This window comes from Lactuca virosa, chromosome 7 (assembly GCF_052849685.1).
Source record: "Lactuca virosa cultivar CGN04683 chromosome 7, Lactuca_virosa_CGN04683_v6, whole genome shotgun sequence".
Lineage (NCBI taxonomy): Eukaryota > Viridiplantae > Streptophyta > Magnoliopsida > Asterales > Asteraceae > Lactuca > Lactuca virosa.
Genome location: NC_136432.1, coordinates 193,082,922 through 193,155,010, shown reverse-complemented (window position 1 = coordinate 193,155,010; position 72,089 = coordinate 193,082,922). Strand labels below are relative to the sequence as shown.

The following is a 72,089-nucleotide window of genomic DNA, read 5'->3' as shown; positions in this document are numbered from 1 at the left end:
TTGCCATCCGGTGTTTCATGTCAGGCCCCTGTCTGTACATAGTAGTTGAAAAGTATTGTTTAACACTTATAAAACAATATCGCTCGTAAATAGTCGCAATAAATAATAGACTAAAATCTAGCGTTAATGATACTAGGTTTCGCCAAAGGAAATAAAATTGTTAGAAGCGAAGCGCTGCCCGTGTTTGGAATCCTCACTTTAACAAGTGAGTGCATAGTCCCTTTCATGAACATGATTTTAACACAAGTATTGATTAAAGTATTAAATATATGTTTGTGTGAAATATTTGTTATTTCCTGAAATACATGTTAAAGAGCATATATGATAATATATGATGATTTAGGATACAGAACAAACCTAAATTAATTGAGATGGATGTCGGGTAATATCTACTTATGAGTGTGGGTGAGATATATATGGAGAGTCGAACTTTAAGATTTGTCATTGATCCGAGAACATGGATTAGACATAGTCATTTGTCCTTAGTCCGAGAGTATGGAGAGGATATAGTTATTTGTCATTAATCCATGAGAATGGATTAGACATAGTCAATTGTCCCTAGTCCGAGAGTATGGAATGAGCATAGTTATTGATCCGAGCGCATGGATTGGACATACCTGATCCGAGAGTATGGATTAGGTAAAGAGGTTAATTTTAGATCCGATAGTATAGATCATGTGGTTGAGAGGATCGACGAGGTGGGGTAAAATTGCTTATATAAGGTGAAATTGTATATGTTGTGAGTTCTAAAACATATATATATATATATATATATATATATATATATATATGATATAACATTGTGGGATTGAAATCCCTATGTACTCACCAGTTTTCCCAACCTGACCTACTCAGTTTATTTGTATCACAGGTGTCGATACGGAGCTACATTACATTAAGAGATTAAAGGAGATGGAAATCATTAGTGTAAATGAAAGTAAGGTTTATTTATGCTTATGTTTCTGTATTGACTATGACATCCAATGTTTTAATATAAATAAAATACATTTATTCGGAAATGCTTTGATAATATATTTATCATGTTTCTGGGAACAAATTCCGCATTATTGTTCTTCAAAAAGGATACTCTGATTTTTAAATAAGCATAAATAAAATTTTTAAAATGACTGTGAATTTAGGGATGTCACATGTTCATAAAAGTAACTATGCACTCACCTGATTGAGGTGGAAGATCCACGTGAAAGTTAGCTCCTCGAGTAACACTTCATCTTTTCCCTTTTAAACGACCTAAATACAAATATTACTATGCTTCAATACTCGTTCGTATTTATAAGGCTATATTAATCATTTCCCAGATTCTTCAATAATCCTAAAAAATATCATGTTCTATCAAATAAGTAATTACCAAGTAAGATCATTTTAGAGGTAGGATCCATTTGGTATACAACTGTTTGGAAAATCCACTTTAAACACCTCACTGATCTAGCCTAGATATCACTCTCATAAGTATATCGATCATTATTTTGATTGAAATTACTGATAAATCTTATTTATAGGTTTATAATAACAATTATAAATATAAGTATAAGTTACACTTAAAAACGTAGTAAGTGCAGCTTAACTTACAAAAGTTTCTGGCAAAAGTTTGGAAAGTCGCGGGCAGAACTTTGACTCTAAATACTTCATTTTTCGAGCCTTCCAATGCCACAACACTTCACTAAAATCCTTGAGACTCAGAGATTCGGATCCTGGGGTTTTAGAAAAGGTTTGAGAGGAAAACTTGAGAGAAAATGAGCAAATAATGAGAGAGTGTTTGATTGCCATTTATAGGAGGCCTGATGGGAGGGCGCGCCGCGCCTTAGTGTAGGCGACCAGGCTTGCTTCTGTTCGTGACACGTGGCGAGATCTGGCTGGTGTTGTGTCGCCATATGCTGGTAAATTTCACAAACTTCAAAAAATCACATCTCTCGCATACGAGCCCCGTTTTCGATGTTCTTTATATCCTCGATTCGTATCGACGAGTACTACAACTTTCCTTTAGACTTCAACAGCTACTTCGCATTATATTTGTATTTTACAGTCTATGAAGGTTACACTGTAAAGTCTGTAAAAGACTTTTTGAAATTCATAACTTCTTCATACGAGCTCCGTTCTCGACGTTCTCTATATCGACAGATTCGTATTTACAAGGACATCAACTTCCGTTTAGATTGTTTTGGCTAATGAGCAACCAATCTCCATTTCATATTTTATGACACACATTGTTGTATTTGGTTGAACGAGAAAATTTGAAAAATTACAACTTCCTCATAAGTAGTCAGATTTTGACGTTCTTTATAGTTACATGTTTGTAATCACGACCACTACAACTTTCATCAAGATTATTTATCCTAAATAATCTCTTATTTATTGACCTTATTTTATCGCTCTTCGATAAATTTATTGTAACACCGTAAATTTTCAAACTAAATTTTTCATTTTAAAAGCACAATAAACTCATATAATGTATTTCATAAAACCACATGTATCTCAAAATGTCAACATCAAAACCACAAGAAAGTCAAATCCCAGAATCCTCAACATAGTCTCGAACAAGTGTGTACAATTATTTCGGCGCCTTCCTGCGGTCCTGAGAGGTACCTGAAACACATCACACATAACACGGTAAGCACGAAGCTTAGTGAGTCCCCAAAAATACCACATACACAAAATAATAAGCCTATCATGGCTATAACTCGGCATGGACCCTCCGGCTTCATACTACTCGGTGTGGACCCTCCGGTCATGTGTCTCAGTGAGGAACCTCCAGTCTCACAGCTCGGTTTGGACCCTCCGGTCCTATCTCAGTGGAAACCCTCCGGTCCCACAACTCGGGTTGGACCCTCTGGTCCTATCTCAGTAAAACACAGAATAAAACATATATATCACACAGACAAATTGCATAATATCTCATAACTCAAATAAGCACATAAGACCCTCCGGTCACACATAGATACCACTCATGGTAAGTATAGTGAGAAAACTCACCTCGTAAGTAGGCTAAGAAAATGTGTACTCCTCGAACACGAATCACCGAATTTAGCCTACATGTAACAAGCATCCCAAATTAACACTTACAGATCACAATTCCAAATAACTCATGATAGTCCCTCCTTAGCTCCTAGGATGGGTAAAAGACCATTTTACCCCTCCATGGTCTCCATAAGTCCTGCCTTGACCAAACCCTAAAGTCAACAAAAGTCAACACTCGAGTCAACTGTCCATGTTTACCTGACTCGCCGAGTGCACCTATATGACTCGCCGAGTCCCCATTGTTCCTCAGAACATCGCGAAAACCTAACTTAACTTGTCGAGTCGTCTCGTCGACTCTTCGAGTTACCCATATCCAGGCTCATCGGGGAAAACCCTAGTCGACTCACCGAGTCAGCTCTTTGACTCGTTGAGTCCCTTAAGTCAGTTTCTCATTCAGACGTTTTTAAGACAGAAAGCAAACCCAAATTATAGATATGACCTCCCTAGGTTCGATTATCACGTAAAGCCACAAGCTTTACGTCCATGCATGGCACTTAGGGCTTGAAATGCCAAAAACATGATCTATTAAGGGTTTCTCACTCAAAAGCTCTATTATGGCTGAATAAAGCAGGGACCTTTGGACTCTAGGGACCTCACAAGGTCCAGATCTGAAGTCCAAATCTTTAGATGAACTCAATACACTCAAAGTCCCAATATTAGATGGAAAAAGCCCTAAACTCCATAAACATGAGATCTAACCAACATAATGAGAAAGGTGTGGACTTTTTACCTTTCACAGAAGCTCTGGACGAAATAATAACGGATCTAACAGCCCTTTATCGTTCCTTGCTCGAAATCCTTCCCTTATCTTCAAAAGATGCACCAAACACTCAAGGATTAGCTCACACACTCTCTCTTAGCTCAAAGGCCGATTAGGGTTTCACATAGGGGAGTTGGGAAGCTGGTGAGGCGGAAATGAGAACATGAGTTCTCTTAAATAGGCGCCAAACCTGGAGATTAGGGTTTTCATCTCACATCGCTTACTTAGCTAGTCGGCTCTCTGACTCGTCGAGTCGGTCATTAAACCCATGTGGCCAATCACGACTCTACTTGACGAGTTGAGGCTCCAACTCGTCGAGTTACTCAATAAACCCCAAAAATAAATATATAAATAATATACCTGGGATTCCAGATGTTACAATTCTCCCCCACTAGAATCAGACTTCGCCCTCGAAGTCATGCTCTGGAAATAACTCTGGGTACTGCTCGCGCATCTCGGACTCCGGCTCCCACGTCCACTCGGATCCCTTCCGATGTTGCCATTGGACCTGAACCAAGGGCACCTCCTTGTTCCTCAGAACCTTCACCTTCTGATCTAGAATCGCTATCGGCCTCTCAATGTAATTCAAGCTCGCATCCACCTGAATGTCCTCTAGTGGTACCACTGCTGTCTCATCGGCTACACACTTCCTCAAATGAGACACGTGGAAGGTGTTATTTATCTGGCTCAACTCTGCGGGTAGCTCCAACCGGTATGCTACCTTACCCACTCTGGCGGTCACCCTGAAAGGACCAATGTATCGGGGCCCCAATTTGCCCCGTCTCCTGAATCGGATCACCCCTTTCTATGGGGATACCTTCAGGAGGACAAAATATCTGACCTGGAACTCTAACTCAGATCGTCTCCGGTATGCATAACTCTTCTGACGACTCTGGGCCGCCAGTAACCGCTGTCTGACCTGCTGAATCTGCTCGGTCGTCTGGAGCACTATCTCAGTGCTCCCTATCACTCTCTGCCCCACCTCTCCCCAACAGATGGGAGTTCGACATCTCCTTCCATACAGAAGCTCGAAGGGAGGCATGCCGATACTGGAATGATGGTTGTTGTTATAAGAAAACTCAGCAAAGGGAAAATAAGTGTCCCAACTTCCACCGAAGTCCATAACACATGCACGCAGCATGTCCTCAAGCGTCTGAATCATCCGCAACTCCTCATGAAACTTCTTCCAGAACCTGGAAGTAAAACGCACATCCCAATCTGACACTATCGAAGTCGGCACCCCATGCCGTGCCACTACCTCTCGCACGTAGATCTCGGCCAACTTCTCTCAGAAGAGCTCTCACTAATGGCGAGAAAATGAGCACTCTTCGTCAGGCGGTCTACAATCACCCATATCGCGTCTACTCCATGAGCAGTCCTCGGTAACTTGGTGATAAAATCCATGGAAATCTGTTCCCACTTCCACTGGGCAACCTCTAGTGGCTGCAGTTTGCCATGTGGATGCTGGTGCTCGGCCTTAACCCGACGATAGGTCAAGCACCTCTCAACTACTCATCCCACATCTCTCTTCATACAGGGTCACCATTAATCTCTCTTTAGATCCAAATACATCTTCGTGGCTCCTGGATGGATCGAGAATCTCGATCAATGCGCCTCCTCCAACAATACATGACAAGCTCCACCTGTATAGGGCACCCAAATCCGCCCATGGAAGGTCATAAGCCTACGACTGTCCGTCACAAACTCGGAAACCTGCCCAATCATACCCTCTCTCTTGCGGTTCTCCGATCTCACAGCCTCCACCTGGGCCTCTCGAATGGTATCCAAGACTGGAGTCATCACTGTCATCCTCACACACACATCTCGGATCGAAGCATTCTCTGCTCTGCGGCTCAGGGCGTCGGCTACCATATTAGCCTTGCCCGGGTGATATAAGATCTCACAGTCATAGTCTTTCACTACATCCAACCACCTCCTCTGTCTCATATTCAGGTTGGGCTGATCCATGAGATACTTCATGCTCTTGTGGTCCGTGTATATGGTACACCGGACACCATAAAGATAGTGGCGCCAAATCTTGAGGGCGAACACTACCGCCCCCAATTCCAAATCATGGGTGGGATACCTCGTCTCGTGAGGCTTCAGTTGCCTCGACGCGTATGCTATCACGTGACCTTTCTGCATCAACACTGCTCCCATCCCTGATATAGATGCATCACAGTAAACTACGAAATCCTCCACTCCCTCGGGAAGGGCTAACACCGGGGCTTCGCACAATCTCTGGCGAAGAGTCTTAAATGAGGCCTACTTCTCGGGCCCCCAAGCAAATGGAACACCCTTCCGGGTTAATCTGGTGAGAGGAACAACGATCTTGGAGAAGTCTCTGATAGTAACCGGCCAAACCCAAAAAACTCCTAATCTCGGACGGAGATCTCGGCACCTCCCAACTCATAACTGCCTCAATCTTGGCCGGGTCGACCAATATCACATTTTGATTAACGAGATGTCCCAGGAACTGGACCTCTCGTAACCAAAAATCACACTTGGAGAATTTGGAATATAGCCTCTCCGACCTCAAAACTCCAAGAACCTCTCTAAGATGCTCCTCGTGCTGCTCCCTGGACCTCGAGTACACAAGAATATCGTCGATGAACACGATCACTGATCGATCCAGCATAGGCCTGCACACCCGGTTCATGAGGTCCATGAACGTCATTGGTGCGTTGGTGAGCCCGAAGGGCATCACCACAAACTCGTAGTGCCCATAACGAGTCCTAAAGGCCGTCTTCGGAATATCCTCCTCGCAGACTCTCATTTGATGATATCCAGATCTCAAATCAATCTTGGAGAACCAAGATGCCCCCTGCAACTGATCGAATAAATCGTCGATCCTCGGAAGCGGATAACGGTTTTTGACAGTCAGCTTGTTCAACTCCCGGTGATCAATGCACATCCGGTGTGAACCATCCTTGTTCTTGACAAAAAACGATCGGAGCTCCCCACGGTGAGCTACTCAATCTGATGAACCCTTTCCCCAGCAGCTCCTGGAGCTGGGAGGATAACTCCTACATCTCTGGCGGCGCAAGGCGATAAGGTGCCTTGGCAATAGGCGCCGCACCCGGAATCAAGTCAATCCGGAACTCCACCTGCCTCTCGGGAGGTACACCCGACAACTCCTCGGGAAAAAAATCCGGGAACTCACACACTATCGGAACCTCGGAGATAGAACTCGGTCTCTCTGTAGCAACCCGCGTATCCATCACGTACGCCAGAAAACCCATACAACCCTGCTGTAGACTCTGTCTCGCTCTGGAAGCAGAGCAAAAAGCTGATCCAGATCTGGTACCCTCGCCATACACCGTAAGCACTCCCCCACTAGGGTCTCGTATAGTCACCATCTGACGCTCACAGTTGATCACAGCTCCAAACCGACTCAACCAGTCCATGCCCACTATGACACAGACATCACCCATCGCGATCGGTACCAGGTCTATCTGGAACTCAACACTGAAAATCTCTAGTACACATCCTCGTAATACATCAGTAGCGAAAACCGCATGCTCGTCGGCTATAGAAACTCTCAGAGGTCGACTCAACGCCTCACGTCGGGTACTGATGTGGCGACTAAAAGCTAAGGAGACGAAAGATCGACTCGCACCCGAGTCAAACAACACTAAGGCAGGTACAAAATTCACAAGAAACGTACCTATACCCAACACAATGTAAGTATAAACAAATATGAAAACAACATAGATAAGGAGATACGTACCAGCAACAACATCAAGCGCGACGCGGACCTCCTCCGCTGTCAGCTGAAATGCTCTCCCACGAGCCTTCGGAGGCTCGGTCTTCCCTGCCTTGCTATCAGTAACACGCAAAGCAGAAGGAGTGGTAGTCTGGGTGGATCCCTGGGTAAGCTGAGGACACTCGGTCTTCCGATGGCCGGTCTGGTTGTAGTGAAAGAAAACAGAAAATCCGTTGGGGCAGTCCCTCGCCACGTGCCCCTCCTTTCCGCATTTGTAGCAAATCCCTGCCCGGCAAGAGCCCTTGTGGGTCTTGCCGCACTTGCTACAAGCGCGACCCCTCTGACCTCCAGTCCTCGAATCAGCGGGCTTAGCCCGCTTAGCCGCCGACTACGACTGTATCGGTCTCCTATCTCTCCCCTGCTGCTCTCCCTCCTCTCTGGTCTGAATCTCCAACTCAATCTCTCTCCTCCTGGCATTGGTCAGCAACTCAGCCAATATACGATAAGACGAGTTCGCCACAAACTCCCGAATATCCCTCCTCAAAATGAACAAGTACCGGCTCACACGTGCCTGCTCAGTGGACACGTGCTCAGGGCATAACATCGCCCTCTCATGAAACATCCTAGTAATCTCAATCACCGAATCTGTCTTCTGCTTGAGAGACATAAACTCCTACGCCAAACGTTCCCTCTCCACCTGGGGAACATACTCCTCCCAAAACAACTTGGTGAAGCTCTCCCAAGTCACTGCAGCATGATCTGCAGGGGTAAAATCAGTCGTCACAAACTGCCACCAGTCCTTCGCTCCCAAGCGAAGCTGGTTCAGGGAGAACCGGACTCTCAGATGCTTTGGGCATGAACAAGTATAAAAGCATCCCTCAATGTCAGCGATCCATCTCATGGCAGCAATCGGATCATGTGTCCCATCGAACTTTGGTGGCTTCGTGTTGCTGAACTCCCAAAACAACAACGAGTCACCTCCCTGTGGCCTAGCAGCAGCAACAGTTGCAGTGGCTGCAGTAGCAGCAACGTCAGTAACAACAACGTATCGCTCATCAAACGTCTCAATCAGGGTGGTCTTAATAGACCCAAACATATCAGGAATCTCCGCTCGAATAGCTGCGGCCACCTCCTCGTGAATCATCCTGCGAATCTCATCATCACTAGTCCCACTGCCTCTCGGGTTGTGGCGTGTACCAACCATGATGTCTCTGAAACACAACACAAAAATCAGCAGAGACTCGCTCGAGCATACTCACACTCGATCACTCATCCCTACTTGTTCCTTAGCATCCTAAGGATTCTTACTTGGGTGGCATACAAATCCGGTGCATTCAGTAGTACAGGCCCAATACTACCTTCCACACCAACCTGTAGTCATCCCAAGTCCTCCTTCTAAGGTTCTAATTCACAAATACTCTATCTCTCACAAATATCAGGCTACTCTCCCAATAGGATACTCATATGTTCATCTAGGTATCTCTTCCTAGATTATCTTTCGACTCAAAACTCAACACATACTCAGAGCAATAACAGATAACACTGATCAAAAGCATCTCCTAGGCTAAGGCATCACAAATCAGGCAACTCTAGCCCTAGAATATGAAATACCTAGCCTACTCTCTAGCATGCATCTCTATATCACATAAATATCTCATAAATATCTCGGAAAATAAACAGTTAAGGGTATCTTGGGGAAACCGCCGTTTGGGCTCTGGCTGATTGTACACACTGCTCCTTCTCGTTCTCTCTTGAAATCTCTTACTCGGTTTTAGAAAAATCATTTCTTCTGAAATTTTTTCTCAAATCCTCAGTTTGAGTCAAGACATACCCGAAGGTGCATCCGAATCCCTCAAACCAAGGCTCTGATACCAACTTGTAACACCGTAAATTTTCAAACTAAAATATTCATTTTAAAAGCACAATAAACTCATATAATGTATTTCATAAAACCACATGTATCTCAAAATGTCAACATCAAAACCACAAGAAAGTCAAATCCTAGAATTCTCAACATAGTCTCGAACAAGTGTGTACAATTATGTCGGCGCCTTCCCGCGGTCCTGAGAGGTATCTGAAACACATCACACATAACACGGTAAACACGAAGCTTAGTGAGTCCCCAAAAATACCACATACACAAAATAATAAGCCTCTCATGGCTATAACTCGGCATGGACCCTCCAGCCTCATGCTACTCGGCGTGGACCCTCTGGTCATGTGTCTCAGTGAGGACCCTCCGGTCTCACAGCTCGGTTTGGACCATCCGGTCCTATCTCAGTGGAAACCCTCCGGTCCCAAAACTCGGGTTGGACCCTCTGGTCATATCTCAGTAAAACACAGAATAAAGCATATATATCACACAGACAAATTGCATAATATCTCATAACTCAAATAAGCACATAAGACCCTTCGGTCACACATAGATACCACTCATGGTAAGTATAGTGAGAAAACTCACCTCGTGAGTAGGCTAAGAAAATGTGTACTCCTCGAACACGAATCACAGAATCTAGCCTACATGTAACAAGCATCCCTAATTAACACTTAAAGATCACAATTCCAAATAACTCATGATAGTCCCTCCCTAGCTCCTAGGATGGGTAAAAGACCATTTTACCCCGTCATGGTCTCCATAAGTCCTGCCTTGACCAAACCCTAAAGTCAACAAAAGTCAACACTCGAGTCAACTGTCCATGTTTACGTGACTCGCCGAGTGCACCTATATGACTCGCCGAGTGCACCTATATGACTCGCCGAGTCCCCATTGTTCCTCAGAACATCGCGAAAACCCAACTTAACTCGTCGAGTCGTCTCGTCGACTCGTCGAGTTACCCATATCCAGGCTCATCGGGGAAAACCCTAGTCGACTCGCCGAGTAAGCTCTTTGACTCGTCGAGTCCCTTAAGTCAGTTTCTCATTCAGACGTTTTTAAGATAAAAAGCAACCCCAAATTCTAGATCTGACCTCCCTAGGTTCGATTATCACGTAAATCCACAAGCTTTACATCCATGCATGGCACTTAGGGCTTGAAATGCCAAAAACATGATCCATTAAGGGTTTCTCACTCAAAAGCTTTATTATGACTGAATAAAGCAGGGACCTTTGGACTCTAGGGATGTCACAAGGTCCAGATCTGAAGTCCAAATCTCTAGATGAACTCAATACACTCAAAGTCCCAATATTAGATGGAAAAAGCCCTAAACTCCATAAACATGAGATCTAACCAACATAATGAGAAAGGTGTGGACTTTTTACCTTTCACAAAAGCTCTGGACGAAATAGTAACGGATCTAACAGCCCCTTCTCGTTCCTTGCTCGAAATCCTTCCCTTCTCTTCAAAAGATGCACCAAACACTCAAGGATTAGCTTACATACTCTCTCTTAGCTCAAAGACCGATTAAGGTTTCACACATGGGCGTTGGGCAGCTGGTGACGCGGAAATGAGAACATAAGTTCTCTTAAATAGGCTCAACCCCGGAGATTAGGGTTTTCATCTCATAGCGCCTACTCGGCGAGTCGGCTCTCTTACTCGTCGAGTCGGTCATTAAACCTACGTGGCCAATCACGACTCTACTCGACGAGTTGAGGCTCCAACTCGTCGAGTTACTCAATAAACCCCAAAAATAAATATATAAATAATGTACCTGGGAGTCCGGATGTTACATTTATAATAAGATTTTCTATAAATATTATATACTCATAATATTTGTCCGCATACATGTCTACAACAGACCAAATATTTATATAGTCCGTAACGCGTACGACTAACAGTTATCCTATTCGAGGATTTTAATGAAAATGGATAATTATAAAATTTATCCTTAAAATGTCTAGCCCTAACTCACGGGCGTTACATATATCTTATACAACTAAGTACTAACCCTAATCCCATACCTTAGTCGATTAGTCGCCTGCTATGCTACTCTTATTGTCTTACAAAACCATTCGTTAGCATGGACCTCTTTCTCTTTCTCTTCCATCTAATTAATGAACCTAAAACTAATATTCACTAAGTTGCACCATGTAACTAAAATTTTGTCCGATCTCGAACCCTACTCGCTATTAATTGGCCTTCGTCTCCTTATCTTTTATCCATGGTTCTAAAAGGTGCACCATAGCGCACGCCAATTCATGCCATGACGCGAGGCGTGATGTAGCCATTACGAAAACGTCCAAGACGAGTTTGTTAAGCGTGACGACCAAATAATGTATCAATGCGCGCATTATCGCGTTATGGAGCGTGTTTTTTCCAAGGCGCGAGATTTTTTATTTTTTGTTTTTGTATTTTCTTATCAGACCTAAAACAATTGAGTTTTTGTTAACTTTTTTATATTAAATGATAATTTAACACTTCTAAAAACTTGATATATTTGATATAATTCTATAATTATATCATTTATCTTTTTCAATGTATATAAAATTGTCGTGCCTTGAAAAACGCTATGGTTCGCCAAAGCTCGTCATGGCTTAGGCTTGACCTTACCGTCAAGCCACGTCTCACGTCATTTAAAACCTTGTTTTTATCTTATTATTGCCTAGTTAGTCACAACTCACCATCTTAAGAACCCTAGCAATCAAGTATTTTGGACCTATTTTGACTTTCTCGAACCCAAAGGGCGAGTTATTACAAGGAATACGATCAAAGTTGAAAGTGGAATTCGAGTTGATGAAAGTGAAAGTCGAGTTGTGTTTAAACATATATAATGTATTGTAATTAAACACTTGAATTGTGTTTGTGTTATGACCGTATATTTTTCAAACTTGAACAATTAATGAAAATTGTAAGCTTTATATAATTTTATTTTAAGGATTATTGGAAATATAAGTTAAAAAAGTTAGATGGATCAACTCGGGTTTTACCCCTTTATTAGACATGTTGGGTTGGAGGAGAAAAATAAACGGATCAATCTGATTTCAACCTATTTATTATAAATATTGGGTTGCGAAATCTTAATCCATTTATTTAGATATGCTGATTTAATTGAGAATTTCAATCTTTTAATTAAACAAACAAGTTAACCCAAAAATAAGTAATCCAACTTATTACCACCCCTATGAAAATGACTTAAATTGCCGGTTAATTGTGAAAATAGGGCATTTTCAGAAAATGGTTGTGGGTACGTACGTTGGAGAATTTACTCAATTACATAATAAAAATATTATTAGCTTTCTACGATTATTGAAATTTACATATTTAATAAATTAATTATTTAGAAAAAGGACTCCATTAAAGTCTACCTTTTGGTGGTCATTTGCTTGACGACGTATGAAGATCACACAAAACAGATGATAAACAAATGAACCATGCATGTTGAATTCTAATTGTTCATGACTTGCGTAATCGATGCAAACCAAATCAACCAAATATAAATCTATTTATCACTTAAGTAATAAAGCCAATGAATAAATATGAGATCATGACGCATAATGAAAATAACTAAACACAATTTTAAAAAACTGCAATTAACAATAAATTTAAGAAATTTATCAGCTAAATAAACATGGAAAAAAGAGAAAGCTAGAAAATGACATATTTTGTCATTAAAATGAAATCATATAAATTATGGAAATGAACCGAAATTGAAGAAAATCACGAATTAGAGGTTTAAACAAAGAAACTTAGGGATCAACTATGTACTTGCTGACTTGCCATGAGCTCGGGCTGTAATGTCCCAAATTTCAAAACAATTTTTTGTTTTTAATGATAAGAAAACCATTCCAATACCATTCCAAAGGTAAATAAATAGCCAAAATATAATTTGACAATTCCAAAAAACCGAATATTAGAGTAACAAAGATAGAAGTCATAAAATGCGAAAATCTCCAATGAATGCAATGCAATCAAGCCGCGCCATTTCCCTTGTTGCCAGATGTAACATTCCAAAATTCAAGACCAAAAACTTCATTTTTAATTAAGTTATTATAAAACCAGTAGTATAAAAAATATCCATAGTGCCATACCATATCAAAAACTAGTATGTCAATAATCAAAACATGTCATAATGAAACAATACCAGAGTATAATCCCAAAGATCTCATGTGCGGAAAACATAGTGTGATGCGCTGTGATCATGCCGGCTCCTTTCCTTTTGAAGAAGAAGTACCTGAAACCAAAACTGAAAACCGTAAGCATGAAGTTTACTGAGTTTCCCCCATCATACCACATACCATACAATACACATACTGCCTAGCATATCCGGGTGCTGGCCTACCCCTTCGGTCTCTTTCAACTGGTAACCGCCTAACATATGAGGGTGTTGGCCTACCCCTTCGGTCTCTTTCAACCGGTCTAGCATATCAGGGTGCTGGCCTACCCTTCGGTCTCTTTCAACCAGTCTAGGATATCAGGGTGCTGGCCTACCCCTTCGGTCTCTTTCAACCGGTAACTGCCTATCATATCAGGGTGCTGGCCTACCCCTTCGGTCTCTTTCAACCAGTAACTGGGGACTATTTCACCCCTACCCCTACCACATAATACCCTAGCATATACATATAAATCACATACTGCCTAGCATATCTGGGTGCTGGCCTACCCCTTCGGTCCTTTCGACCGGTTACGGTGTAACACCCCGATTCTCAGGTATTTATTTATATAAAAGTTCTTTGATTTCAAGGTCTACTCGACGAGTTGGTTGCCCTACTCGTCGAGTAGCAGCGGGTTGGTCTGCGTGTTTTAGTGACCTACTCGCCGAGTCCAAGAAGGGACTCGACGAGTAGGAGCTGGCAGATGAAACCCTAAATCCCGGGGTTTTGCACCCTATTTAAAGGATCAATAGCCTCCCTTTAGCCCCTTGCAGTCTTTGGAGAACCAAACCAACCCTAATTTGTGTGTGTGCTTCATTTTGTGTGTTCTAAGTTTTGGAAGGTGAATCATAGTGAGGAAAGCTTGGGGAAACAAGGGGCTAGAAGCAAGGAACGTGTGGGGATCAGAAATCTACCTCAGTTAGCATCATTTGAAGGTATCATGTCGTCACCTTTACCTCATTTCCTTCTAGATCTCATTTGGGTGGAGTTTAGGGCTATTTTGACTTGGTTATGATGTTGTTGTGGTGTATGAGCTAGATCTGAAGTTGCAACTTCAGATCTGGACCCTTCTTGGGTTCTAGGTTCATAAAGTTTCGAGCTTGGTCATGTATGAGGACTTCCTTGAGTGTAAAACTCCATTGTAAGCTTGGATTTGTCATTAAGAGCCTTTAGAGCCATGCATGCACGTAAAGTTTGCAACTTTACGTGATAAACATGCCTTAGAAGCTTGGATCTGCAATATGGAGCCGCTGCATGGCTTAAAAAGTGTCTGTATGGATGAAGGTCTGAAGGGACTCGGCGAGTTGTATAGTCAACTCGGCGAGCCATATGAAGATGGCCATGTAGTCGACGAATTGGATTAACAACTCGACGAGTCCGTTGAAGATGGTCGTAGACCCGACGAGTCAGTAGAGTGACTCGGTGATTCGGTTGGGGTTTTCCCAACCTTTGGATACGTGTGAGCACGATGAGTTGTAAAGGGAAAACTCGGAGAGTAAGTCAAGGAGTTACGGCCACTGACACTAGGAACTCGACGAGTCACTCTAGTGACATGGCGAGTTGGCGAGTCATGCTAGGAACTCGGCGAGTAGCCAAGGGTACTCGACGAGTTGAGGTCAACATGGACTGTTGACCTTGAAAGTTGACTTGGACCTCGGACAAGGGTTGGCTATTGGACTTCTGGGAGTATCTTGGGAATTTATGGACTTTATGATGTGTCGGATATAGGTGGTGGAGTTTGTGGTGGTGATACGGGAGCTGAGCTTTCTAGTTTCAGACGACAGTTGCGAGGTGAGTTATCCTCACTATACACAAGGGTCTAAGGCACCAAGGCCGGCCCTTTGGATTGTTATATGGTTATGTTATGCTAGTATGATCTGTTAGATCGGTATCCTAGAGGGTAGGATAATATTATATGATATGTGGTATGATCTGTTAGATCGGCATCCTGGTAGATGGGATGGTGTTATGTGCTATGTGGTATGATCCGTTAGATCAAGTATTGTCTATAGACTGTTATGTGATTATTTGTTATATGTGCACATGTTTGTTTGGCGGTTGAGGCTTAGCTGCTTTGTGCGAAAGCCAATAGACCTGGGCATTCCAACCTGTTGGTTGTGGGCCGTGAGTATTCCATCCCGAGGATGACTGGACTCATAGTATGTGGGCATTCCAACCTGTTGGTTGTGGGCCTGGGGTATTCCATTCCGAGGATGATTGGACCCATAGTATGTTGGCATTCCAACCGGATGGTTGAGGGCTGTGACAACCGTCAATTTCTAGTCAAGTCAAAGTCAAATAAAGTCAACAAGTCAAACCGGTCAAAATTATCTAGTACTTCTATGTTAAAAGTTACTCTATGAAAATGTGCATTTGTATGTCAAGGATTCAAGTGTCTCGGAGATTTTATGTGTTTAACAATGTAAAACCCTAAGAAGGGAGTTAAATGCACCAAAACACGACTACGGACCCTCTTGGGGACTTAAATCAATCATAAACAAAACATAAAGGGGTTCACGAACCTTGCATTGCGAGTCTATACACTAATATTGACTAAAATCAAATCTCTCTCAAATCTCTCCCAAATCTCTCTCCCAAATCTCTCTCAACTTTTTATAGTCATCCGGGTCATCCCGACCCTTAACTTGGCCAAAAATCACTCAAAACGGGAAGTTTACTTGAAAAACAACCCTATAGGACCGAAACCCTAATGGAACCGAGCCTCTTGGAAGCGAAACCCTAAGAAGCGAAACCCTAAGACCCGAAGCCGAAGCTTCCTTATGACCGAACTGCATAAAACCGAAGGTCCCTTCAGAACCGAACTCATCCCCAAGAGCCGAAGCTAGCCTCGGACCGAACCTCCCTGAGGACCAAAGCCAGTCTCGGACCGAACCTCATAAACAACCGAAATGAACCAAGCCTTCGGTCCATTTCGCTTCCTTCTCACCTTCGGACCGAACCCTCCCTCTCGGTTCTTAAGGACCGAACCTCGCAGCTTCGCCCCTATTTCCCGGTTTTCGACTACTTTCGCCTGTTAAGCCCGTTTTTGACGTTTTTTACGGGGATTTTTCACCAAATTCATATTTTTATCATTTTAAACTCCCTAAACTCATATTTTATTCATATCTTAAGGATTTATTAATTATAAATCATTATTTTCATTAAAGGAAGTATCTAAGGATATTTTACACCACAAGTGGGTCAAGTGTGCCCACTTGCCTCCTATGTGTCACTTTCTCATTGGTCCAACCTTATCCACATCACACGCACCAATGTAAACATCCCTTCACCCTAGCCACTTGCTCCAACAATCCTTCATATAAAGAAATACCTGGGGATTTCCTTGATCATTTTCTTCACCATCAAACACTTACACACTTCTTAACCATCAAGAGAGCCTCTTTTTCTCTCAACTTCCAGCCACACTTTTGAAGTGTTCTTGAGTTATTTATTCACTTATTGGATCATCCAAAAACTTCGTGTGTTCGTCAAGTGTTCTTGACTTGAAACTCATCATCTTCAACCTTCCATCCTTAAAGAAATCACATAAGGTGAGTTCATACCCCTATACATTTTCCGGTTTTCTTTAGTTTTCAGGGGGGGGGGGATACAAGTTAAATCACCAAAACATATACAAAACTTAACCTGACAGCTTACAACAGAAAAGTTGTGACCTGTTCAGGAACTGTTTTACCCAACTTAAACTTAATATTTTTCAAAACTGTACAATATGCAAGTAGTTCAGGTTTGTACCTTTCTAAGGACTACTCGCACGCGTTTATACGATTTTTCTACAATTTATAGTGATTTTTACAAAACTGCATGTCACTGTAGCAACGTATTCGGACCAGTCTGTGAAAATGAACGTTTTCACACTGGTTTGAGACCACCAAAAATTATAAGAAAATTTATGAACACAGTAGACTCTTTTTCCAAACTCTCAGAGTTTATGGATTTAGTTTTTGACTTAGGATAAATTTTCTATAAATATTCTAAAACAGGGACAGTAGAGAGTAAAACCGTCAAAAACAAGTTTAAGAGTTATTCACACTTTGTAACATGTCGAGCAAAGTACGTAACACTAGGGTCAAGTATACTTAGTATTTTTATGCCATTTTATTTCTCTAAGGAATAAAAATCATATTTATAAAGGTTTTACATCATTACAAAACATTCATGTTAAACTATAATAGGTATAGTTTGTTAGTCACATTCACCTACACAAAAAGGAAAAACACATACTTTTACAAACAAAAAGGGATTTTGGTTGCTTAATATGTAAACTTGTTAATGAATAAATTTGTGAGGCATCGTCTTCAGGGTACTCTTAAGTACCACAGAAAAGTCCTGTAGTTATAACCAGAATCTCTTGTAGGAAGAGCATGATAGTTGTGTATATATCTATATTGGGTCTGACAAACCCGCACATAAGCTGCTTGCAACAGCTAGACCGACAGATCTGTGGTGACAAATGTCATAACATTCCGACGCCTGAAGAACGTCGAGTACGAGGTCTTCGAGTTTTAGCATGGTTATAACAACTCACATGGGGTATTAACAAAATATAAAGTTTACGGAGACTTAAGAACCCCACACACACACACCAGAAGGAGTTTTATGCACATATAAACCTACGTATACTATTTTAAGTATGGGAATTTACATACAAAAAAATGGAGTCTTAATACATTAAAGGCTACAAGCCATCTTTTTGAAAACACAGAATTCGCCAGGTTAAACGTCATCATTGGCAAAGTGAGGACATCTTCAAACTAGTTTTCTTAATAGCAAAACTACACATTTGTAAACTAAGTATGGTATTTATACTTACATATTTTGGCCTTGGTTCAATTAAGGCTATAACACACTTTACGGAAAATATAGGATTTTCTGGAAACATTAGAGACTTAAGAACCACACAAAAAGGGGTTTTATGCACATACAAAACTACATATGCTATTTTAAGTATGGAGATTTACTTACGAAAATAGTGTCTTAGTAAATACGTAGTGGATCCGTTCGATCTAAAAACTTTACTAACATGTACACACCAAGAAATCGCACCAGGAACATATTTTGTTCACTAGTCTTTCGAATTTTGAAACGTTCTTTAAAAACATGAGAAACACAGATATATTTTGGTCTTAAGACTCAAAGGCAACATTCCATTTTTTCCAAAGAACAAAAGGACGTACCCATTTTACAACAAAAATGCTTATGAACTCACCAGCTTTAGTGCTGATACTCTTTCAAACTACTTGTATTCTCAGGAAGTTGTTAAGTCAAGTATGCATACAGGTTTTCGAGAAGACAGAGCATCATAGCACCAAGTCTTAGTTTTGTTGTTTACTTTTGGAAGATAAACCTATGTAAATCAATTACAATGTAAACTATATGTTATCAATGAAATGGTTATTGTTGCTTTGATTACTATTGTAAAATTGTTGTTATACTGTGCATGACGTCCTCCGCCCCTGAACGTTTCCGCCGTTCTGGTTTGGGGGTGTGACAGATTGGTATCAGAGCATTGTTTATAGTGAACTAAGTATATCAACCTATAAAAGATATACAACTATAAATACAATGGGGCCAAAGTGCTCTGACTTAAATTATACTTTTAGAATATAACAATATTTTTACGAAAGTATACATACACGCATATATATATATATATATATATATATATATATATATATATATATATATATATATATATATATATATATATATATATATATATATATGTATACACTAGAGCAAGTATCACAAAAAGGAACAAAACAAAAGTATTTAGAGGTTGGACACTACAGTCAAACCTAGACGGTTATGTAATCATATCTGGGATAAATATAGCCTGATCAACTATATTTATTCAAGATACGACCAACATGTGTTCAGGAGTGATATTGGTGTGTCGACGGAACTAAAACTTATCAATTCTACATAAAGGAATATTAAAACCGAACGTAAAGATTTAAAATACTATAGGAGTATTTTACGATACCATGCAATAAACAACAAATCTAAAAACTCATCAGCTTCGTATATCAAGAAGCTCAAGAATCAATCATGCAACTAAAATACTATGGGAGTATTTGAGGTGCTATAACTAACTTATATGAAAACTAAAAAGACCCTGACTGGTTGGTCTATGATTTTGGAGTGTATACTCTCAGAGTTATGTATAATTGAGATTTTATAGACTTAGAATCTGTGATCTCCGCTCTACTTCCTGTTCCTTGTTTGATTGTGGACTTAGAGTAGGATCACTTATTCGAAGGTCTATTTGATCTTGGTTATGTATAATCGGTATACACTACGTAATTATAGAAGGACCCGGTAAGGATCACCATAAAAATCTCAATATTTTATTAACCTCATAGATTCATTAGGCATTTTTCATTCTCGTGCAACCAACACACCTAGACAGAGCAAGCAGTCAACGGAAGAGTCGAGACAGAACCAGAAAAGGGTTCACGAGGAGGATTATGAGAAAGAATCGAAAGAAAGGAAAGACACTATAAAAATCATTAAACAAAACCTTATTCCGTTCGGAGTGGACTAGGAAATACCGTATGTATCATGCTAATAAACTAGGAAACTAATATAGCCTAGTGAGTCAGTGACTACACTACTCGCACTATGCTACCGTACCTTTCATCTCCACTAGTAGCAGTAAAACCAGAAGAAATACTCCCTTCCAGAACCATAAAAATCGACCCTCTTAAAAAAAATCAGTATCGATACTCGATTTTAGTCGAACTAAATTCTAGATAAAATACCTATTTCTTCTCTTTACCACAAGTACATCATGGGAATGTAAGATGAGACATTAAAAACCGTATATCAAAACAAGAAATTTATGCGTGTATGTAAATAAATGGGTTACATCTAGAAACAACTATTGTTACTTACCAGCTTGTTTCATACATTGTAACAGAATCATGCCTCCGCATGGAAATAACCAGTCAACCAACAAAACACCATTCCTGCAGATAGACTCTGCTACCTTTCAAGCTGCGGTTTCAGCCGCCGTGTCCGCCGTTATGGCACATCTCAATGCAAATAACACTAGTGAAAATGGAAGTGGTGTAGACAATTCAAACCGTAGTAACAACCAAGGAAATCGACAAGTACCTACCTATAAGAATCCTTCAACTCACAAATCTAAGATCAATAAACGAAAGTTCTGGAACAAAAAGAAGAGTGGAGTATCCCCAAAACTTGCCAGGAGGCAGCAAACTGTGGCAACCCCTGCAACCACAACATCTACTACTCCAGCACCAACGCCAGTGCGCCAATATGCTGGAAATCTTCCAAACTGCAACAAGTGCAACTACCATCATACCGAAGCCTGCCGAGTGTTGCGTTGCATTGGGTGCAACAAAAATGGGCATCCTATCCCTTTCTGTAGAAACCCAGCCCAACACATCACTTCAACCACCGATGCTAGTACCAGTCGGATATGTCATGCATGTGGTGAATTAGGGCATTTCAAGCGAGATTGTCCAACAGAGAAGAATGACGGAGGAGTAGGAGGTGTTTAGCAACGAGACGTGGTGAAAGAACAAGGAATCCTACTAGAATTTTTGGTACGTATCCTAACAACGATAATTTAACATCAAATTTTACTCTAAAAATTCCGGCATTTAAGGAAAAAACTCATAAATTATTCCCTCACCCAAATAAACCCAATCATCTATATGAAAGATAAGGATCCTCGCATGTGAGCTAGTACGACTTAGCGTATACCTCAGGGTCATCTATAAGTAAGATTTATAGACTTAGAGTGAGTGATTCCGCCTTAATTCCTGTTCCTTGTCTGGTTGTGGAATTAGGGCGGCATCGCTCAGTCAACGGTATTTCAAATCTTAATTATGCGTGAATGGTGTACCCCAAGTAATAATAAATACACCCGATAGGGATTCTATTCTAAAAAGGGCATCATTTTCAACTTCTCAAAACTCACGTACTATTAATACTCACTAAGAAGCAATACACCAATGTTCACAATACTAATAACAAAAGGAAAAACTAAAAACACCGAGAACGTATACAGGGGAGGAATTACCGTCTAACAAACACTCTTTCCAGATCAAGTTAATATCTATGAGATCCCGGCGTCATCATTCAAACTCAATTGGCTTGGTCCTCACCATACCAATTGTGTGTTCTACGGATTCAATATTCGCCTTAACTAGCCGACTAACAAAGCCATCGTCACTCATAGCGGTGAACCCGATGCAAACCCCAGAATCATCGCCTGCCTCAAACCTTCGAAGTACTCGTGTGAGGAGTACCACACTTTTCGTAGTTCTCCTCGACAAACCTTTCAAGAATACCATACGTATAGCAAATCAACTTCGAGGGTAGCGACAGGTGGGCCATACGGTTAAACTATCACCACTTGGGGCATGCATCAGGGTGGTATATAATTAAGATCCTACGGATTTTGGATGTGTGATTCCGCCTTATCTCCTGTTCCTCGTTTGGTTGTGGACTTGGGGCAGAATCACACAACTAACAATCTAACCGATCTTAACAATATACGACTTGAATACACTAAGTAATGATAGAGGAACCAGGTATAAGAACCTACCACGACTTCAGGTTGCAGCTGCCGGGAGTACGGATGGACTCGACACCATTAAGGTAATCATTGATAGATTAACCAAAACCGCATGCCTCCTACGAGTAAAAGAGACAAACGAAATGGAGAAACTGACAAGGACTTACATTAAGGAAAATTGTACGACTACACGGAGTACTGATGTCCATTATCTCCGATAAGGATAGTAGATTTACATCACAGTTCTGACAGTCGCTACACAAACCTACTGGGACTAGATTTGGACATGTGTACAACCTACCACCCACAGACCGACGGACAGAGACAAAGGACCATTCAAACATAGGAAGACATGCTAAGAGCCCGAGTGACAACATTCGGTAAGACTTAGAATACTCATTTACCACTTAGTGAATTCTCGTACAAAATAGTTATCACACAAGCATCAGGGTTGCTCCGTTCGAAGCCCTCTACGACCGTAAGTGCAGATCACCTTTGTATTGGGCTGAGGTGGGCGACACGCAACTAGTTAAGGGGCAAGTTCCTAACAACACTCTCACCGGCCTTAAGATCATAAGGTAAATGACAGAAAGAAACGTTCAAATTCGAGAATGACTGCAGATTTCTCAGACCGACAAAAGAGTTATACGGATAAAAGAAGGAAGCCCTTGGAATTCCAAGTTGGGAATCAAGTACTGTTGAAAGTCTCGCCCTGGAAAGGAGTGATACGTTTTGGGAAACATGGGAAACTTAATCCAAGATATATCGGGCCGTTCGAAATCCTTGCCAGGATTGGTCCGGTAGTATACAAGCTTCAATTACCGCAGGAACTTAACAACGTTCATCCTACCTTTCATGTGTCTAATTTGAAGAAATTCTTGTCCGATGAAACCCTTCTCATTCCACTTGTCGAAATTGAGATCAACGAGAACCTCCACTTCGTAGAGGAACCTGTTGAAATCATGGATCGAGAGGTCAAAATGACAAAGCAAAGCCGCATACCCATTGTAAAGGTCCACTGGAACGCCAAGTGAGGACCCGAATTTACTTGGGAACGCGAGGACCAATCGAAGCAAAAAGTACCCACATCCATTCCCCAAACCCCTGAAGTCCCACTCAAAATGCTAATTTCGGGACGAAATTCCTTCTAACGGGGGGACGATGTGACAACCGTCAATTTCTAGTCAAGTCAAAGTCAAATAAAGTCAACAAGTCAAACCGATCAAACTTATCTAGTACTTCTATGTTAAAAGTTATTCTATGAAAATGTGCATTTGTATGTCAAGGATTCAAGTGTCTCGGAGATTTTATGTGTTTAGCAATGTAAAACCCTAAAAAGGGAGTTAAATGCACCAAAACACGACTACGGACCCTCTTGGGGACTTAAATCAATCATAAACAAAGCATAAAGGGGTTCACGAACCTTGCATTGCGAGTCTATACACTAATATTGACTAAAATCAAATCTCTCTCAAATCTCTCCCAAATCTCTCCCAAATCTCTCTCTAAATCTCTCTCAACTTTTTATAGTCATCAGGGTCATCCCGACCCTTAACTTGGCCAAAAATCACTCAAAACGGAAAGTTTACTTGAAAAATAACCCTATAGGACCGAAACCCTAATGGAACCGAGCCTCTTGGAAGCGAAACCCTAAGAGCCGAAGCCGAAGCTTCCTTATGACCGAACTGCATAAAACCGAAGGTCCCTTCAGAACCGAACTCATCCCCAAGAACCGAAGCTAGCCTCGGACCGAACCTCCCTGAGGATCGAAGCCAGTCTCGGACCGAACCTCATAAACAACCGAAATGAACCGAGCCTTCGGTCCATTTCGCTTCCTTCTCACCTTCGGACCGAACCCTCCCTCTCGGTTCTTAAGGACCGAACCCTCCCTCTCGGTTCTTAAGGACCGAACCTCGCAGCTTCGCCCCTATTTCCCGGTTTTCGACTACTTTCGCCTGTTAAGCCAGTTTTTGAGTTTTTTTACGGGGATTTTTCACCAAACTCATATTTTTATCATTTTAAACTCCCTAAACTCATATTTTATTCATATCTCAAGGATTTATTAATTATAAACCATTATTTTCATTAAAGGAAGTATCTAAGGATATTTTACACCACAAGTGGGTCAAGTGTGCCCACTTGCCTCCTATGTGTCACTTTCTCATTGGTCCAACCTTATCCACATCACACGCACCAATGTAAACATCCATTCACCCTAGCCACTTGCTCCAGCAATCCTTCATATAAAGAAATACTTGGGGATTTCCTTGATCATTTTCTTCACCATCAAACACTTACACACTTCTTAACCATCAAGAGAGCCTCTTTTTCTCTCAACTTCCAGCCACACTTTTGAAGTGTTCTTGAGTTATTTATTCACTTATTGGATCATCCAAAAACTTCGTGTGTTCATCAAGTGTTCTTGAATTGAAACTCATCATCTTCAACCTTCCATTCTTCAAGAAATCACATAAGGTGAATTCATACCCCTACATTTTCCAATTTTCTTTAGTTTTCAGGGGGGGGGGGGGGGGGGAATACAAGTTAAATCATCAAAACATATACAAAACTTAACTTGACAGCTTACAACAGAAAAGTTGTGACCTGTTCAGGAACTGTTTTACACAACTTAAACTTAATATTTTTCAAAACTGTACAATATGCAAGTTGTTCAGGTTTGTACCTTTCTAAGGACTACTCGCACGCGTTTATACGATTTTTCTACAATTTATAGTGATTTTTACAAAACTGTCTGTCACTGCAGCAACATATTCGGACCAGTCTGTGACAATGAACGTTTTCACATTGGTTTGAGACCACCAAAAATTATAAGAAAATTTATGAACACAGTAGACTCTTTTTCCAAACTCTCAGAGTTTATGGATTTAGTTTTCGACTTACGATAAATTTTCTATAAATATTCTAAAACAAGGACAGTAGAGAGTAAAACTGTCAAAAACAAGTTTAAGAGTTATTCACACTTTGTAACATGTCGAGCAAAGTACGTAATACTAGGGTCATGTATACTTCGTATTTTTATGCCATTTTATTTCTCTAAGGAATAAAAATCATATTTATAAAGGTTTTACATCATTACAAAACATTCATGTTAAACTATAATAGGTATAGTTTGTTAGTCACATTCACCTACACAAAAAGGAAAAACACATACTTTTACAAACAACAAGGGATTTTGGTTGCTTAATACGTAAACTTGTTAATGAATAAATTTGTGAGGCATCATCTTCAGGGTACTCTTAAGTACCACAGAAAAGTCCTGTAGTTATAACCAGAATCTCTTGTAGGAAGAGCATGATAGTTGTGTATATATCTATATTGGGTCTGACAAACCCGCACATAAGCTGCTTGCAACAGCTAGACCGGCAGGTCTGTGGTGACAAATGTCATAACATTCCGACGCCTGAAGAACGTCGAGTACGAGTTCTTTGAGTTTTAGCGTGGTTATAACAACTCACATGGGGTATTAACAAAACATAAAGTTTACGGAGACTTAAGAACCACACACACACACCAGAAGGAGTTTTATGCACATATAAAACTACGTATACTATTTTAAGTATGGGAATTTACTTACAAAAAATTGGAGTCTTAATACATTAAAGGCTACAAGCCATCTTTTTGAAAACACAAAATCCACCAGGTTAAACGTCATCATTGGCAAAGTGAGGACATCTTCAAACTAGTTTTCTTAATAGCAAAACTACACATTTGTAAACTAAGTATGGTATTTATACTTACATATTTTGGCCTTGGTTCAATTAAGGCTATAACACACTTTACGGAAAATATAGGATTTTCTGGAAACATTAGAGACTTAAGAACCACACAAAAAGGGGTTTTATGCACATACAAAACTACATATGCTATTTTAAGTATGGAGATTTACTTACGAAAATAGTGTCTTAGTAAATACGTAGTGGATCCGTTCGATCTAAAAACTTTACTAACATGTACACACCAAGAAATCGCACCAGGAACATATTTTGTTCACTAGTCTTTCGAATTTTGAAACGTTCTTTAAAAACATGAGAAACACAAATATATTTTGGTCTTAAGACTCAAACGCAACATTCCATTTTTTCCAAAGAACAAAAGGACGTACCCATTTTACAACAAAAATGCTTATGAACTCACCAGCTTTAGTGCTGATACTCTTTCAAACTACTTGTATTCTCAGGAAGTTGTTAAGTCAAGTATGCATACAGGTTTTCGAGAAGACAGAGCATCATAACACCAAGTCTTAGTTTTGCTGTTTACTTTTGGAAGATAAACCTATGTAAATCAATTACAATGTAAACTATATGTTATCAATGAAATGGTTGTTGTTGTTTTGATTACTATTGTACAATTGTTGTGATACTGTGCATGACGTCTTCCGCCTCTGAACGTTTCCGCAGTTCCGGTTTGGGGGTGTGACAAGGGTCTGGTGTATTCCAACCCGATGGTTGACTGGACCCATAGTATGTTGTTTATGATTATATGTGTATTGTTGCGGGTATGGGTATTTTGGGGGAACTCACTAAGCTCTCGGGCTTACAGTTTCAGTTTATTGCTTCAGGTACATCGGGGGATCGCGGTAAGGCGAAGGCGTGATCGTACAGCTCCTCATGTTTTGTTTATGTTTCTGGGAAAACTCTGATATTATACATTTTGAAAACAAAGTTGTAATGATTTCTAATGGTTTGAAATGTTTTTAAAGTTTTAAATCGGCTTGAATTTTTGGGTGTGACATACGGGGACTATTTCACCCCTACCACTACCACATAATAGCATACATAAACATACTGCCAGGCATATCTAGGTGCCCGACCTACCCCTTCGGTCTTATCGACCGGATACGGGGTCTATTTCACCCCTACCACTATCACATAATATCATAGCATACTAGCACATAAACCATAACAGATAGTGGCATACCAGACAATTACCACAAAGACAATCATCTAACTATAAACAACTACTAGTGGGCCGACATTGGTGCCTTCGACCCACTTCTACAGGAAGGTAACTCACCTCACACTGCTGAAGTCCCGCGGACGAAACTCTAGCTGCTGGATGACAGATACCCGAACTGTCAACATCAAAACAACACCCAATTAATGATTGGGTTCCAACACATAACCATAAGTCCATGCTTGGGGTAAAAAGACTAATTTACCCCCAACCTAGCTTGATTCAAGCCCAAGGCTCAAGCTCACACTCCAAAGGCCCAAAAGTCAAACAATGGACCAAAGCCCAACACATGGCCCAATTTTCCAAATTGGGCCCGAACCTATACATGGTCTTACCTTAAGGCCTAACCATTTATTCTAGTCCAAACATTTGGCATTTCGATTGCCCAATATCTCATAATAATCAAGGCCCAGTTATGGCCCATCTATGGCCTAATTTTCCAAATTGGGCCCAAACCCCTCACATGGGCCTTACCCTAAAGCCCATCCAAATATTCTAGTCCATATACTTGTTCTTCGATGGCCCATCGGTAGCCCAATCAACAAAGCCCAATAGAAAGGCCCAACTCAAGGCCCAAGCAAAATTAGGGTTTTCACATAAAATGACAATTAGGGTTAAGTGTTCCTACTTAACCCATTAAGGACTTAATCCATTAAGTCTATCACTCTACTAGGTAAACATACAATATGGTCGGGATTAACTCATAATTCCAATCCAATGGTCCAAACATGCGGGTCCCGACAATTCCAAATTAACACATCCAAACTTAGGGTTTTCTAAACCCTAATTAGGGTTTCCAACCCAAATCGCATTCCAATTAGTCCATTTGTTAAATTTTTAGGTTAATTAATGTTAATTAAGTCGGGCACCACCCACTACCACCTCGGGTAGTGGTGGTCAACGGCGGCTCACGGCGGTGGCCACCACCTCACGGTGGTGGAGACGAATTTTCTTAATTATTCCGGACAAAATACAATAATACAACACAATATCCAAATGAACACACACACAAATAACACACACATACACACAACCACCCTTGTGGCGGCAGGTGGTGGTTGGAGGTGACAGCCACCACCTCACGGTGGTGGTGGCTTTTCTCGTAAAATCCGGCCAAGCAACCATACGTACGTCATGCACACTAGTGGTAGAAGCACACACACACACACACACACCTCCTGTTTGCAAAATGAACCCAACCACCTACCTGGTGGCATACGACGGCGATGATGGTTTGATACGGCGGCAACAACAACTCTACAGTCGGCGTTAGCGGCGGCGGACTGAGCTGGGACGTAGAACCGACGAACGACAACGAAACAGGAGAAGAAGAGGTGGGCGACTCCCAACAGAAACAACAGCAACGACATCCGGAGACGGCTTCTTCTGATCGACTGCTGTCATAACGCTCCAAGGCGGTCTCCGTCTTCAATTACGGTGGGTGCAGCGTCGAAGGTCATGAGCTGAGGCGTAGCAACAGGAGGAACGGGGGAAGGGAGCGAGCAAAACCACAACGAACACAACAGCATCCGCTAACCATGAAGCTCCGATCACCCCAACTGACCTACGTCAGGATTGCGACTCGTTTTCTTCTCTGGTAGCAGAACGACGACAACGACACTCGACCGATGGTTCTCCAACTCCAACAATGGTGGTGGCGACTGGAGGTGAAGGGGGCATAAGGAGGGTGGCGGCTGTGTATAGTTTTAGGGTTAGGGTTACTGGGAGGGTAACGAGTTTATATATCCCGTCTATAATCAACTTTTGGCCATAATTACATTTACATCCCCTCCCTCTCAATTTCCTTCAACTTAGATCCATAATTTACTCAAACAACCCTCCGCTTTGAGAATCTTTTGCAAAACTAATTCGGAAATACCCCTTTTAATCCCAAAATTACACTTATCCCCCAAAAATCTAACTTATGACATATTCAACCCTTCCTTCTCTAAACATTACAATTTAAGTCCCTATTTTACTCTTTAGCCCTTGCTTCCCAAACTTTATTACAATAAAGACCCCAATTTCTAGGAATTATGTCATTTAGCTCCTTATGACACACACACTGGTAACTTATTACAGATTTAGGGCCACTATTCGTTTACTAATTTCTATCTTTTTATTTATTTAATAAACGAGATGTTACACCAGAACCACCTAAAACATTTTAAACTTAAAGCGTAAACACAAATCTTAATGAGTTCCTGTTAAAACATTGTCGCGGACGTCTTAAACAAATAATATTTATCAATGCTTGAATGCACTGAAGAATAACATAGGGAAGCAGGGTCAAATCCACATGGACACAACCTAATGGTCAATGCCTCTATTTTATTCTACTCCAAAAACAGATAAATATAAAAGGGGGATTTTTTATTATAACTAAACTAAAAATAGCAGTTAAAATAACTAAAGAAAATTTAATAATAATAAGCGAACTCAGTTCTGCCGCGACTTTCCTAATCATGCAATCAACATTGACCTGGTTATTCAAAGGTTGTTCTATCTAAGCTGCTACTGAGAACAACTAATAAGCTCTAGTACATTCTCTTTTACCTAACTAGTTAACCAAAACAAGATCTTCAATTAACCATAAAAGCAGCATTATGATCTGTGTAAAATTCCCAGCAATATCCAATATTTCTCACAAGCCCAAAAGTGTAAAATATGAAATTTCAGTTTATATCAAAGTTAAATCCCAACATGGAACAAATCTGATACTTGTTACTTATTACCAGTTGATTAGAATAGTTACGGATTCCATTAACTGATTAACTAGATTGATTTAATCATAAATTAGGTGATCAAGCTAAAAAGAACTAAATTCAAACATTCATTAAGCACAAACTGAAACTACTAGATAGAATCATAAATAAAAAATCAGGTCTAATGATTGATTACATGAGAAGTACTACTATGTGCAAAACTGAAATCTAGGGTTTAGCCAGACATGACTAAAATTTGATCAAAACTAATAAAAATAGAGATTAAACTACTAATTCTTACTAACCTAGTTGATTGAGATTTATCCACAACCTTCAGATCTTCAGAAAGTGATGAAAAAGTGCAGAAAATCGCCTTAAGAAGACGTTTTTTCGTTATCTGGGAACGTATAGGCTTTAAAACTGATCAGAAAGGTCAAATTTATATGCAAGCCAACAACTTCTGAAGCAATAAACAAGAAAACACGATCGTGTTTTTGCCTAAAATCCCTCGAAATCCCGTTTAATGAAGTACTATACTATTTCGGACATAAAACTGAAAGACACGATCGTGTTATATGGAGAAACACGATCGTGTAAACACTTCGTGGTCTTGAAACTTGAGTTCTGGCTTGGAAAAGTTTCGAAGATGAAACACGATCAAACGCACGATCACATGGTGAAAAACACGATCGTGTAAACTCAAAAATGCGTGTTTCAGATGTGAACTCTTCACCTTCAACAAATTTGACCCAACTTCCAACCCCCTTAGGTGTTTTAGCTCCATTAAGCTAATATAATGCATCCAAAGTTGCTTCCAAATCCCTGCTCCACTCGAAATACCTGAAAAAGACATAAAAACACAAGCAATACGAGAATTTTGACGATAAACATGAGTTGAATATTATTTAAACTAATGCACATGCAAATGATTAAATATGATGTTAAATTCTAATAAAAACTACCCTAAATTATTCATAAAATGACATATATCAGTTCTCCAAGATACCACATACAACACAAAATATGATGAGTTTTGATACAAAATATAAGTGTGTTTTTCATAAAAACCACAACTGAAGCTTTTAAAAATAACAAGTTTATTTTTGAGTTTATAACAAAACCAAACCATCTAGGATCCATTTATGACAACCTTTGGAGCCTTTGAATCCACTTGGTTTTGAGGTGTTGATGAAGATAGAAAAACCAAAGAGTATGATTTTTTCCACAAGTGTCCACCATCAATATTAAGGTACTTGGAATGCTAGTTCTTTCTTGTATTCTTGTGTGTCTTAAGCCATTAAGAACTTAAATCTAATAAGCACTAAAGGAGACAACTCAATAGGGCTTCTAATCACCAAACTATCTTCAAGAGAGAGAGAGAGAGAGAGAGAGAGAAAGAGAGAGAGAGATGAGAGGAAGACAGGTGGTTTCGGCCACCATCTTAAAGAGAGGAAAAAGAGCTTAACGACTAGCCAAAGACTCATGGAAAGGCCTTCCTTATGTACTCCCATGCAAGGCATACCTTTAGATTATAATAATATAAAGTATTGGTAGCCTTTTAGAAGCATGGGGGACAAAGGTGGGAGGTTGACAAGCTACCTCCCATGCCTTTAGAAAATTCGGCCATGCTTAAGAAAGAAGACAAAAATTATCCTCTAGTTTATTAACCATAATATGTTAACTCATTAACTTGATCATGGTTAACCAAGGTGTCCAAAACTTTGTACATGACTTATTAAATCATACCATGTGATATAATAACTAGTTATACTCTCTTATAATTATTATTTTCACAAAACAATAATTATTCCCTAATTAAATACAAGAATTGATATTATTTATTAATAATCATATTAATAATAAATATACAAAATGTGTCAACTTGATAAATGTGTGACCCTATAGGATCATATATTATTAGCAACATTACTCAATAATGATTATTGGGCATATAGATTCAATAATCTCCCACTTGCATAAGATTCATCATAGAATGACATAGACAGTAGCTGACGTCTAGCAACGAGCTACTTACCCTAACAACATATGAAGGACGCCATCTCATCAACAACCAATTCCAAGACCTCTAAGCTACAATTGTTACTAAATGTGTGGTATCAGTTATTCCTTTTATCTCAGACATCGTGTTGAACATGAGATATGGATTGTCATCAATATCATTTAGTGTTCAAATTTTAGTAAGGCTTTAGCTGTCTAACTATTAACGAATAAGAGAGAACAAATCCCATCTTGACTACTTATGCCTATCATGTAGTTCATGTCATACCCAACGATGACCCTTATGACTGACTTTACGGAACAACGTTAAACCATGTCAAAGCACAACAGTTCATATACTTCAAGTCCCGAATATATATCTCATGTCTAAGAATAAAAAGATATAAACCTTGATCAAAACATCACTCATGACTATGATCCATAAAGTGATTTTGATACGGGTTAGGTCCAATACTTATTCTCCTAATCAAGTATCTACGAAGTTGGTAGCAGCTCTTGATACTTTCATCTCCATGAGAATCAACCAATGCACTCATATTATAAAACATCGTGATTTTTCACCCAATTTTTTTAAAAGAATTTTAAAACGTTCATTTAACACAATACGTTAGCGGAAGTCTTACTTAAAGTTTAAAGAAAACATCACCAATGTTACGTTTATTTTCAAAAACATCATTCATCAAAATATAGTTCATAGACCAAATCAAAAACAAGTTCTCAAAAACAAGTGTTAAGAAAACTCCACGACATGTCCAAACGGTATCAATACTAAGAGATAAACTTGAATGTAACTACCCAAAAGCCCCATCCTCACCAAGCCGACAAACTATGCTACCTATACCAATTCAAGGCAACAACAAGAAAAGAAACAAGTGTCGGCAAATGCTAAGTGAGTCAACCATAAGTACAATGTTAGGAAAACACACAAAGCACAACATCACATACATCACATGCATCATATACATAATGTACATAATTTACATCGCATGTTCATCACTAGATTATCATTAGGGTCTACCGTTATTATTTATCTTTTAATATTAGATAATTAATAATTATTCCTAGCCCAAGGTCCATTATTAATCCGCAAGGAAGATTACCCACACATGGATCCATCAGTAATCCGTAAGGAAGAGTCCCCGCACATGAGTCCATCACTAACCCGTAAGGTAGACACCCTGTATGTAGGTCCATCACTAACCTGAAGGAAAAACCCGTTCACTACTAAGTGACTGGCCCAACCTTACCCCACTGGGTCCATCACTAACCCTGGGTCCATCACTAACCCAAGAGGTAAAAACCTTATTCACTACTAACGTGACCGGATCGACCCAATGCACTAAGTGAGGCGCGACTCTCACACGTAACATTACTCCCGGTTCGCTGCGTTCGCTACTCCAACGTTGAACATACAAGTATACGCGTTGTCGTTCGAGAGTGATACTTGTCATTGTTCCCATCACTAGAACTTCCCACTCAAACGTGATATTTGATCCAGCGCCATCACTACGCCAATATCACTCCAGTCCTTGAACACCTTAGTGTCCATGAACCATGTCCCGAGTGGTGGTCTAGAAAACCACTTGGCGTCACTAGTGGCTTAAGCTCTTTCTCTTTAGGTATCGTCCAACCTCTAGGGCCCTCACAAGTATCCGGATAGGGTACACACACCTAAGTCTAGGTTGCTATCCTTTACGCCCCACTAAGTGTATTCCCCTTTTGAATTAATATATTATTAATTCATCAAATAAGGATTACACTACAAACCTCTCTAAGTAATTGACGACGCACAATTTATATGACTAGTTCCAGTCCGATGTCATTGGCCGCGTACCAATAACACCAGACTGGGGGGACTTGATGATATATGGTCCATTAGCATGGCCTAGACTGCTCTAGCGCGCCAGCCTGGCCTGGCGTGCTTCTGCCAGCCCTGCCTATCGTTCCCTTGCTGGGGACTCCCTTGCCAGCCTTGCTGGGGACTCTCCTGCCGGCCCGGCCAGGCGCTCCCTCGCCTGGCACTCCCTTGTCTTCCCTTCCTGGTGCGCGCCCGCCAGCCCTGCCTGGGGCGTGCCCGCCAGCCCTGCCCGGCGCCTCCGGGCGGCCTTGCCCAGCTCCTTGTTAGTTGGGCCTGAATTGGGCTGGCCCAAGGCCTGACCCAATTCCCCTTGACCTAATTGTCCACTATAAATAGAATAGTGCCTCCTCCTCGAAGGAGGACTCTCTCCCAAGTGGTTCAGCCACCACTAGACTTCCCCCATGGCTCAGCCGCCACACTATACTCCGACCGGGTGGGTCAGCCTCCACCTGCCGCCGTCAGCCACCATACACCACCACTAGCACCAAGATGGTCCCCTCTAGCTAAAGAGAGCCATCTCAGATCTTCTAGCTGATCTAACTTGACCGTCAGAGTCCGCTCCCGGGGTACAGTCCCTGGGTCGGCTCTAACGACTTTGCACTGTGATATCCACATCTCCGCCGCAGCAGAAGACTAGAAGTTACGCCGGAGCTCGATGTTGCATCATTTGGCGCCATCCCGGATTCGAGCAAGTAGAAAAAGCCTGAGTTGGTTTCAAGCTCGATTTTGACCAGATTTGTTAAGATCTGATGTGTTTTCATCTAAGATTTGTTCAGATCTGTTCATTTCTACCCACCATTTGGTTCAGATCCATTTGGTTTCTACCAAGATCTGTTCAGATCGATTTGGTTTCGCCAAGATCTTTCAGATCTGTTTAGCTTTTTGCTCAGATCTTTAGATCTGTTGAGTTTTTTGCTCAGATCATTAGATCTATCTTGTTTTTGCTCAAATATCTAAATATGCCTTGTTTTAGTTTATTTGAGCAATTCTCAAGTTAAAAGATTTTATTAGATCCATCTTTGTTGGATTATTCAGAAAGTTGGGGAGAAAAGAGATTCCTATGAGTTTTTCCTCATCTTTGTTCATATTTTCGAATTTTGTTCACCAAGTTGAAGAACAAACAATGTTTTACAAGTCTTTATCTCTTTTGCTTGTTTATTTTCAAGAAAATCGGTTGTAGTTCCTGATTCCTCATGTACAACTTCATTCAAGTTGTTTATCTGATGCTTCTTCTAGAAGCTTAGAGATGGAAAACAAAAGATTTTCAGATTTGTTGAGCAAGCTGAAGAGTAAAGAAGGTTTAGTGAGAAAAAACCTTGTTAGATTCGTTTTTGTTTATAGTTTGGTGGTTTTTTCAGTAAGTTGAAAAGAAAAGAAGTTCTCTATGAGTTCTACCCCATCATTTGTTCAGATCTTCTTGGTTTTTTCCAAGATCTGTCCAAGTTTGCTTCACAAATCTTTGGATCCGTAGATCCATTTCGTTTTTAGTTCAAATCTATGGATATATATGATTTTCTTCACTCAAATACTCCCCAAATTTGCAAAAACTTTCTTAGATCTGTTTTTGTTTATATCTTGGGGGTTTGTTTCAGAAGAAAAGAATTTTTATGAGTTCTTACTCATATTTTTCAGTTCATAAAATCAGGAGAAAAACTCGAGTTTTTACACCACTTTTTGTTCATATTTTTGGGTGTTCTTTCTTTAGAAGCTCAGAGAAGAGAAACAAAGTTTTTTACAAATCTGCTCTTGCTTACACCTTGATAGTTTGTTGAGCAAGCTGAAGAAGGAAAGAAAGTTTATGAGAAAAAAAAACCCTTCTCAGATCTGTTTCTTTTTTATATTATGAGGATTTGTTCAGCAAGTGGGAAGAAAATAAATTTTTAAGAGTTTTATTTCAGTTTATGTATCGTTTTTAGCTATGATATTTTGAATGCAATCCCACCTCTGCAACAATTGTTTGTGCATACAGCTATATGACTTGTACATTTCACAAAACTCTTCAAAAAAAAAAGAAAAGAGAGAAGGGAGGAGAAAATATTTCTATAAGCTTTTATCTTATTCTCAGATCATGTTAACAAGAGCATATTCTAGTTCACAATATTCTTTGAACAAGACCTCTCATGTCTGTTTTGTTTATATATTTTTGGGCTTTTTCAAAAAGTTTGAGGGGACAGGAGGCTTTTTACCCCATGTTCATCGATTTTTGTAGAACATTAATCTCTAAAACATTTATTTGTACCCATGGCTGGGATGCTTGTACATTTTATCAAATTTATAAAAAAAAAGAGAGAGGGATAGAGAGAAGTCGTGCAAGAAAAGTGACTCTAAAAAGAGATAGATACAAATGCAAATAGCTCATAGTCACAACAACAAAACCCGTCTATCCTTTTCACCAAAATATAGCCGAATATGCCTCAAAAACTACACACACTACCATTTTCACAGTTTACAGTTTACAGCTTTCTATCTCAACAAATTGTATATTAAAAAGTATGTTTTTGGGAAGAGTTTGTACCCCTCTAGCCGACAGGTAAAAAGGAAAATAAAGAGGGGGGATAGTAGAGCCCTATATAGTACATACAAGCCAACAATTGGCAGAAAAGAATAAGGCCCACAGTGGGACCCATATTGATCCAGCTCACCTTTACAGTTGTCACTCTTGAGCGTACAAAAAGAAAAAAAATACAAAGGACTATGTGTATGCCTTCAACCGACAAAACACAGGGAAAAGGAAAATTTGCCAAAGATGGAAAGGAAAGTCAAACAAAAAAAACCACAAAGGGCCCCACCTACGCCATCTTCTCCTTCTGGAAAATTAGAGGATAGTCGGCTCCTACATTGGTCTATCTCTCTTGGAGACCAAGCAAGCGACTGCCTTCTCCAAACAGTCACCTAATGAACTCCACCGGAGCCACCACCGGTCATCTTCACCACCAGTGACACAGTAAATCAAGAGCCGTCGGTAATCACGTTAATATTCCGACCTTCTTCCCCAGTCGAAGATTGTCAGGCGAAGGACCACCGATCTCCAGCAATAACAACCTCGACACCGAACACCTTCAAGGGCGACGCAACAGCTCCACGTCCCCAGAGAATTCGTTGGCGCTCCCCTCTCCACTGTTACCACCCAGTCAGACCACCTCCATTCGCTGATTGTCATCATCCCCGACGACCCAGCAAAGCAGCGCCACCAGAAAGCACAACTTTGATTCCTCCTTTACCACCGGCGAACTCGGAAATCCGATCTCTTCTCCAACCAAAATTGAGGCGCATCAGCCTAACGTAAACCTCCAACGAAGCATCTCCGTACGCAGCTGCTATCAACCGAAGCAACAGTAGCGTCCGCCGCCTCCGGATTTCTTGACTCGCCACCAGGCAGGGCAGCAGCGTCGCTAGTCGATCACCCACTCCCACCGATCGCGACCTCCGAACCTGTCGCCGACCACCTTCAACAGCTGACGCAGGAAGCAACACCGTTGCATAGATCATCTCCACTCCAATCTTCTTCGACAACCGCCATCCTCCGACGAGAGCAATCCAGTTCCAATCACCTAACATTTTCGTTTCCTGTAACTGAGATTTGGGAGCGAGATGGGTTGGGTGACTTTTCCTCATAAGTCAAACCTGATAAAGGAAGGTGGGTCCACAAAGTGAATACAGATACACACAAAATGAAAATATGTATAATTTGGGCTACAACTTGCGTATTGATAGCCCATCCCACCTTGGGCCTATAGTTCGAGAATAACTCTTTCTGTCACTTGGGCTTTCTATTTAAATTGATTATTTAATATATGGGCCAACTTCAGCAATTTCAAAACGTGCTAATTATGCAAGATATAAATTAAATATTCAGCATCCAAGTATTGCGATTCAGCCCAACAAAATTAGCGCACCGTGGCCCACCCGATGCCATCTAAAAAAAAAGAAGAAGTCGGACTATCTATTAGTCAAATGGGATCCTGAATTTATTTTAGCAATATGGGCTTATCCTACATCAGTTTTTCATCTTGATGGGCAACTTTATGTAAGACAAAAACCACCAATTTAACGATCACACACCAAGCTCCATTCAACAAAATATGCGTTTCGAATGCCTATTGCGGTCCAGAATCGTTCGACGTCTTCAAAAAAAGGGGGGGGAGGAGGAAGAGTAGTACGCTGCTACTATTACTAGTGAATCATTTCGGAATAGCATAGAATGACATAGACAGTAGCTGACGTCTAGCAACGAGCTACTTACCCTAACAACATATGAAGGACGCCATCTCATCAACAACCAATTCCAAGACCCCTAAGCTACAATTGTTACTAAATGTGTGGTATCAGTTATTCCTTTTATCTCAGACATCGTGTTGAACATGAGATATGGATTGTCATCAATATCATTTAGTGTTTAAATTTTAGTAAGGCCTTAGATGTCTAACTATTAACGAATAAGAGAGAACAAATCCCATCTTGACTACTTATGCCTATCATGTAGTTCATGTCATACCCAACGATGACCCTTATGACTGACTTTACGGAACAACGTTAAACCATGTCAAAGCACAACAGTTCATATACTTCAAGTCCCGAATATATATCTCATGTCTAAGAATAAAAAGATATAAACCTTGATCAAAACATCACTCATGACTATGATCCATAAAGTGATTTTAATACGGGTTAGGTCCAATACTTATTCTCCTAATCAAGTATCTACGAAGTTGGTAGCAGCTCTTGATACTTTCATCTCCATGAGAATCAACCAATGCACTCATATTATAAAACATCGTGATTTTTCACCCAATTTCTTTTAAAAAATTTTAAAACGTTCATTTAACACAATACGTTAGCGGAAGTCTTACTTAAAGTTTAAAGAAAACATCACCAATGTTACGTTTATTTTCAAAAACATCATTCATCAAAATATAGTTCATAGACCAAATCAAAAACAAGTTCTCAAAAACAAGTGTTAAGAAAACTCCACGACATGTCCAAACGGTATCAATACTAAGAGATAAACTTGAATGTAACTACCCAAAAGCCCCATCCTCACCAAGCCGACAAACTATGCTACCTATACCAATTCAAGGCAACAACAAGAAAAGAAACAAGTGTCGGCAAATGCTAAGTGAGTCAACCATAAGTACAATGTTAGGAAAACACATAAAGCACAACATCACATACATCACATGCATCACATACATAATGTACATAATTTACATCGCATGTTCATCACTAGATTATCATTAGGGTCTACCGTTATTATTTATCTTTTAATATTAGATAATTAATAATTATTCCTAGCCCAAGGTCCATTATTAATCCGCAAGGAAGATTCCCCACACATGGATCCATCAGTAATCCGTAAGGAAGAGTCCCCGCACATGAGTCCATCACTAACCCGTAAGGTAGACACCCTGTATGTAGGTCCATCACTAACCTGAAGGAAAAACCCGTTCACTACTAAGTGACCGGCCCAACCTTACCCCACTGGGTCCATCACTAACCCTGGGTCCATCACTAACCCAAGAGGTAAAAACCTCATTCACTACTAACGTGACCGGATCGACCCAATGCACTAAGTGAGGCGCGACTCTCACACGTAACATTACTCCCGGTTCGCTGCGTTCGCTACTCCAACGTTGAACATACAAGTATGCGCGTTGTCGTTCGAGAGTGGTACTTGTCATTGTTCCCATCACTAGAACTTCGCACTCAAACGTGATATTTGATCCAGCGCCATCACTACGCCAATATCACTCCAGTCCTTGAACACCTTAGTGTCCATGAACCATGTCCCGAGTGGTGGTCTAGAAAACCACTCGGCGTCACTAGTGGCTTAAGCTCTTTCTCTTTAGGTATCGTCCAACCTCTAGGGCCCTCACAAGTATCCGGATAGGGTACACACACCTAAGTCTAGGTTGCTATCCTTTACGCCCCACTAAGTGTATTCCCCTTTTGAATTAATATATTATTAATTCATCAAATAAGGATTACACTACAAACCTCTCTAAGTAATTGACGATGCACAGTTTATATGACTAGTTCCAGTCCGATGTCATTGGCCGCGTACCAATAATACCAGACTGGGGGGACTTGATGATATATGGTCCATTAGCATGGCCTAGACTGCTCTAGCGCGCCAGGCTGGCCTAGCGTGCTTCTGCCAGCCCTGCCTATCGTTCCCTTGCTGGGGACTCCCTTGCCAGCCTTGCTGGGGACTCTCCTGCCGGCCTGGCCAGGCGCTCCCTCGCCTGGCACTCCCTTGTCTTCCCTTCCTGGTGCGCGCCCGCCAGCCCTGCCTGGGGCGCACCTGCCAGCCCTGCCCGGCGCCTCCGGGCGGCCTTGCCCAGCTCCTTGTTAGTTGGGCCTGAATTGGGCTGGCCCAAGGCCTGACCCAATTCCCCTTGACCTAATTGTCCACTATAAATATAATAGTGCCTCCTCCTTGAAAGAGGACTCTCTCCCAAGTGGTTCAGCCACCACTAGACTTCTCCCATGGCTCAGCCGCCACACTATACTCCGGCCGGGTGGCTCAGCCGCCACCTGCCGCCGTCAGCCACCATACACCACCACTAGCACTATGATGGTCCTCTCTAGCTAAAGAGAGCCATCTCATATCTTCTAGCTGATCTAACTTGACCGTCGGAGTCCGCTCCCGGGGTACAGTCCCTGGGTCGACTCTAACGACTTTGCACTGTGATATCCAGATCTCTGCCGCAACAGAAGACTAGAAGTTACGCCGGAGCTCGATGTCGCATCAGTAATCATGCTCAATTTCAATTAATAATAAATGACATATTACTTCCCTACTTCACAATATGTAAACATGCAACAAGACGTCAAGTTAAGGCATTTTACATCTTTATATAGTCATACACATCATCATTTCATCATCAAGGCATATTATATCACTAGCATGCATTGTCCTAACCAACATAGACATATATTACCAACAAATTATTGTATGCATATATTCACACACAATTAAAACAAAACCCTATTTCTATCATGGACCTATCACACCCTCACATAAAAATAGAAACCAAAAAATATAGCATGAAGGTAACATCATTCAAATCAAAATAACATTCACAATTGGTGTACATGCAACCTAAATAACCTAGGTTCATTCCAATCCCTCTAAGATGTGGAATCCCTAACAAGTACTTTAAATAACCACAAAGATTGACTCACCTTTGTCAAACAAGCACTCTTTCCACACTTTAAATCTTGTATGACCTGAGGTAATAAACCTTACACTAGTTAAACACAAATATATGTATTACTAGAAGTTTACCTGAACAAGTTGTGACAATTTACTACCCAAACATACAAATTGGTTATTAGGTCAAATTCTTAGATTTTGACCTGAAACAGGAATCTGTTCAAGGCCACTTTAGCACCACTTAAACCTGTAAAAATTTTAACTTTATTTCATATTCAGGTAGTTTATACTTTTAGCTTTAAAAGTACTATTCGCATAGGTCTAACCAATTTTTCTACAATTTACCATGAATTTTGCAAGACAGCTTATCCGTGCAGTTAATTTACGACCAGTTAGTGAAAGAGACGATTGTCATCTTGGTTAGGGACAATACCAGGTTCTGGGAAAATCCATGGACAAACTAGACTCAAAATGAAAATTTTTAGTGTTTACGGATCATCAATACGACCTTTGATGATTTTTCTATATTTTTTCCAAAACATGGACAAATTGGTAATTTTTTTCAGAATTTCCAGCTTTGAATTTCAAGGACTTTTTGACCACTTAACCTATTAAGTCATAACCAAAAGCACCCATAAAGATAAAAATTGAGTTCTTAACAGTAACAACTTATCAAGAAACATTAATAGCAATTTCATTCTCACACCAAGGTTCAAATTAGTAATTAACAATGAAACAAGGTCTCCAAAACATGGAGTAATACATGAACATGAACTAAGAATTATTGAGGGTGTTCATGAACAAGTTTTGACAGCAATAAACCATCAAAATACACCCAATGAAACCAGAATTAAACATATGAACATTCAAAGATTGTAAGGAGAAAGAAGATGGGATTAAAAACATCAAAAAGGAAACAATTTGGCTTCAAGATGGTTATAACTTTCAACCCAATTTCCAAGCAATTGAATAGTAACACAAGAGAATGAAGATTTAAGGGTTTACCAAAGGAGAAAATCGATTCAAACAGCCTCAAGGTCGTCCCCTGTGAAGTCGACTATTATTTCCACCGTTCCCGTCTCTCACTTTCGACTTGCGTTCTTTTTTCCCTCCTCACACGCACGTTTTTTTTCTTATGTCCTCTGATCACGTCGCAACCCTAGAAAAGCACTGATGGGGTGATGACAACGCATGTATAGGGATGGAGGAAGAAAGAACGAACGGTTTATGGGGCCTTAATTCTTAAACCTGATCGACGACTTCATGGGGTATTCATAACGTTTTTTGCAATTTGGTCCCCATATTTTCGGCCTTAATCCCAACATATCCTAACCTTTATTAGTAATTCATTTGGTGTGTCGGTTATGATCAACGAAGCGTCGATATTTATTGTGACGATCATGTGGCATGGAAGCGTTTAATTAGGACGCAGTACATAACGTATGAATTTGTTTTAGAAACTAATTTACAATATGGAACCCTTAGCTTTCTCTCTTGGTTTACAAACAACCTTTTACTTTTATTTGAATTACTCATAACCTTCGTATATTATATATACATATATATTTAGTTATTATTATTATTATTATTATTATTATTAAACATATAATCGACATAACGTTAAACAATAAACACACGTAAAACTCACTCCCGTATAAGGGAACGCTAATTTCACTAACGGAAGGAATTTGTGTCGTTACATATTAGTCCTACCTCATAGATGCTCCAACAACTACGAACGACTATGAACATTTAGAATAACCTAGTTATTTAAGGATTTAAACATGCTAATATAGAACATAACAATTATTTAATGAAAGACTTATATCCAATATATCAACTCATTACAATATATGTTGCTTGTATTGTTCCAATATCAAAATACTAAATTTCAATCAAATACATCTACTTATATCAACAAGGCCCCATAGAACCAACTTGACTTTCATGCTTTAGCTAATAAATGAGCTTGTTAAGTAGATTTGACAAACTTGATTAATATAAAATTTGCAAATACTAATATTTTCAATTTTATATATATAACTCATATATAAAGAAAACTATTGAGAATGTATTAGATGCTTAAATATGATTTAGATATCAATACTTGTGTAATGGGATTACTCATAGTCATAATGAACTGTTTATTAAGCATCTTTGTATGTGGTCCTCCAAACCACAATGTATCCTAATTCTAATGTTTAACTGTGATTAAAATCTACATGGAACCACTTTCCATGTAACTTTCTCTTCATTCATAACGAGGACACGCCCGATTGTGATTGCGAGTCATCTCAATTTGTTTGGAAGTTCAACATATATGTAATGGATTAAACATAGCTTTCTTTCAAATACTCCGTAGACTAGGAATGTTTCTTTAGTTCTAGCAAGTACTTTAGAATGTTCCTTTAAGTCACACCATGACTCATTCTCGGATTTTACTGGTATCATTCGACTTGCTCTAAGCATACGACTTATCTGTCCTTCATGCATAATCATGACATATATGATTAACCAAATTACAACAACATATGGAATACAATCATATTATCTAGTTCAAAACATTGTACTAGGATTTTGCTCAAAATCATGTCATGTGATATTTGACAAGATAACTCTCTTAGAGTCCTTTATCTTAAGCTCTTTAAGATCATTTACTATTAATGCAATTTTACTTAATCCTTTAAGTTTCCATGATCTTTCTATATAGATCCTTATTCCAAGAATTAATATGTCGACTACATATAAGACTAGGAATGTTATTGTGCTTCCACTAGCTTTGTAGAAAACACGAGATTCATTTTGATTTATAATTAAATCACACTATGTAAATGTCTTATAAGAAAGAAGATTCTTACTTTGAGATGTTAGCTTAAATCTGGAAATATTTTCATTCATGTATGTTTTCTCCTTTGAAAACCCATTTACTCTTTATATTCGTAATATACCGAGGAAGATTAATCAAGCCCATACTTGATAATCATACATGAATGCATCTCATTGTTTTCTATTGGTTTCAATCAACTATTTAGCATATTCAACAACAGCTGAAAACTTGTTAGTCCTAAACTATGATGCGTTTAGCTTATGGTTCTTTAGCTTTTAAAGTTCCATATAGCTCCCACATAGACGAAGAACCTTCTAAGTGTATGTCTTCTGGAATGACAGTTAATGGGATTAGTAGAGACTTCATCTTAAACAATCATTTAGGATAATCTACATTAATGAAATTAGTAGATGCTAGAGTGGTTGAGCTTATTGTCTAACATAAGCTTCATAACTCTATACCTTTTAGATAAGGATAAACCATTACATCCTTACTCTAATGAAAGTCTACTTGTTTGATTGGAAACATATATATTCTCAATATATATTTGTTGCAGTAAGCATAATTCTAATTTTTTTATAAAGTAAATAGTTCTCTAAAACATCATATAATAGACTGTAAGGTCTATGTTTTATCCTATTCAAAAAGTTGTACTATCGACATTTAACCAGTGGCCAGCTGACCCCATTCCACTAGAGAATACGTAGGCTACCTCGAACATCATTAGTCAGATCCAAGTGACCTGGTGATCCTGTGCCACAAGAACCATACGAATGACGAATGAGTGCTTTTGACAAAATGAGTTCTGAATCGATTCCACAACACTTAAGATGTTACAAAACTTATTTTCTTTATCAAAACGAAAGGTTAATGATTATCTCATTAAGTTGTATTACAAACTTCACTATGGAACAATTTGAGCAAATCAAAAGTTTCAACAATAAGGAATAAAAGTCGTTAGTGAAATTGATTAAGCATCTATCACCAAATCTATTCATGGATTGAAAAGAATATATAACTTATGTATAATTCTTTGTCAAACATTTTGTTATTTAACTACTAATAGATAAAGCCACTTGCGAATCATCTTCCCATATAAATAGGATTCAAATATATCAAAAGAATCAAGCTCATTTTCCTTAAAAAATTCCATCCTTTTGAAGTTGGTATATGTGTTTCATATTTATATAGTTATGATGATTATGACATAGATAAGTTTCAATCAAATATCATTTGATTATTTAGGTGTTATGATTAGAACTATCAATTTAATGAAAGTTTATAGATTTACTTCATAAATGACATTATGAGAAAATATTATTTAACATAGAATACATCGTTTCAGAACATAAATGCGAACATTCATTAAATGATATGTAAATATATATTTATTCATAAATTTCAATTGTTACGTGTTCCTATAAAATAGGTACAAAACATATATTGTTTAAAGACTATAACAACACTTGTTATATCTTCAAACAAAATACCATTCGTTTGTAATTAGTTAATTATTTATTGCAGTCATCAACACATAATATCAATTATTAGTGTCACATTAAGTATAACATACTAATGTGAATGATGGAAAAATAAATAGTTATATCATATAGATACCTAAAGTCCTAGTTATGCCATACTTCCTAAACTTGGTAAGTTAAGAAGAGCAATTCCTCTTTTAGTTAGAGGTGCACACAAAAACCAGATCCTCGAAATGAAACCGATCAGATCCGAAAACCGGTTTTGACCAAACTAGATCGGATTAAAATGATGACCAGATTCAAACCAGTTTTACTTCTCGGACCTGAAATCGGAATTACCCCCGGATTACAAATCGGATTCTACAAAAACCGGTTCCTTAACCGCCCAAAAATCTGGTAAAATCTACCAAAATCCGAATCAAATCAGTTTTCAAATCAGATTCAGATTTTTGACCAGATTCGGATCGGGTTTTTACCGGATCCGGATCGGATTTCACCAGATCGGTTTATTGACCGGATCGGATTTGATGTTATCGGATTGTTGACCGGATCAGATCAGATCAGATCCTGGATTTGTGCATCTCTACTTTTAGTGTCCAGTTTCTTTACAATAGAAACAACATTAATCATGTTGATCCTTTCTTGATTTGTGGGTTTATGTTTTATTTCCCTTAACTAAACTATTGGTCTATTAGAGTACACAGTCTCTTAGATTTCCTTTTATTTAATGTTTGAACATATTTGAAGCTCATTCTACTATTCATAATGAATATCTGCATCACTTGATGAGACATCTGATATGTTTCATAATTATCCAAGACTTTCGGCAAGTCAAGGTTAATTACTCCAATATGATGTGAACACATCAACATCATCACAATAACACTTCCATCAAAGTATCATGATTAGACTGACTGGCTTGTAGAGGTTGTTCAGGTATGGAATATCTCAGTATATATAATTTCTATGTATCCTTAAGGTAGAACCTCAAGGTATTATACTAGTTATAGAAATTATAACCATCAAATGCTACTGTCTCTTGAAACTCAACAAGAGATAGGTTTTGCAGGGGCGTAAGAGTATTAACAGTTATATAAAGAATTTAACAAAGTTTCATTTAGTATTTTCAATATTAATTCGTTAAAAATTAATGTCTTTTAATTGTTTCTAAAAAAATTCATTTGCTAAAGTCTAGGATCCAAATAACGAAACAAGTAAATGGTTTGGTGACCTTTATCCCATTAACTCAATCAAACTCGGTAGGTAGCGATTACCAATTGCATACGACATGTAACTCCTAGATAATGAGATCCCAAACAACTATTTCTTATCTTAGCATGTTTGATCACATCTATGCCTAAGACCTCCTATGCTTAGGTGACCTTTATCACACAAGATTACGATCAAGTCTTCCTACTTGAAACAACTTGTAGTATTGCAACTAACCAGTGTTAAGGTGACCCTTTAGTCACTACAAAGCTACCCCGAACATCATAAGACAATCTTAGTAGTTAGGTGACCCATCGCCCACTAAGACCATAAAAATGATACCGAGTGATTTTGAAGGGACGGCAATGACTTGCATTTTTAAGAAAATGTTTTATATATGTTTTACAATTATGTTATAAAAAACATGGTTTGATGAATATTACATGCATCCAGCAATTCATGTACCCTTTTGTAAAATTCATATCACTTGTTATAAGGTTCTTAAGGTACCAAATAAAACTTCATTTTATTTACCATTAGCCGCAATCTATTATAAACTAAAATATGATATTTTAAAGTTTAATCGTAGATCGGTTTTAAGAACCGGTAATAGTCTTAATAAAATTCATTTTATACTTAAGATTTTGAGTTTTGGATGAGTTCTAAAATCATAATTTTAAATCTCCTGTTAACAATCAAAATCTTATGACTTTATGAATTTGTAGAATAAACTCATTTTATTTTATAAACTCAATTTTATGCATCTGATGATAATAGTCATATTTTTGATAAACCAAAACATGGGTGATGATACTTATGTTTTAAATCTCATGTGACATGCATAAAAAACAATATCAACATGTTGCGTTATGTTTAAAACACTAATATCATATATTAAGTTTCGACATAAAAATAATCACTAATTTTATTATTTGCCGTTATAACGCTATAAATCGACTTTAGTCTTTTTCGTTATAACGCTATAAACCGATTTTAGTCTTTTTAATAAAAAAATCCTTATTTATTATAAAGACATGGATTTTATAGAATGTTTAAACACCTTTTAAACCATTTTAAATACTTTAAAATTGGCTATTTATAAGTTTTACAATATTACTATTTTTAACAAAAAATTGATTTTAACCGGTAACAGGTAACGTTTCTATAAATATCAATTTATAAACATCTTATGTTATCTTTTAAAAGTTTTTTACTCAAACTCCAAGTGATATTATCTTATGTTAAAATGTTATTTGACATGTAAAAATCATTTTCATACATAAAACATAATATACAATAACATAAAATAAACATCACATGCATGCATTTAAAATGTGTATAAACCAAGCCATGTCTAATAATAATTTTTTTTGAAAAATCACAAGAATTATTAAGTTTTTCCTAAAAGACTTAAGGGACGCTTCAGAAGGTCTTCAAGCTCCCACTTTCCAAGTCAACTCTTGCTTGCAAAAAGAACTTCAAGTCTTCATGTTGTAAAGGTTGTTGCACTTAAACCATTAAGACTATAATTAAGCCCAAAACCAAGAGTAGACACTCATGGTTGGGATTATGGTCTCAAGTGGTTAAGTCATCTTCAAGAAAGTCATTTCTTCATCATGTTACATTTAAAAAGAAATACAACTAGTTTAACTAATTTATTACAACAAATCAACACATGAAAAAAATACATATTTATCTATTACATCTTATGAATAAATAAATATCAACCAAACACAACACAAATGTACAAATAACTTGTTTATACACAACAACATATCAAATATAATAACAAACAACTCTTTGTTTTTTCTTAGGCAACTTTTATATAACCAAAATGCATGAAAAATGGTTATATGTAAAAATAAACAATTTTAAACAACAAGTTGCGAAAGAAGACAAATATGGACTTTTTTAGCCAAAATAAATTCATGCTTGTTTTCCAAAAACCAAAGATTATCAAAAATAAAAAATCATTTTAACATATAAAAGATGTCTCTGATACCAGTGAGGGGTTTTGATACAAAATATAAGTATGTTTTTCATAAAAAACCGCAACGGAAGCTTTTAAAAATAACAAGTTTATTTTTGAGTTTATAACAAAACCAAACCATCTAGGATCAATTTATAGAGGTTAGATTGATAAAAACTACCATAGAGTATTTTAGAATGACAACCTTTGGAGCCTTTGGGCCCACTTGGTTTTGGGGTTTTGATGAAGATAGAACATTCAAGGAGTATGATTTTCTCTACAAGTATCCACCATCAAGATTAAGGCACTTGGAATGCTAGTTCCTTATTGTATTCTTGAGTGTCTTAAGCCTTTAAGCACTTAACTCAAATAAGCACTAAAGGAGACAACTCAATAGGGCTTCTAATCACCAAACTATTCAAAAGAGAGAGAGAGAGATAGAGAGAGAGAGAGAGAGAGAGAGATGAGAGGAAGAAAGGTGGTATTGGCCACCATCTTAAATAGAGGAAAAAGAGCTAAACAACTAGGCAAAAACTCATGCAAAGGCCTTCCTTATATACTCCCATGCAAGACATACCTTTAGATTATAATAATATAAAGTATCGGTAGCCTTTTAGAAGCATGGGGGACAAAGGTGGGAGGTTGACAAGCAACCTCCCATGCCTTTAGAAAATTCGGCCATGCTTAAGAAAGAAGACAAAACTTGTCTTCTAGTTTATTAACCATGATATGCTAACTCATTAACTTGATCATGGTTAACCAAAGTATCCAAAACTTTGTACATGACTTAGTAAATCATACCATATGATATAATAACTAGTTATACTCTCTTATAATTATTATTTTCACAAAACAATAATTATTCCCTAATTAAATACAAGAATTGATATTATTTATTAATAATCATATTAATAATAAATATACAAAATGTGTCAACTTGATAAAGGTGTGACCATATAGGATCATATATTATTAGTAACATTAATCAATAATGATTCTTGGGCATATAGATTCAACATAATAACGGGCCTACCCCAAAGGGTTTGTTTCAACCATGCGAGCCTAGCCCAACGGTCCAACCCAACAAAGCATGTAAACATACACACAATAATCATACTTTAACACTTAGTATCCTACATAGTATAATTGTATAACATCCCAAAAATCAAAGGAAAATTTTTCATTTTTAAATCCAGAGAAATCATTGTTTTCAAACAAAACCCAAATCAAAACCAAACATTTACAAAACACTGTTCTCAAAAGTAGAAATCATATATCAGAATGTCCCAAATCAGTATCATCAAAACCAAGAGGATGTGAATGATCACACCTTTGCTTTCCCCCGATCATCTGAAGTACCTAAAACATAAAACTGAAACTGTAAGCCAAAGCTTAGTGAGTTCCCCCAAGGTACCACTACACAAACATATAACAACATGTATATTGGGTCCACAACTAGCAGATTGGATTACCCTTGAGTCCAAAACATGAGGTTGGATTTCCTTCCGGTCCACATCTCATGTCTGGCTTACTCCCGAGCTAACATCATAAGTCTGGCTTGCCCCTCGGGCCACAAGTTATGTCTAGATCCAAAGTGCTTCACTCCTCTAAGATGGCCTCCTTTTCCTTCTTCCTCCTTCAAGATCACCAAAATACACACTCAAGGCTCAAAGATGCTCTAAAAATGGATTAGGGTTTGTAAGGGTCGAATATGAGGTTGGAGGCTGATGAATGAAAGGAGCCTTGAGAGTTAAGGATGTATAAATAGTGCACAAACCCTAAATATTAGGGTTTTGGGTCCAGGCCACGTACGCCTAATGTACACTTGGGTATCCCCAGCGTACGCAATCAATTCCTAAAAATTACGAAAATACCATGCGGGACCAAATTAACAATACTCATACCAAGGGTCAAAATGTAAAATACTTGGAAATCGAGATGTTACAATAGTGAGAAGACTCACTTGATCAAAGAGCTGAAATGAACTACTCGAAGTCCAACGAATCAACTACATGAACTACATAACCAATCATTTGATAAAACTCAATCTATAACCCAAAATCTCTTATCTGACTAAAAGTCAAACTTGGTCAAAAAGTCAACGGTCAACGATATGTTGGTTTTATACAAACAATCCTATGTGTGCGTGCAACCCTAGTTTGGATCTATGTTTTCTCTATTAGACATACAACAAATGAACACAAAAAGAAAACCCTAATATGCATATAATATTTTCGAAATAGACATATGAAAGATTAGATTACATACCTTTGTTGCTATGTAGTAATAACAACTAATTCTTGAAGTTCCTTTGCTCTTGAGAACAAGTACCACAATTGTAGTACCTCTAATGGCTCACAAACACACTAGGTGGAAGGATGAATATGAGAGAGAGGAGAGAGGGTAGCTTTCTCCAAAAATCAGCACTCCTAGGGTTTCACAAGGTGTGGACGAAATCTAGTGCCAACGGGGTCTATTTATACTTGAGGCTAGTTAGGGTTTTAAGGTGGAAACCCTAATTCCTTAGCTTAGAGCCTAAGTGAGTCCATGGACCTCCTTTCCTTAGGCCTTGGACGAAAATACTTAGATCGTTCTAGGGATTTTCGGCCCATCCCTAATAAGGGTGATCCAATTGCCAAAGCCTCAACTATCAAATAATTACAAAACAACCCCTGTACTTTTAATCAGTTCCTTTAATCCCAAAATTATTTCCAAATTAATTTCTGATTAAATACTAATTAATAATATGAATTCTAATTAATATATTATTCTTATAATATATTAATAAATCATATTTATGTCCCAATTTATTATTCTTAATAATAAAATTAGCCTCTCTCCTCAATAGTCATCCTGTCAGTGTGAAGGCAACCCAAAAGGACCATGCTACTATCAAATAAAGTACATACCAATTATAGTTATGGGCTTAGACACCTAATCCAATAGTCTCCCACTTGGATAAGTCTAATAACTATAATTGCAAGTATGAATTCAAAATCTGATTAGCAATCGTAGCTCTCAAAAGCCGTTGTCGAACTCTGACCTAGTCAATAACGCGTCCTTTAGATAAGGGATCATATAATCCTCCATTCTACAAGATATCATGTGGACAAAGACATGGAATAGAATCATTCTCAATGTCCAATAGTTTGTTTCCCGATTCCCAATTTGTTTGCAAAGGAACTTAATTGAACATATCAATTTAGTCCTGACCGGGCCCGACACATAAGTCAACACAAAATCATCGAGGTGCCCAAGATATCGCTTTTACCCTCTTAGGATAAAAGGAATAGATAAACTTTGACTTATATGTTTGTACTATTTACTCATCAAATCGTACACAACAACACGATTTATAAAATCAAGTTATTGATGCGTTTACGGATTATCAATGCACAACCAACTTGTAAACAACAACTCATATATCTCGGTTTAAAGATTATACGATATTATCGTCTCACAATCACTCGTGATAAATTCCATGAAGTGAGTCACATGAGCCTGGGTTTAATCCAATACTCAAATCTTATTTCAAGAGTACTCATGAACGTTGCAGCAAACCTTTTCTATGTCTAAACACTTAGACAATCTACAAACCAGTTCATGACAGTCTAACCTCATAACTTACTTCCAAAGTATAATCAACTATGGATAATTTGAACAATCTAATTATGCTGGAAGTAAAACATGCAAAAGGTGAAACAATAGTAAACAATCGACACAAGATAGTAAACTTTACTCATAAATAAATCTCCATTACTTAATCATCAAATGTCAATTACACTTATATATTACAAGTTTCTAAACATCTATCTAACTACTAAAACTAATATTGCCCTTCAAACCAATGCTCCTCGCATGTCGAACGTGCTTAATCCTACTCAGACCCTTCGTGAAGGGATCTGCAGGATTCTCTTCTGATGATAACCTCTTTACCACGAGGAGTCCTTCTTCTACCCGATGTCTGATGAAGTGGTATTTTCTGTCGATATGTCTGGATCTGCCATGATCCCTCGGTTTCTTAGTTAAGGCAACCGCTACTTCGTTATCACAAAAAATCTCCGTGGGATCCTTTATGGATGGTACAACTTCAAGGTCTCCAATGAAGTTCTTCAACCATATCGCCTCCTTCGACCCTCCGCTCACTGCTATGTACTCTGATTCACACGTTGAATCAACCACGGTTTCCTGCTTGGAACTTTTCCAAGTAACTACTCCTCCGTTTAGGGTAAACACCCAGCTCGACTGAGAGCGGAAGTTATCTTTGTCGGTCTGAAAGCTGGCGTCACTATACCCTATTACTCTCAAGTCATCACTCCCACCAAGTATAAGGACCCAGTCTTTTGTCCTTCGCAGGTACTTAAGAATGTTCTTCACTGCTGTCTACCCGGGTTCCCTTGATATCGGCTAACCATGCTCAACGCAAAAGCCACATCAGGGCGAGTACATGTCATAACGTACATGATCGAGCCAACGGCAGAAGCATATGGCACTCGACTCATTTCTGCTATCTCGACATCGGTACTCGCACTCTTAGTCTTACTCAACTTGGTATTACTATGGATTGGCAGTTCCCGTTTCTTGGAATTCTCCATGCTAAAACGTTTCAGCACCTTGTCCAAGTAAGTACTTTGACTAAGTCCTATTAGTCTTCTACTCCTATTTTTCAAAATCCGTATCCCCAGAATATAAGCAGCTTCCTCTAGATCTTTCATAGCGAAACACTTCCCAATCCAGGACTTAACCTCCTGCAAGGTCGGGATGTCGTTTCCTATGAGTAGTATGTCATCAACATACAAAACTAGAAAGCTAACTATACTCCCACTAGTATTGACATACACACATGACTCATCCTCACTTCTAGAGAAACCAAACTATTTGACTTTCTCGTCGAAGCAAAGATTCCATCTGCGAGACGCTTGCTTTAATCCATAAATGGATTTCTCAAGCTTGCATACTTTATTGGGGTATTTAGCATCTACAAAACTTTCTGGCTGACACATGTAAACATCTTCAGCCAACTTCCCATTAAGGAAAGCGGTTTTGACATCCATCTGCCAAATTTCATAATCATGAAACGCAACGATTGCCAAGATAACCCTAATAGACTTGATCTTAGCCACTGGTGAGAAGGTCTCATCATAGTCAACCCCCGGGGTTTGAGTAAAGCCCTTCGCAACTAGCCCTACCTTGAACGTATGCACCTTACCATCCATGTCAGTCTTCTTCTTGAAGATCCATTTGCACCCAACTGTATTTCGATCTGGTACATTGTCAACCAAGTTCCAAACTTGATTGTCATACATGGACTGGATCTCGCTGTCTATTGCCTCTTTCCATTTTGCAGACTCGGGGCCCACCATGGCTTCCTTGTAGTTAGTAGGCTCATCCAAATTTACCAGTGTACTATCACTGATAAATGTATCACCTTTCATAGTAATATGAAAACCATAAATATCCGGTGGCATTCTAACTCGAGAGGAACGTCTTAGAGGTAATGCCTTGTCAATCAGTTCAACATGAATCTCTTCCTCAGGTTGAGTGCTAGTGTTAGAGGTTCCTTCATCGCTTGACTCTTGAAGCTCTTCAAGATCAATTTGCCACCCATTGTCCTCTTGGCATATGAGTTCTCTTTCGCGGAAAACCCCTCTCCTTGGACGAAAATACTTAGATCCTACTAATAAGGGTGATCCAATGGCCCAAAGCCTCAACTATCAAATAATTACAAAACAACCCCTGTACTTTTAATCAGTTCCTTTAATCCCAAAATTAATTCCAAATTAATGTATGATTAAATACTATTTAATAATATGAATTCTAATTAATATATTATTCTTATAATATATTAATAAATCATATTTATGTCCTAGTTTATTATTCTTAATAATAAAATCAGCCTCTCTCCTCAATAGTCATCCTGTCTAGTCATCAGTGTGAAGGCAACCCAAAAGGACCATGCTACTATCAAATCAAGTACATACCAATTATAGTTATGGGCTTAGACACCTAACCCAACACGATCAAATCAACAATCAATGATCATCATGTCGTGACCCTGGTCATGTCGTGATCACTAGGCGACAAAATAGTCGCGAAACTCTCAATGTCGCATCGAGACACCACGATAGTTGCACCGTGAATCTCGGCTTAAAAACTTTCCTCATTAAGGACTTAAGCCTTTAAGTCCCAAACCTAAAATCTCAGATTTGACTCTTCTAAGTGACTTAATGGATACAACTTCCAACTTTATCCATTCTTATGTCTAAATCTCTTCAAAACTCTAACCCTAACTTAAAGATCATCAAAACTCATGCATGGCTTAAAGGTCATGCATGCATGCTCATTTTTCCATCAATAAACAAGTCCAAAAGTGATAAAATCCAAGCATAATGTTCTAGACTTACCCAAATTGCAAGAACTCCAAAGAAATGGACCAAAAAGGGAACACAATGACATAATAAATAGATCTAAGAAACTAAATATCAAGATTGAGACTTTATACTCATAATAGTCCAGAAATATGAATGAAAAGTTGGATCAAGAATTGAAACAAAACTCATTAGCACCATAATGACCATCATTCATCTTCAAGCTTTATAAATCACAAAGGGAACTTCAAGAACACAAGAGAGAGAGAGAGAGAGAGAGAGAGAGAGAGAGAGAGAGATGCTAGGGTTGCAAGGGAATGTACTTTGATGATGGAGACCACTGAAGTGACAAAACCCTAGGGGTTAGTGCCCTTAAATAGGTCCCAAATCCTGAGATCTAGGGTTTGGACCATCAGACCCATCATACAGTGAGTTTCATTAAACGTCACACCACTAAACATAAAACTCACGCTGCTACCAAAAAAATGCCCAAAATTTAATTAAGCCTGAATCAAAGTTTTGAAAATACTAACCCAGAAAATGGATGTAACACCAACCCGTTGAGAGCTTTTCAACGATGTATTACTGGCCTCCAAATTCCTTACAGATCAAAAGTTACGTCCATTTTAAGTTGGGCTTCTTTTGGCCCCTTTTGTCTTTCTCTTAATTGTCCATATAGGCATCCTCTAGATCATCTATATGCTCTACATCAGATCATTTAGAAAAATAAAAACAAAAAAGAAAAATATAGTTATATTTGTATAAGATTTTTCACAAAATATAATAAAAAATTTTCAATTTGCACAAAATAACTATCAAGTTCGTGAGTTTGAAATCACTATCTGATGTCAAATTAGCTCCCCTATTTAAGATATTTTGTTATATTTTTTCTCAGTTTGACACTATTTTTTTGGAAAACATTTCAACCTAACACTTCATTTCCATACTACGGTCGTACAAAATTACCATCTAACCAATACAGGTTCTACCAGTGAAAAGGGGTACCAAGAAAGTTTTTTGTATTATATTGCTAGACATCTTCCACCCCCTTCCACCACCACAAGGCAATGTACGGTCTTGTTAAACCATTTTCAAGACCGTACAAATTTGTAACATCCTAAAAATTATAAGGAAAAATTTTCATTTTTAGTTCAACCATTAACACCATATAATCATTTTAATCATTCAAAAGTATATCAGAGTAAAAATAGTTATCAGAGTACAACTCCCAAAATCATAAAGTACGGAAACATAGGTGGATTCGTTGCGATCAAGCGGGGCCCTTCCTTCTCCAACCGGGAGTACATGAAAAAACTCTTAAACATAAACCGTAAGCACGAAGCTTAGTGAGTTCCCCAAAATACCGCATACCATACATATCTGCCAGCCCAAGGCTGCACCGGGTCTATTTCACTCCCGAGTCTATTTCAACTCATATGTCAGCACAAGGCTGTACCGGGTCTATTTCACCACACATACATATAGAAAACAGGCAGATAGTCATACATACATACAACTGTTGGATTAGTGTTTAAGTCCATAACTATATTTGGTATGTACTTGACCCGACCCGGCATGGTCCATTTGGGTTGCATGGCATCGGAACATTTGGATAGACCGTTTTATGAGAAGAGGACATTTGTGACATATTAATATATTATAAGTTCTAATATCTTAATATGAAATCATGTTATTTAATTAGTATTGATCAAGAATTAATTTGGACTTAATTTAGTGATCAAAAAAAGACTAATTAAATATATGGGGATTGATTGTGTAAATCATTCATTCTTATATATGTGGGCTTATGATCCGTGATTCCTTATGTTGGGTTTAAGCCATGTGGTGATCCATGGATACTCCATGGAGGTTAAAACCGATGGAGCATAAGGAATGGGTAAAGTCATGGGTTACATGGTGTAACCCTAATGTGCACACTATATAAGCACCCCTTTAGCTCAAGAAATTTGCACTAGATATACATAGATGAGGGCTAGCCGATTTTGAGCATGAGTGTCTTCTTCTCATGGTTATTCCATGTGTTGGTGATGTTGTGTGAACCATTTGAGGTGTCACACTTGGGGCACTAGGCTCTTAAGAATCAAGGAATCAAGCTACATAAAAAGGTATGTCTTCTAACTTGTTTTATTACCCAAGTATCAAAGATTGTATGCTAGATAGGGTAATACATTGGAACATTCATATTTGCATGTATAATAGAGAAAACATAGATCCAAGGTATTTAGGGTTGCATGTACACTTAGGAGTGTTAGAATGCTCAAAACCCAACAGTGGTATCAGAGCCTAGGCTTGTTTTCTTGTTATACTTGCTAAAATTGCTGAAAAATCGAAGTTTTTTGCTGTCTGAACAGCAGACTCGCCGAGTCCATAAAGGGACTCGACGAGTCCAAGGCAAAACCGATCCAACTCGACGAGTTGGTTCATGCACTCGACGAGTTGGACCCCCTGACAGCATATCTTCGAGTTTTTTGGCTAGAGATGGACTAAGAACATTACCATAAGTTGTTTTTGAACTTATAAACCTGTTTTTGATGTGGTAATGTTCATGCTAATCCAATTTCAAAGATAATTGTCATTAGATTCATGTTTTGTATTAGTTTAATGGATAGGCTAATTACATGAAAAAGTTTGATTTGTATTATCTTGTTCTTATGAGTTGCTTAGCTTAATAGAAAAAATCATGTGAAAGTGTGTTTTCAATCTAAATTAATCTAAGAGTTGATTCTAAAATGTGTTTTTGTAACTTGTCCTCAAGTTATATGAAAAGTCACATTTAAGATTTATAAAACTCATAAAGATTTCCATAAGTTATGAATAAAGAAAAGTCACGTTCTTTAATGGTTTAAAGTCTTCCATAACTTGTCCTCAAGTTATGGAACTTGAAGAGTTTGTTGAATTAAAACTACTTTAAACACATAAGTTATGGAATTGAATAGTTTTTAATAGTTTCAAAAACTTGCCCTCAAGTTTTGGAATTTGTAAAGTTTTCCCTTATGACTACTTTAATTCAAAGTTAAGCCCTTAGAATTTTAAAAGTTAAAATTCAACCCTTATACTTTATAGTATTATAAGTTAATAATATATATATGTATAAGAGCAAGTCAGTCTTACCGTTAGTAGGCCTCATTCACGAAGCCGATCTATAAGGGGGTATAAGGTTACTGCCTATAAAATGACAGTTTAATGGGTGTCCACTCTCACCCACCGCTTCCTTGACTGGTGGAGGGTCGTTAGCCGAACGGGTAGGACAAGGACTATAACTCTCCCTTCATTAAAAGTATTAATGATAAATACTAAGTAACTAAACACTTATAAATTCCCAATCTTAGTTACTTAGGAAAATGTGAATAAGGTGCTAACCCATGAAATTACACTTTGCACTTTGCTTAAGTCGGTTAGTGGAGCGCATGTGGTTAACCGGCACACTAGCTTGACTTAACAAAGTTGGCAAATGGTAACTTAATGTTTATCACAGTATCAGTGGAGTGCGTGTGGTTAACCGGCACATCAATTAAGGGGTAAATATTAAGGGTACCAAGTATATTCGCATGGTTACTTCACACCTTGTTTTGTGATTCTCGGCATCCCAGTCACAAAACCTGAAGGGCACAATCGAGATTGAAACATGCCATTGAAAAGTTCAATGAATCTTAAAAGAATCTAGGAGTTTCAAAACCAATTAAAACCTAATAAATCATTTCGTTTTCATGGTGGAAATTGGTGAATCGTCATTCACGTACCTTCAAATATTCTATAGCTTGGATTACGACATCCCTCTTCCAAGTTATAAAATATTGTGTTGGGTCCTAGCCTTAATATTTCATATTGGGTGTTATATTAAGGACCTTGAATCAATTCTCTTGAATATCTCCCAAAAGATGTCTAGTTCAGACATCTGTGATCTTCCCAAATCTCTTGGAACTTTACTTCCTCCACCTCCTCCAATTATTCTCCCTAACCCACAAGTTCAAGGTTACTCAAACCCTATTGGCAAGCAAGGTCTATGTGTGCTCACATCTTGGAGATGAAGTCACATATTGACAAGCCGGGAGAGTTGGGTGTCAAAGTCTTAAGAAAGTTGGATGCTCAATCACTTTCTAAGTCACATGGTAAGTTCCTTATGGACTACTATGTAAAGGACTATGACATGACCCTTAATGATCTTATCTATTTGCTTTGTGCTGCTTAATCAACAATGATTTGGAGCACTGGCAGAGCAAATCTGATTAGTAGATCAACTTCCCAAACCTTCAATGGACATTGACAATGGTAACATTAGATACCCAGTAAAAGCTTTCTCTTCCTAATGGAAAGGGATCAGCCATAGTCATCTCAGTTGACCAAATGGTAAAGAGAATGGCTAAGTCTAAGAGAGTCCTCCCAAAGGGTCCATATGTGTCTATTGCCAAAGGAAGGGGCATTGATTGCGAAGCTGCCTATTTATCTGAAAGATCATAAGGATGATCAAGTCAATAAGTTTGACCCAACTTCAGGTAAAGTCCACTATCTATCTCTGTTAAGTTTCTATTCTGAGATTCTTGTTACATGATGTGACTGGGTCACATGTTGATGTTTTAAGAATCAAAGTAAAGTGAAGAAACTTAAAAGGAAGTGTATGCTGATTCTGATCACAAAGATGGATCTCGATTGCATGGTTCAATGATCAGAATCTTGACCTGTTATGATATACTGCTTAGGAATAGATAACAACAAGTCTTTCATATGCTTTTGCACTGTAAGGATAAGTTTTTCCGCAAGTTTTAAAATAAAAAGAAATTTTTTTATTTTATTTATTTTAAATATCCTTACAGTGGCATTTGTGAAAAATGGTTGTTTATATGATTCCATTGATAGCAATAATGGAAAATGGATTTGTTTCTTTCATCTGTGGTAGTGTCTAAATTTACCAAATAAGGAAAGATTCTCATCACCCAAGGTTTCAATTGGATAGAAACTTGGAAATCATGCAAGTTGTATAGTATGATGAATGAGAATTTTTCATCTTTGGAAAATTAAGATTAATTCCTTGTTCACATGAATATGTGAGTCAAGTGAAGGACTAAGGGATCGAGTACACATTCTGGTGCACTGATCAAGTCCACCACAAAAGATCGATAAGACTATTCGTCATGATTTTCTAAAGTTTAGTAAATATGATTATACTTACAAGTTTAAGTATAATTCTGAAACATTGGAAAAGTTTTGATGTATGGCAGAGTGAATAAGAAGAATCAAATTAGGCAGAAGGATAAAAGCTTCTCAAATCTGAAAAGATGGGAGAGTACTTTAGTATCATGTTATATGATCATCTTAATGATTAAGAGACCTTATCACAATTCATCCTCTAAGTGCATTCTGATAGCTAAGAAGAGGAGTTATGAATTGTTGGAATGGTTAAATCAAGAAGATGAGTCATACTTCATTCCAAAACAAGTCTTAGATTCATACTCCAAGACTGTAAGTTGAGTGACATATCTTAAAGAAAGGTTTAAAACACTTGTCAAATGTAAGAGTAAAAGTGTCCTACTCTTGTACATTTGAAATTGGGAAGTTGTGATGTTTTGGATAAAACAAAGACCAACTAAGGCCAATTATGTGAAGTGTGTGTCTTGATTAGAATCCACACTATCTCTTGAATATTTGACAAGAAAGTCTTATAGGTCAAGAAGACAGTGGGAGTCTTAGAGATCTTGAAAAAACTTCAAGATCTAATCAAGAATAAAACCTGTAGTTCAGCACTAGCACACGACTTGAGGTTTATAACCTATCGTGTTGACATATTCCTATTTCTGTGCCCATTCCAGTCAAAGTTGGCTTTGCATATGTGTTCTGAGAGTTCTCAGTTGGTTGCATAACAACTTGGAAGCAACGGCAGGCCCCTGTGCTGCCAGGTGGCAAGAAAGTAAGATTGAGTTCAATCCATATGAGTTTGGATAAGAACACTTACACCATAAACAATCTAAGTGTCATAAGGTTTCTCTCCGATTCATGAAAATGATGGTGAGGAAACGCTTTCACTAAGTAGATTTTAAGGAGATAGCAATTGTGATATTTGCATTATCAACAGTTGTTAGTGGATCGTGTGTGGTTAACCGACACACTAACATGGACCTGTGAGGAATGGCAAAGGTCTAACCAATTGAGACTATGATTACGACATCCCTTTTCATAGTTCTGAAATTGTTTAGACACACATGTGTGCTATCTAAGGAATGGTGTATGATTTTGAAAAAGTTTTGTCAAAGTATTTCGTATCAGAAGTCTGAACTTTGGTAAGAAAGTCAATAAAGTATTGACTTCTAGAAGTCCAGTTGTTTTCTGATACATGTCAAAGCTAATGGGAGCATAAGTGTTATGCTAATAATCATCATGTTAGTGGGAGCATGATAATTATGATAAGTGTTGCAAGTTAGCAATGTTAAATATAGAAAACAAAAGTTTCAATTGGAAAAAAAGTTGTTTGGCTATAATTAAGGGAGAGGAAATTGTACTTCATTTCAATTCTAAAAGCTTAGATTGAGGTTTTAATCATATTTAGTCAAGGATATATATGAATTTTGTGTTGGAATGGCTCAACATAAGGAAATTCTATATATGGGTCCATTATTTGCATTCTAAAAATTGATTATGATTACGTCATCCCTTTTCATAATTTGAATTATGAGAACTTGTCAAATAGAAATATTGTAGCAAAAGGACTGGTCTAGTATCATGTCATTATGTGAGACATCATGAATCGTGTCCCATATGCTTTGGATATAGGATCGATTGCATGTGCTATAATATTCATCCTTTCTAAATTTTCCAAATGCTCTGGGCATTAAGGGGGAAAAATCTAGAATTGGATATGACTAAAATGATTAAGCAATTGTCGAGAACAATCTAAGGTTTACTAAAGATTGGTTGCTCAGGGACAGTTGGAAGTATAGTGTTAAATTTTGGAAGGACCATGTTGACATATTCTGAAAAGAGGCAACTCTTGTTCAGAAGTGATAATCAAAATGAGAATATGGAAACATTCCCATAGGTGGAAGTTATTCATTCAATCTGTGTAAGATTAGAAAAACTTAATGCAAGAAGGATATTTCCATGGAGTTGATCTCCATTGGAATACTCTGTAATGTCTGTTGACAAGTCTTTGTGACTTTGTGCATAATCATTACAAGAGGATCAGTGCATATAAGTTTAAAATCTAACAGATTTCGGTAAATGGCAGGAATTTGGAATTCTTGCATTTGCGGTAAGGCTTTGGGATTGTGAAATAAGAATCATTGGAATTATGTTCAATCGATCTAGTTCACAAAGTAAAGATCATAGACAAACATAGAGTGCTTACTTGGTGTATGGTAAAGCTATTGTTTAGAAAAACATAGTGTGCATGCTTGGAGCATGGGACAACTAGTGTTTTAATTCAAGTATAAAGTTGATAAAACCGAAACAATAAATAATGAGTAATCAGTATGGTGATAAATAAAAAGTGTTCTATTTATATTCATAGGTTTTGATACCATACCAGATTCAATTATTCTTGTGTTTCATTTTTGCATGTTTTGACTTCTAGAATAAACTAGGTCATTCTTCCCGAATGACTAAGTTATTCAAACCATCCACAGTCGGTCATATGTTGGAAGTAGATATGAATCAAGACTGTCATGAGTTGGCTTGTAGATGTCTAAGATGTTGGACATAGCAAAGAGGTGCTACAACACACATGAGTGCTCATAAGTTCTATGTATTGGATTCAACCCGCGCTCATTTGAATCACTTCATGGATTTTATCATGAGTGATCATGAGACGATAATATCTTATATTCTTCAAACCTAGAGATATGAGTTGTTACTATGAGTTGGTTGTACATTGATTGCGCGAAAACGCATTGGTAACTCGATGTTATAAAACGTGCTTTTGTGTATGATTCAACAAGTAGTAGAACAAGTCATATGAGTCGAAGTTTATCCATTCCTTTTACCTTCAGGATAAAAGCGATATCTGTGGGCCCCTCGACGATTTAGTGATGACAAATGTAAGTGCTCGGCCGGGCCTGGACTGATTTGATTTGTTCAATTAGTCAGTCGTCATAAATCGGAAATCGGGAAACAACAAATGGACAGAGAGAATGATTTATAATCCATGTCTCAGTCCATATGATATCTAGAATGGAGGAATATATGATCCCTTATCTAATGGACAAGTCATTGACGAGATCAGAGTTCAGTTACAACGTCAGAGTTCGACAGCGGCTTAAAGTGCTACGATTGCCAGTCGGTTCTTGAAGTCATACTCAATAATAGTTTTAGACTTATCCAAGTGGGAGACTGTTGGATTAGTGTCTAAGTCCATAACTATATTTGGTATGTACTTGACCCGACCCGGCATGGTCCATTTGGGTTGCATGGCATCGGAACATTAGGATAGACCGTTTTATGAGAAGAGGACATTTGTGACATATTAATATATTATAAGTTCTAATATATTAATATGAAATCATGTTATTTAATTAGTATTGATCAAGAATTAATTTGGACTTAATTTAGTGATCAAAAAGAGACTAATTAAATATATGGGGATTGATTGTGTAAATCATTCATTCTTATATATGTGGGCTTATGATCCATGATTCCTTATGTTGGGTTTAACCCATGTGGTGATCCATGGATACTCCATGGATACTCCATGGAGGTTAAAACCCATGGAGCATAAGGAATGGGTAAAGTCATGGGTTACATGGTGTAACCCTAATGTGCACACTATATAAGGACCCATTTAGCTCAAGAAATTTGCACTAGATATACATAGATGAGGGCTTGCCGATTTTGAGCATGAGTGTCTTCTTCTCATGGTTATTCCATGTGTTGGTGATGTTGTGTGAACCATTTGAGGTGTCACACTTGGGGCACTAGGCTCTTAAGCATCAAGGAATCAAGCTACATAAAAAGGTATGTCTTCTAACTTGTTTTATTACCCAAGTATCAAAGATTGTATGCTAGATAGGGTAATACATTGGAACATTCATATTTGCATGTATAATAGAGAAAACATAGATCCAAGGTATTTAGGGTTGCATGTACACTTAGGAGTGTTAGAATGCTCAATACCCAACAACAACAAGATTGACAAAGACAACAAGCACATACAATTCTAGTGTCCTACAGTATAGTGAGCAAACTCACCTCAGTCCGCTGACAATCCAACAAATGCTCGAGCTACTGGACCAGAGAATCCCTGCGCTAACCAATCAAATATAATCATGATAAATAATCGGGTCGTAACCATAATTAGGACTTAATTCACTAGTCTCGACTTAATTCACCCGGTATATAGATCTGTCAATCAACGGGCCCCACCCAATGAGTGTAACGGTCCCCGCCCACACTCGCATAACGGGCCCCGCCCACTAAATATAATGGGCCTTGCCCAAACTCACATAACGGGCCCCGCCCAATATACAAACATATAATCCTACTAACACATGCGATAATCACAAAGATAATAGTATACAATGTAGTCATCAGGCCTTTCCCGGCATCGAGCCCCGCTCGACATGCCGTTCAATACATACACATGCAAGAGTCACACATACATCTAGCATCCTAACATAATAAACCACGGGCCGACATTGGTGCCTTCGACCTACTAAACACAGTGAGGAAACTCACCTTGCACTTCTGAATCCTGCAGATGAGTCTCTGGCCGCTGGCCCGCTAAAATCCCCGCGCTATAATCACAAAACATAATCAAATTAATACTTGGATCCTAACTCATAGAAAGAGTCTAAACTAGGGTAAAAGAACTTTTTACCCCATCGATAACTTGGTCTAATCCAACAATCCAAATGCCCAAATCCTAGTTAGCCACCCAAGGCCCAAATCATGGCCCAATAATCCAAATTGGGCCCAAATCCATAGTGGACCTTTTCAAAATAATTATCAATCCAAAACCTGATGGCCCAATAGGGCCCAAAACATGTAAGACCAATGGATAGCCCAAACACCGAAATCTATTTCTGCTTAGTACGTGGGGCGTACTCAGCTTGTACGTTAAGCGTACTGGCTTAAGGGCTTGTACGCTGCGTGTACAGGCTTGTACGCCCAACATACTCCTCCATTCAACCCAATCTTATTTTTTTTCCTTAATCCGCTAGGACATTGATCCAAAAAATAGATCTGACTTCCTTGACCTGGATAATCACGTAAAGTTGCTAACTTTACGTTCATGCATGATTAAATGAAGCTATTAAAGCTCAAAAGGACGTATTAGGTAACTTAACGCATGCATGTGACCTTAAATCTGTCACAACTGACATTCTTGTCAGGAAATTCTGTGATCATGTAAACGTCATCTATGATAATACTTTTGACTCTACCTTGATATCATACACTATGTTCACTCTATGACCACAAACTTAATCAAGATCACAAGTGAAGTTCAAAACTCTACACAAAGTATCCAAATAGTCAATTGGGTAGTTGAAAACCCTAGAGATCCAGGTTCAAGTTCATTATGGACTAGGATTTCCTTATTGGGCCTAATGGACCAATAAGCATTCAATTCAACTATATTGGGCTTAGAAACCCTATTTGGATTCTAAATGAACCCAATTCATAAATCTATAACATTTTGGACCATTTGGGCCTAATGATTCATTCTAACCCTAATGGGCCTTATTGAGCCATAAATGAATTAATTTGCCCTAATGGGTCATAAGCTCCATTCCTTTTATTCTAATGGGCCGAGAACCTTCCATTTGGGCCCATCATATCGAAATCAAGCACTAAAGGCCCAAACCACTCCTCCTCTCTCCTCTTCCTACCCCCTCTCGGCCCAACAACAAAAAAAAGAAGAGGAAAACAAGGTAAATTGTGCACATGCCACCTCATTATTGTTTAAAGGACAACTAGGCATTTTATACAACATACAACAAAGCACTCTCATGTTTCCATGCAAAACCTTCTCCTTCCCTCTCTTTTTCTTTCTCTCGGCCGAAAACGAACCACACACATACACATAATATCAAATTCTCTCCAATACACTCTCAAGAACATCCCTCCCATTCCATTAAAATTTTTCGAGAATTAGAGCTTTCCAAGGAGACTTTTCATCCAAAATCACTCCAAGCTACACTCTTGTGGTAAGATCTTGTAAACTTGAGTTGATTTAATCCATGCTTAGCTAACTCACTCCTTATAAACACCTATTCTCATGATTTTTGCTTCCTAGAACCTCCTAAGTTCGAAAACCACTCAAGGAGCTTGCTAGAGCCAAAAATCACATCAACTTCTTCCATTTCTTCTTTAAAACCGAAACATCAAAGCAAAGGTGAGTTCATACCCCCTTGTTTTTGGTTTTTACTTGTTTTTGGGGGAGAATACAAGTATTTATGTGTAGATCTATGTATTTATGCATGTTATGTGTGATTTTCTTGGCTTTTGTTGTGTTTGTGTGATAAACTCGATGGATCTATAAAACTATAACAAAAATAAGTGAGATTCACAAACAAAAACACTCTAGACACCATACTAAAAAGTTAAAAGTGTTATAAATGCCTAAGTTGTGAAAAACAAAACAAAATCTTGTATAAGGATCATTTTTGGAAAATAAACAAAAGTTTGGGACAAAGGTGACACCTACGGTTTTATAAGGACTAAAAGGGTCACATTTGCTTAAAAATGAGTTTTTATAACAATCATACTTTCCAAATGGTCAAAAGTGTAAAATTGTGCATTTTGGGCCTTAATGTGGGCCTCACGGCTTATTGGGCCCAAATTGCAAAAATATCAATTTTTGGGGATTAAAATGTTATTTAATCAAAACTTGAGCCAAAAATGAGAATAAACGAGATTAGAGGCTGAAAACGACACTATCTCAAGATTTGGACCAAAAATGTTAATTTTATAAAAATTGGGCCGAAAATGTTATTTTATTCAAATAAGGGCTGAAATTGTATTTTTCTGCAAAAATGGGCTGAAAATGTCATTACATGTATTTTTGGGCCAACCCCGTCATTTACTAAACATTTGGGGCGAAAATATAAGTTTTTATAAATTTATGGGCTAAAATGTTATTTTAATTTAAAAAAGACCAAAATGACATTTTATGTAAGAATAAGCCTTTAAATGTTCAAATTAATTCTTGAGGGACCTAAAGTGAAATTTTTAATAAACACAAGTTCTAATTATAGAATTTTGACGTGTCAAACTAAAAATAACATTCTAACAAAACATTGGATTATTTTTATAACGTTAAGGATAAAGAATTCGACTAAACGAAATATACTATAGTAAATAAACGAAATACAACAATGGTGCGATAATTGGGCCTAGTATTTGTTATACATGTTCATTGGGCCTTCGTGATCCATTTACATGTTTATTGGGCCCAATGTATTCATCACATGTCTATTGGGCCTCAACGACCCAATTACATGCTAAATGGGCCTAATTTAGCATTTACATGTTATTGGGCCTTAGTGGCCTATTTACATGCTAATTTAGCCTGGAAATAACTTACACGTCTAATGGGCCATAGTTGCATGTTCTTCGTGTTTGTTGGGCGTTACCTTTTCATTTCATGCATCATCTAGTGTTCGAACTTCTAAATACATATAACATTATACAAATTCATGTGAAAATAAATGGGATCTAGTGAGACGTGTCGGTTGACATCATTGAGTGTATGGCCGTAGCTTGTAGTTATAATCAGAGTCTCCTGGAGGGAGAGCGAGAGTTTGTGTATAGATCTATACGAGGGTGACTCCCCCACACCCGAGCTGTTCGCTACAGTTAGACTAGGCCAGTATAGGGTGACAAAACCTTGATCGAAAATCCGGCATTTGGAAAAATGCCAAGACAGGCAAATCACTCACTATCATGTATGGTTATAACGACTCATATAGAGATCCATTCCCATTAAGACATTACGGAAAATTAAAAACTCGTAAGTCGTAATGATACAAAAGATTTCTACAGTGCAAAGACAGTGACATTTTTATAAATAAGAAAATATCGGATTTTATGGGGAAATACTATTATTCAAATACCACTTACTTACAACAGAAAGAATACAAAGAAATTTGAACTGCATTCCTATATGTTACTACTATGAAATTCACACATGCATTATACTCGATTTTCACATCATTTTTCATACTTTTTTTTACAGAAAATATCGGATTTTCTGGGTTTTACAAACAATACAAAGACTTTTATTCAAACATGCTTATGAACTCACCAACATTATATATGTTGACCGTTTTCAAAATAACTTGTATTCTCAGGTAATCGTTAAGCAGGAGGATTTTCAAGTGTGTATGGATTTATTTTATGTAATGTCACTCATCGTACTATTAATACTTTAGATTTATGTAATCTATGACAATGTACTTGATGTGAACAATACCAGTTGTACTATGTAATGTTTGGTGATGAATGTGTTATGTTTCATGTATATTCATTGTGATGATATTTCAATTGATAGTGACACGAGCCCTCAGACGTTTCCGTCGTCTAGTTCGGGGGTGTGAGAAAACCTCATAAAGCTTGCACCTTTATGCTTAAGAACCTCATAACAACTCAGATCTAAAAGAATAAGTCCTTCAAACATCTTAACTCATCAATCAACCCAAAAGGGACCCAAAAGCATGAAAATTAAGACAATAATAGATCTAAGCATTAACAAGTCAAGATTTGAACTTGATACCTCTAGGAGCTTGCAAAGTGATGAATGATTATGGATCTCTAAGTTCCCCACCAAGCGATGAACCTTCATCCTTCTTCATTCTCTTCAAAATGAGAAAAACAACACCAAATTCCCCTCAAGAGCTCAAATGCACATTAAGGGAGGCTAAGGGTCGATTTAGGGTTTTAGGATGTTTGGGGGCTGGTAAAGAGGCCATCCATAAAGACTTAAGATGCTTAAATAAGGTACACACACACACACACTTAAAATTAGGGTTTCTTGCACACGTCGTACGCCCAACGTACTCCTCGTACAACCAATGTACGAGGTCGAGGCTTCACGATGCTTCCCACTTGGTATGCTAAGTGTACACCAGTGTAAGCCCTGCGTACTACACTTCGCACCAGTACACCCCGCGTACTCCCTATGTACGCCCCACGTACTAGGGTTTCCCCTTAAACCCTAAAATACTCCGAAGGCCATTATTTCTTCGTTATAAATCTGATTCTAACGATCCTTATATCTATGAAAAGGTCACGAGAAGCTCTACGCTTTTATCAACTGTACCTGCCATAAAATTTATTGAACAAAATACAATTTCAATTAAAGCCCGTGCAGTCACTTTACCAAAATACCCCTTGGGTCGAAAACCCAATACGGACACCCGGATCATCTAAATTATGTCATCCACACCCAAATGGGTAACGATTCGGGACAGGGCATTACAAATCTTCCCCACTTAAATTAGATTGCGTCCTTGAAATCATTCCTTACCATCCCCAGCACGCCTGACAACAATTCCATGAATACAAAGAAGAACACGATACAACTGGGAGATACACCTTCTAGTGCTGAACAAGACACTGCTTCCTTTAACTGCCGAACTAACATACTGCTACTGAAATTCCGAAACCTCATACTTTCCCGACCCCCACACAGATAGAGCCAAACCAAAACACAATCACAAGAGCCTGATCTACCATCAAAATTGAAACCCTCCTTTAACCATGAACCCTTTAACTGATACCCTTGGCATACACATTCCTTAATTCATATCCTACTAAGATGAAGACCCTGCACAAAAACACCCGTGATTCCCCGCGTAAGCTCCCACCAAGAACCAATTCGGTACCCAACTCATAATCCGAGATCCAAAGATCTACATTTGCATTTCACCTGCAACCTTATGATTCACGACAACCCATCACTAATCTGGGATATAGAGATTCCCAAACCATCGTTGAGTCTACCAGTCTCGCACCTGGTCCAGCCACTAGGTTCCCAAGAGTCTAAATGACAAGGCTACCTATCCCAAACATCCCTTTACGCCACTCACTGACCACACACTCAATCTTGTGACCCAAGATACAATACCTTGACCCAACGGTCTCTACCAGGTCCCACCTGCATTTTCATACACATATGGGCCTCGCCCATGGGTCCCACCCAAACTATACCATATAGTGGCCTCGCCCATGGGTCCCACCCATCTTGAGCTGCACGGGTCCGAATCTGCCTCATACCCAATGGTCCTCAACCTAAAACAGAGAAATGCTCCTCGAAAATCTTGTCCGTCCTGCCCAAGGCACGAACTGATCCTCCTTTAAACTCGTGACCACCTCAACGATAGGCTCCCTCAACTGGTGAATGCTACGATCCTATCGCAGTCTTACAACACTTCTAACCAATCATGTTTACCACCCATAGTTTCAACACACCCAAACCATCTCAACCCCAATTATCCTGAATCGAACCCGCATTCGACTGAAATCAATCAGGTGTTTGGGTCATGCTTCGAATCCCAAAGCCTTTATCAGAAAAGAACAGGTGGCAAGGCTCTAATACAACCCTCGACCTGGATCCATCCACAAGCTTGCTATGCATAACAAAGAAGACGCCGACTAGCTGTTGGAAGTTTCTTGAACTCGTAATTACACAACCTCATTCCAAACGCCCACTTGGGTCGTCTCTCCTCCTGACAAGGATGTGAAACTTGCCCTAGTTCCACACCTGATTCAACTCCTGGGAATTCTGATTGATTCTCCCCCACTTGGATTCAACGAATCTCTCTCATCCCATAATTCCGATGGATTCCCAACCCATCAAACCTCATATAGCATGAACCGCCTATGACATGCGCTTACCAATACTAGCGTTCCATTACTAGCCAATCTTGATGATCGCCCAACTCTTGAAATCCAGAATAATATTCCCTGAAATCTTAGCAAGTCCGATAGCTCCAATCACCTCCCATGATACCCCACCAATTCCTTAAGTTCTTATGTCGGGGACTAAACCATAACCCTTGCTTTGAACTGGCGTATCTTCACCCCAACTTCCATCATCAAAGAATTACTGAATTCTAACCATCTGCCACCCATGCGGAATATAAAATTTCCACTGGAACTTCTAATGACCAAACAACTCATGCAACTGTCACCACCATCTTCTTACTACCGCTCCTCCCCTAGTAACGGTAGTGTTCGAAACCAAAATTATTCCATAGACAACTGTCGATCCCACCAGATCAAAAGATAAAACAATTGAACCCTAACTTCACATGATAACTAACCCGCTAACCCTGACCACATATCCTCCAAACAATACCCCTGAATTGATTCTATCAAGAACCAGAATAGCAACCGAACAATCTGAAACCCGCTCAACAAGATACGACCCACTGATGATTTATTAAAGACTCTTCACATGCAAAATGACATATAACAATCCTTGATAATATAACCCAGAAAATAGCTGAGAACCAACCTTAGATTTTGCTTACCCAAACCCAAACAAAATTCCAAAGCAATACAATTTCTGATAATAACCCAGAAGAAAGCAAAAGATAACATACCCGCAATAGCACCTGAAATAATCTTGATCTCATCCGGCTGAAACTGCAATCCTCAGCTCCTCCTAGTTGGGGCTCTTGCCCCATCCTCACGACCATCAGATATACTCAAAGAAACCGGAGCAGATGCACTCATTGCTCCATCCCTTAACATCTGGCAGTCGGCCTTCGTGTGGCCCACTGGATTTCAGTGAAAACATAATAGACTTTCCCCACTACAACCTCGGCCCGAAGGCCCCGAGATGACCATATAAGAGCTCCAAAATCCATTCCTTGACTGACCAATGATCACAGGGGCCTGCTCCAAAATACCGCGGGTAATCTACGACGAGATGAACTCCCACATCCATGCATCGCTCGACTCAGTACTTGCACATGAGCCGGAACCAGAACCTGAACCCCATTCCTGAGTGTTCAAGACCATACCGAAACAACATGCCAAAGATCAAAACATACCCAATAATCCTCATCTCACATGCTTCCTAGATTCTCCAAGGCTCTCCCCGATTCGAGTATGGATCTTATGCTTTCAGTAGTACAGGCCCAGTACTACCTTCCACACCTATCCATACTTTCCTCAAGAATCATCCCAAATCCTCTAGCTCACCTTTGAAAACTGATACTCCACATGATTGCTAAACAATGCAACTAAACCCACCGAAGCACCTCTTAGGCTTTCCCAAGGTTCACAACCTCACCCTTCCATCAACTGCTGAAGAACTCCCCATAATGCCAGTTACCCATCTTTCGAGTAACAGACTCATCCCTACAGCGGTTGGACTCAGACAAGAGATGCGTAATAGGGTCAAATATATCACTATGAGATTATTCAACCTTTGTCACATAAGACTTAGCATATTCACTTAGTAGCTAACTCCCAT

General features: G+C 38.6%; 1 long non-coding RNA gene across 1 annotated transcript; it reads right to left on the bottom strand.

Moving 5' to 3' along the window:
- Positions 1-30,188: 30,188 nt before the first annotated feature.
- LOC145127856 (uncharacterized) lies at positions 30,189-42,154 on the bottom strand. The gene is made up of 3 exons (XR_013716480.1): positions 41,813-42,154; positions 40,837-40,881; positions 30,189-30,614 (listed from the first exon to the last, which is right to left on the bottom strand). It is a non-coding gene; the product is annotated as an uncharacterized LOC145127856 (long non-coding RNA).
- Between the last annotated feature and the right edge of the window lie 29,935 nt (positions 42,155-72,089).